Source organism: Podarcis raffonei, chromosome 13 (assembly GCF_027172205.1).
Source record: "Podarcis raffonei isolate rPodRaf1 chromosome 13, rPodRaf1.pri, whole genome shotgun sequence".
Taxonomy (NCBI): Eukaryota; Metazoa; Chordata; class Lepidosauria; order Squamata; family Lacertidae; genus Podarcis; species Podarcis raffonei.
In genome coordinates this window covers 37,144,183-37,214,340 of record NC_070614.1, presented here as the reverse complement: position 1 = coordinate 37,214,340, position 70,158 = coordinate 37,144,183, and the positions used below count along the sequence as shown (strand labels likewise).

The following is a 70,158-nucleotide window of genomic DNA, read 5'->3' as shown; positions in this document are numbered from 1 at the left end:
TACAAGCGCACGCACACACACCCTCCGTTGCTGTATATTTCACAACCACTGGCATTCCCCATTAAGTAAGCAGCCACACATGGTGCCAGGAAGAGCGTAGGGATGGGAAGGAAAGACAGCAACCTCATCATTGCATACCCGCCACCCCATCCACGCCTCCCCAGAGATGGCCTCATCTCAGGCTCCAATCTCACTTGAGGGAGCAAATTTGGCTGTATACCACCCTGGAATATTGTGGAGGCTCATACGCTTGAATAATGCTCTGTACAAAATAATTAGCACAAACTCTGCCATTTGACTATTAAATGTTGGGAAGAAGGGTTCTGGCCTAGTCTTGATCATAGCTGTCAACTTTCCCCTTTTCTTGCGAGGAATCCTATTCGGAATAAGGGAATTTCCCTTTTTAAAAAAGGGAAACGTTGACAGCTATGGTCTTGATGTATGTAATTATATAAAAAAATGTATGGAGGAAGCCCACATTACAATGTGGCACAGATCAGAGGCAAGTTGACCACCTCAGTGAGGACTCCAAACACAAATCACCGTATAAACAAGACAGGTGAGAAGAAGCAGCAGCTGTGAAAGTGAAATATGCTTGGAGTCGAGTGTGGATTTCATGCTCTTTATTCAGCTCATAGTAGTGAGGAATGGAAGTTCCTCCGAAATGTCTGCTTTATATACATTATTTACACAATGGGTCCCACGTGATTGGCTAATTCTGGGATTCTCCTGTAGGCCAATCAGGTTGTGGATTCACTTCCACCTGGAGTTGGATTGGGTGGCTCCTGCAGACCAATCAGACTGGTGCATTCTGGATCCTATTGTTCTAGGACCAATCAGACTGCTGCATTTTGGATCCTATTCAACTCAGTACATAACAGAAAGGCATACAGGCACTGCCTCCTGTCCTCTAAAATGTGTCCTGGTGAAACGGCACGTCCAAGGGTCTCCCCCCGCCTTTCCCTTAAACTAGGTAAATCTAACATTGTGCATAGTCATGAATTCATTCAGAATAAGGCAAGCAGCCAGCCAGGGTCACATCTCTGTCACGACACCTTCTGTTGAAATGTTCAGAGAGAGGGGGGGGGAGAGCACAGTTTAAATAATCAGTAGGATCAAATGGTAACACTTTGCCTGGATTGTACCCAGTGGCCAACAATACGTGCTTTTGGGAGGGGGGGTAAGAGGACTTGGCCAAGGTGCCCTCAGTGTTTCATCTTCTCTGACTGAAACAACAACAACAACAACCTAATGTGAGAATGTTGAGAACTAAAACGGGAAAATGAGAAGCTAAGAGCAACCAAGATGGAGAGATCTGGCCATCCTGAGCCTCAGCAGGTGCCCATCAAAGTTGATTCCTGATGCCAACTCTGACTTGAGGCGTTTCACAGGCTAGAGGGCATTTTCTGCACACAGACGAACATTTTTTGGGAGGGCAGCTCAGTGTTAGAGCATCTTCTCTGTGGGCAGAAGATCCCAGCTTCAATCCCCAGGATCTTTGTCTAGGGTGGGGAAAGTCCCTTGTCTGAAAATTTGGAGAGCCCTGCCAGTCAGAGTAGGTAAAACTGCGCTAGAGGAACCATGGGGCCATGCACTTAGTCCACACTTCCCAGTACATTTCCTGTCCTGTCACTTTCCTTATCACAAAAAGTCCGATCTTCTCGGGAAGAAGGTTTGTTGCAAAGGACCTCCCGATATTTGAAATTGTGCAACTTGAATTGGCATGCATGTCACTGAACCGCGCAGGAAAACAGCAGGCATCTGGAAGTCCCATTGGTGGTATAGTGGATATAGTTGCCTATATCCTCTATGTTTGCATGCTGTAATATTAATATGCAAATTCAGATACTGCTGTTGCCCTTTTCCTCCTTTTAGCTCTGCCTCTCTGGTCTGGCTGAGTTGTGATTCCCTCTAGGCTTAGAGCTCTGGTCAACAACTAGTTTGAAGGAGCAGTCGTTTTTAGAGCCAAGAGCCAACTCCATGTCCTGCAAAGTGCACTGCCAACAATCCCTTTTGGGCACCGCCATTGCACCCTCTCCGCCTTTAGCCTCTTGCCCGGCTGATATTCTGGTGGTGGGGAGGGGCAGATCTAGCCCTGTGGTCTTCGGAGAGGCTGATCCCTAGTTCAGAGATTAAACACAGCCATTACCTCTTTGGTTCAGCAATCAAGGAGTAAACCATCTTTACAAGCCATAAGCTTGAGAGAGCACAGCTTTTTTGCATGAACGTGTGTGTGTGCGTGCACACCCACACAGAGAGAGCATGGATCTTTTAAAAGTTTAGCACTGCTGCATTTGCTCTCGCGCATAAACACTTCTCCACCCACCCACCCACCCCCCATTTAAACCCCCAGCGCTGGCTGCATTCAACCCAGACCCCAGGGGGAATGGTGGCAGCTGTTTTTCAGAGCCCTTTGGCACCAGCCAACAAGCTTGTGTTTAACCAAAAACATTTGTAGTGGCTCTGTTTTCATTCTGAAATAGGATCCCATCAGCTCTGGCCTGACCCCAGAGTAGGGAAGGAAAGGGGGGGGGGACCACAGCGGGAGGCACATCTTGTGGCCATGCACTACCCTTATCCACTCTGAGATGCCCAAAACCTTCCCAGAGGACCCAGAAGTCCCACGGAAACTTTTTCTGTTTCACTCGCCATTCGCATCTCACCAAGGTTCTTTGATCCCCTCCAAGAATTCAGTTTCTGTCCCTTGCAAAACAAACTCCCTACCTTCTCTGCACCCCATGTAATAGCATGTTTATAGCACTTTTACTTTGACTATCTTGATATATGTTATTGTGAGGAAGGTCATTGCTCCCATTTCACAGTAGACAAAATGACGATTCCTCTGTAATGTTGTCACTGTGCTTGGAAGTGCACATGAATTAAGCCTTCCCTTTTCCTCCTACAGGACCTGGTAGAGGAGATATGTACAAAGCACTGGCTCCAGATTCAGAGGGTCCTACAGTCAAGATCCCCTCAGCAGGACCCCCTCCCTGTGTATTTGCTACCGTCACCACTGCCCAAGAGGTTGCCCTTTTCCTCTGGGTCTAATCTACCCCACTGCCCAGAGGAAGAGAGTAAGACGAACAGAAGCAGGCACTGTTGTTATTCTTATTTATTAAATTTATATACTGCCATGGGAGTAGCCAGGATTTTTTGTTGTGGGGGGCAGGGCAGGACTTTTATTGGGGGAGACAGAACCGACGTAATTGGTCAGTTAGTTAAGTATTTGTATTGTTTTACAATACATGGCTGCGCCCATGTACATTGCCCTTCATCCAAAGATCACAGGGTGGTTTACAACACAAAAGCAGAAAATACATAACTATAAGAGCCCAGCAGTAACCTTGCCAGGAACATATTTTAAGTCTCAAGATCAGGCTTCCTCAAACTCGGCCCTCCAGATGTTTTGAGACTACAATTCCCATCATCCCTGACCACTGGTCCTGCTAGCTAGGGATCATGGGAGTTGTAGGCCAAAAACATCTGGAGGGCCGAGTTTGAGGAAGCCTGCTGAAGATTGTTTAATCAGTCAAAGGCCTGGTTGCTGCTGTTACACATCTGCATGCCCTACACTGCGGTGTCAGTGTCCCTCTGGTATTCACTCAGCTCCTAACATATTAAACCTTTACTTTGTATGAAGCTCAGGAGCCTTTATGGTCCTAAGAGAAGCAGCAGAGAGCAGACCCTCTAAGTGTTATGTACTGAAGTTCTCACCCTGGGCCAGCAGGGGGATACTGTAGATAGTTCAGGTCCACATATGCAAATAAGGGATCGAAAGTGACGTTCAGTGATTGGATAGTTACAGAAAGTTGTTACAGTTACGATGTACTGGAGCTCTATATAAGCAGGCTGACTGAACCCTTCAGCCCAGTTCTGTTCCAGCTTACAAATAAACAAGAGCTGTTTGAAGAATCGCTGTGTCGTTTGATATGTTAACCCACAACTTAACACTAAGAGTCCCTATTTTCCAGGGACGTCCCTGATTTAGATAAGCCATCCCAGTTTCTCATTTGATCCCAGAATGTCCCACTTTTCCTTAGGATGTCCTTGTTTTCATTGGAGAAATGTTGGAGGGTATAGTGAGTTGTCCCTGTTTTCACAGAAGAAATGTTGGAGGGTATGGAGTTATCCAACCCCACAAGCCGTTTAAAGGTGATCCTGTATAGGGAAGTTTTTCTTAAAAATGTTTAACGTTTTATTATGTTTTTATATATGTTGGAAGCTGCCCAAAGTAGCTCAGGCAACCCAGTAAGATGTGTGGGGTATAAATAGTAAAATTGTCATTATGGAGTGGGACGTCCCTATTTTCATCAGAGAAAGGAGGGTATGAGAGAATGTCTCTCACCTCTCCAAACCACGGAAGTGATAAATGGCTAATTATACCCTCATGCCTAAGGTGTGAATGGTTACCTGATAAGTTTTTTTGACACTTAATTTGTACTTCAAATTAAAGCATCTCCCCTATTTGCCTAGTAGTGGATCCCAAATGTTTTCCTTGGAACCCTGAAATTCCCCAGGAGCTCTTCAACAAGAAGAAATCGGCAGTGCCTCTGGAAGATGGCTTGTATATCACTTCCAGAAGGGTAACCACAAAAAACAACACAAACTTGAGGCATCTTAAAGACATGCAGATTTATTATAGTAGAAGAGTTTGTGAACTAGAGCCCACTTCATCACACGCGTGAAAAGATCACATGCATCTGCTCTTAGCTTGTAGGCGCACTCACACAAATGTGCACAAGCAGCTGGGACAGTCCTGTTGGGTAACATGGATAATGTGCACGTCAACAAGATAAACACAGTGACTATTCACAACCACAGTGATAGCTGTAACACCATCAGGGGCTTGTTTGCCTGCTTGCCACCACCCTCCCATGGTATTTATATATTTCATAGAATCTGAGAGTTGTAAGGGACCCCAAGGGTCATCTAGTCCAACCCCCTGCAATGTAGGAATCTCAAATAAAGCATCTGTGACAGATGGCCATCCAACCTCTGCTTAGAAACCTCCAAGGATGGAGAGTTCGCCCCCTTCCAAAGGAGGTGGTTTATTTATTTATGAAACCAATTACCTTGCCTTTCAACCCTTCCCCACCCAAGGGCCCAGGTTGCAAACACGAAAATGCAATAAAAAATAATGAGATTGAAACAGAATCCAGTATAGCAATTACATAATTAAAACAACAGTACCCGAGGGGCATAACACGATACCCAGTCCATTTAAAAATACATTGTCACAGTGGGCGGAATAGAACCCTCCTAATAAACAAACTGCAATTTGCCAAGAATGCTGCTCTCTCTGCCTCAGGGCAGACAAGTCGTTCTCTATGAAAAAGAATGAAATGGACACAAATCAGACATCAAAAATGGCAGCCTTCAGAAACCAGCAGGAGAACATTCCCTTCTCCTGGACTAGGACACTCTGCTACTGACCGCTTTCCAGCCAAGAGACTTCAAAGGGAGACTTTAACAGGAACTTCCTCAACTAGAATTTGTAAGTTGATGTTATTTTATTTATTTAAGCCTCCCACAATATAATGGTTTCTCCTTCCACTTTGGTTGGTTAGTTGGCATTCATGTCTGTCTCAGGAGACTGCTATTAAATTAGCATAGTGAAACTGGAAAGACATTGTTATCACCTCTTATTGAAGTTGTGAATGGTTGATATGCTTATCTTGTATACATTTAAGCTTGACCTGGAATTGTCACAGACAGAATCTCTTACTTTCATGGTTTGGCCCAACTGCTTTGCAATTTCCCACCCTGCTCATATATCTGAGGATAACCCTTCCTGTATCTGGTCAAGTCTGTTTATTCCGCAATAAATTTGTTACGTTGGTAAGCTGCAAACTTGAAGTGCGTTTCTCCCTTGCATCCTGAGTTCGAGAGTCTTCAAAGCCCATGACACCTTCCAAACTTAAAAATGGAAAGCATAATGCTGGTGGTCAACAAAAGAGATTTAAAGAATGTCTTGGGACAGCATGACATGGGTAAATATGTGCCCTCCTAGTTTTCTCACTTGCAATACAAATGAATAAGGCAAATATATTCAGCCACTAGTATAGAGCTGGGAAGAGGGGAACCAGTGTTGTGTCACAGTTGGAGTGTAGGATTATGTGTCCAAAATGCCTCTCAGTCATGAAGCTCCTTGGGTGATCTTGAGCCAGTCACTGTCTCTCATCCTAACCTACCTCACGGTGTGCTTGCAGGGTTCAGTGGGGAGGGGGGCATATATGCACTACTTTGAGCTCCTTGGAGGAAAGGTGGGGTATCAATGTAATAAATGATAACGAATAGATTCGGGTTTTCCAAATGAGGGATACAATTTCTCCACAGGCCTGGGCCAGCGTGAGACAGTTTGCTGTCTGAGGCAAATGACAAGATGGCGCCGCCCCGCATTCCATGTACAAAAGCTAACCAGACTGGAAATTGAAGGCTAACACTGGGGATGAGGCAGCATATTCCACTACACCTGAGCACATCTGGCTACCGCAGGGGGCAGGGTGTGGGGCACACACAACTCTGTGCACTCCTCACCTGTCAGCATGTGCCACCAAGACAGGTACCTCACTCTGCCTAATGGTAGGAGCGGCCCTGAATCAGACTTTGTGGTTCTAAAGGTCCAGTGTCAAGACCGATCCTCCTCATGTTTTGTTTTGTTTTTTTAAAAAAATAGACACACAATTGCACCCTCTTCCCTTCACACCATTCAATTTGTGTGGAACAGGTAACAAGGGGTGGAAATCACCAAAAGCCCTGAGGAGCAAACCAAATTTCTTCACTCCTGAGAGTTCAACCAGATGCAGACAGGCATTTTTGCATGTAGCATATTTAGTAACAGAGCATATGCTTTAAAGCAGAAGGTTTTAAGTTCAATCCCTCACATTTCCAAGTGAAGGACTCAAGAACCAAGACCGGGAAGGTTCCCTGCCTGCGACCCTGGAGAGTAGACCGTACTGAGCTGGATGGATCAGTTATGTAACTTGGTACAGTGGTACCTCAGGTTAAGTACTTAATTCGTTCCGGAGGTCCGTACTTAACCTGAAACTGTTCTTAATCTGAAGCACCACTTTAGCTAATGGGGCCTCCTGCTGCTGCCGTGCCGACGGAGCACGATTTCTGTTCTTATCCTGAAGCAAAGTTCTTAACCTGAAGCAATATTTCTGGGTTAGCGGAGTCTGTAACCTGAAGCGTATGTAACCTGAAGCGTATGTAACCCAAGGTACCACTGTACATTATAGTGTCATAGATGCTCAAAATTACGTTTTATCTTTTGACTTGTAACTCATATGGCTATAAACCTGAGTGCTAGTAATATAGGCAAAACACCTATATTGTGTATAACCATATGATATACACAATGATTACAGCAATTTAAGATGACAAATACTGTACCCGGCCCCACACAACCACTTTCATTCTCTCTCCACCACACACAAAGCTAGGATCATTAAGTGAAGCCCTGATGGGCCAAAGACCCACCCAGAACAGTATTATTTTACCACAGTGGCTGACTAGTTATCTATTAGAAGCACATAAACAGGACATGATCTCATTAGCCCTCTCAGCTTGTAGCTGTGTGACAGTCACTTCATATTTTGCTGTGAGACAATCTCTGATTGTACAGTGTCTGTAGATTTATGCTTTATTTCAGCCAGCTCTGATAAAATGCATCCCAGAACCCTTTGCCACATAGAGGAGTATTTCTGAGTCAGCGGACAACTTGACATTGGGAGGGGTGCTGAGGGGTTTGGAAGCTTGGAAATTTGTAGCAGCTCCTTGATTTGATACCTAGATGACCCTCCAATCCCCTTCCAGCTCTACATTTCTACCAAACCAGATCTAGCAACTTGGCAGGCGCATCCTGAGCTTTGAAATCCTCACAATTATAGGGTATGAGAGTTAATTTGTATGTTTTGCTGGGGAAGAACGGCATGCAGATTTGGGTACCTAAATGCTGCCAAACGTTGTTGTTATTTTTTAAGTGGTAGAGAAAGTTTCCATTTCTTTTTCTTAGGGAACGTGTGTCAGCTGCCTGCTATCTAGACCCCCCATGAGGCAGCTTCCCTTTGAGGCAGCTTGTAACAGTTAAAGTGTTGGACTAGGATCTGGGAGAGCAGGGTTCAAATTCCCACTCAGCCATGAAGCTCCCTGGGTGACCTTGAGCCAGTCACCATCTCACACAGCCTAACATACTTCACTGGGTTGCTGTGAGGATAAAATGACGAGGAAGCAAGCCGTGTACACACCACCTTGAGATCCTTGGAAGACAAAGGTGGTATATAAATTTAACAAATAAAATAAAAAACATTGGCTTTATACAACCAATAGCTGCAGTGTGGCCACTTAATACTGTAGTTTACCGTGTGAGCCTGCTGCTCTAACAATGTGACTAAACCTACCCACACAGAAAAGTACAGTGGTACCTCAGGTTACATACGCTTCAGGTTACAGACTCCGCTAATCCAGAAATAGTGCTTCAGGTTAAGAACTTTGCTTCAGGATGAGAACAGAAATCGGGCTCTGGCGGCACAGCAGCAGCAGGAGGCCCCATTAGCTAAAGTGGTGCTTCAGGTTAAGAACTTTGCTTCAGGATGAGAACAGAAATCGGGCTCTGACTCAGCAGCAGCAGGAGGCCCCATTAGCTAAAGTGGTGCTTCAGGTTAAGAACAGTTTCAGGTTAAGAACGGACCTCGGGAACGAATTAAGTACTTAACCCGAGGTACCACTGTACTAACAGTGGGTTAGCCACATAGTCAGTGGCTGCAGATGACCACTGCCCTAGACAGCCACAGGTGCCATGCCGTTTTCTGACGCCATCAAACAAGAAGCCAAAGCAAGCTTCTTTAGGGCGTATTATGTCTGGTGCAAAGTGCGCTGCTCTGTCAATACAAGCCTGCAAACAGCCCTTTGGCTGGGCGCTTCTGAGGAGCTAAGAGTTGCCTCCAGGCGGCCATTATACATTTCTGCTGAAGGTGGGAGGTGTAAATTATGTAAATATATTTGCCAGCTCACCTTAAAAAAGTTTGTTATTTCTCTCGGGCCAAAAATGAACGATTATGAGTATATGAGGGCAGGCGAGGCCAGTAAACTTTATGCAGTAATTATTTTTTATTACTTATTTTAATCCTGCCTGTACTCCCATGAGCTCAGGCTGGTCCACGTGGTTCGCCGCCCCCCTCCCTATTTTTATTCTCACAACATCCCACCCTGTGAGGTACAGGGAGATGGTGACTTACCCCAGGCCGCCTAATGAACTTTATGGGGATCTGAGCCCATCTTCTCCGGCCTAAACTTTTCCTGACTGCATCACTGTGGGACTGACTTTACTTTTATGTGTTAATAGTAACTTGTTTAGAATAATTTTGCACAGCTTCAGGCCAATTCATGACTCAGACAAAAGGTCTGCCTCCCTGTGCAATTTACAAGCACCTTGCAGTTTAGTGAGCTTTGATGTAGCTACCATGGAATCGACCAACCCTCCCTTTCATTATTTGGAACCATTCTTGGGAAATTCTCTCAAATATCTGTCAAATGTTAGAAGTTGGTCCTTTTATCTGCAGACCTCATCACCCCCCTCCACCCCAACATACTTCCCAGGCCTCTCTACCTCCTCAGATTCTCATAGCGGAGGTTCTGCGCAGAAAATCTGCCGGCCTTGGGCCCAGGGGGTGGATTAGGAGAGCCTGCAATGCATTTCCTGCCATCAATTTTGCTTGGGAGGCATTGATTTACTGGGGGGGGGGGAGTGAAAAATTATTCCCTCCCCACAGCAGCTCAGTCAACTGTATCTTGACAGAAGATCTACCATTAAAAGAAGCACCACCACCATCCTGGATTTATCTGGGACCGAAGTGAATTAGAGGGGAGGAAACATTGGGAGTCCAAGCTTCTTCTGGCTTCTCCAGGAAGAGTGCAATGTCTAATGCAGTTGCGCAGCAGGAGAAATTGGTAGCCTCCTCAGTTTTCTAAACTGGTGTAGGGATGAAGCATATGATGACGTTGGCTGCGGCCTAACCTGCCCCTGGAGGGTGCTGCCTGGCCCATCCCATTGCCAACCCAGAGGAAAATGTGGAATGAGGAGGCAGCCATTGCTATGACAGCAAGATTTGCCTGCAGGCTGCTTTACAAAGTTGGGAGCTTGGCTCACCAGCCCAGGGTCTGCAGAAGAGCCTAGCAGGGACCAAATGAAATGCAAGTAAGCCCACACTTCTTTTGGTGGTTACATTCCAGGGATCACACCTAAAGCCAGCATCCCCTATAGTCAAAACACATTGGGATCCATGGTGGGTAGGATTACCAAGGTCTATTTTTTCCTGGATTCCTGCCCTCACTTTATTTATTTTATTTAATTGCCAAGCATGCAAAGCTGAATGCACACAAGTTAAACGTGTTATGTTACAGGCTTTCTGTGATTCTTAGTAACTGTTATTGTTACTAAATAGGTGTAAACATAAAACATTAAAGCTTCTTATTTAGTTATTACCTTTCAACAGATTTGCATTTCAAACCACTTCTTTTAATTTTAAATTGCTTAAATTAGCAATGTTCATTAATTTTGGTGGGTCTGCTCTGAGCGGGACGAGCACTGGCTACAACCCATAATAGCATTTTGAGCTTTTTAGTTTACACTGAAATAAAGAACTTTATACAGTTATGAATAGCATGACGAAAGCAGATAGATATAAACGTTTCTCCATCGGTCATTGTAGTTAGTGGAACAGAGAGTCACCGAGTGGAACTGATTCGCAGTAGACTCGGAAGAAAAATAAAATATTCCTTCATACAACATGAAATTGATTTATGGAATTCACTGCTACAACATGTGGTGGTTGATGGTCAGTGGCACAGGACCAGTCTAGGCCTGTGTGATTGAATTTCTGTCTCTGGCTGTGCTGGATCAGACCAAAGGCCCGTCTAGTCTGACATCCTGTGCTCACAGGGCCCGGCCAGATCCCTGGGGGATCAAAGCTTTGCTTTTGCTGTAATAATGAATGCCTTTGTGTGTTTGCTTTGAGTAATCTGCAGCTATTTGCTCTAAGGTTGCATCTCCCACACCCACCCTGACAAGCATAGCATAAGGATTAAGGTAATTAGCTAGAAAGTTCCAGGCTGAAATTGCACTTTTGCAATCAACTTATTGGGGAGGCTTTAAGGCAGGCCTTCTGCATGCTCTGACCCTGAGCTCAGATTGCACACCGATTCTCCAGCACTCCTAAAAATAAATTAAAGGACCTGAAGCATCTGTTTGGCTCGCCTGGGACACGATGCGCCCAACCCTAATGCCCGACCTTGGGAGTAATCCGATGAAATGGACTGACTGGAGACTCAGGAAAGACCAAAGGAAGCACTTCCTCATTCAACACAAAATTATTCTGTGGAATTCCTGGTCACAAGATGTAGCAAGGACCACTGTTTGAGATGGCTTAAAAGAGGGTAAGACAGTTATTAAGTATATGAGCCACATTCATGGGCAGCATGTGATTGAATACATAATACAGAACAACTGTAGGAGAAGAAAGCTAGCACCTTCTTGCCCCCTTCTTTGTTTTGGGGGTGCTTCCCATGGACATCAGGGACGCGAGTGGCACCGTGGGTTAAACCACAGAGCCTAGGACTTGCTGATCAGAAGGTTGGCGGTTCGAATCCCCACGACGGGGTGAGCTCCTATTGCTTGGTCCGTGCTCCTGCCAACCTAGCAGTTTGAAAGCACGTCAAAGTACAAGTAGATAAATAGGTATCGCTCCGGCGGGAAGGTAAACAGCGTTTCTGTGTGCTGCTCTGGTTTGCCAGAAGCGGCTTAGTCCTGCTGGCCACATGATCCGGAAGCTGTACGCCGGCTCCCTCGGTCAGTAAAGCGAGATGAGCGCCACAACCCGAGTCGGTCACGACTGGACCTAATGGTCAGGGGTCCCTTTACCTTTTACCCATGGACATCTGCTTGGCCACTGTGGGAAGGATGATGCCAAGCTAGGTAGACCTTGGTGTGATCCCATTAACTTCAATGGGAGATTTCCCCTGTGTAAATTACAGGCTCAGGAACCTTCAGCCCCACAATACAGGTGGGGGGTACAGTTCCCTCCCGGACCCCCGATACTGGGGTTCCAATTGTTGGCAATTGGTGTTGAAAAACCAAAACAAACCCCATCTTGCACTTAAGTGTACAGATGCATAACCAACATGCTGTGTAGTTGGGCTCTTGTGTTCTTAACCCTCCTTTACATCCCACCCCAAAACAAAACAAAAACCACCATCTGGAAGGACCCCCCCCACTGCGCTCCTATCCCCCATTCCTCAATTTCCTTCCTCCCCTCAATTTTCTCAATTGCTTCACTGTCGCTTCACACATTACAAGACACCCCCCCCCCACACACCACTTGCATCCTGGCCGTAACCGTTTTGCTGTCAACAACCCTCACCGTCGCTCTTGATAAAGTTTGTGAAATGAAGCACAGCGCAGTGAATGAGTGACCCTACACATGCGTGCAAAAGGGCCGCTTGCTCCCAAGCGCTGGGAGGATGCGGCTGGCCGCGCCACACTAAATAACGCCGCAGTAGCCACGCGTCCCTGCGGCGCGCGTGTGTGACACGTGAAGCTGCGCACGTGTGAAGAGGTCGCCAGTATCTGCCTTCTCTCTTCCATTATCTAGGTTCTGTTTCTTTTTCTCCATCTAGTCTCTGCCCCATTCTCCCATTCGTGTGCTGGGCTCCCCTCCCCTTTCCCCTTCTCACATTGCCCCCAAACCCCCTCTCTTCCTCTGTTCTCCCTCTCTTCTCCTATCAGTTCTCCCAATTCCTCTTTCTCTCCCCCCACTTTTCCCATCTGGAACTGATTATTCTCCCTGGGAAAAGAACTTTCAGGAAATTCCATCCTAGGGTTGGGTTAGCCGCCGGGGTGGGGGCGGGAAGGGAGAGAGGGGAAAAAAAAAACCCTTTTCTAGCATTAACTTTCTTCAGTTCTCCCACCCGCCTCCATTCTGAGTTCCGCAGTCTTTTTTTTCCTCCGGCTACATCGTGTGTGCATCCTTTAAGGAATTCCTTTCCCAAGAGCAGCCTTTATTTTATTTTTTAGTTATTGATCATGCAATCCTCTTCCCGAATTCGTCCTGGTATATCCCTTTAAGAAAGTGGAGCAAAGAAGGGAAAGTGGGCGCGGCGTGAGACCCGCCCGTCCCTTTTAACCTCTGGCTTGCCAGAGCTGTAAAGCGGAGTCGAGTAGCTGAGCCGAGTGGTTGGAACTTTGCTCGAGAGATGGAAAGAGGTACGACGGGTCGCTCCCCCTGAGAGTTTCGTGGGCCGGGACTCCTGGGTTCCTTTCTGTAAAGGGCGTGAGTAGACTCGAGAGTCCCGGGGCTCCGTTAGAAAATATAGGGGAAAGGGGCAGGGAACCCCGGATTCTCTGGGAAGGTAGTGTTGCCTAGTGGGTTAGAAGCGGGCATACTCTCTTGAAGAGCAATTGGTTTGGGAGCCAGGACTCCTGGGTTCTCTGGACTACTTGGCTGGAACCACGGTGGCGGTTCCTCGTCTGATCTAGCAGCCGCCGGAGACTCAAGACTCCTGAGTTTGTTGGAAAGGAAGCGTGGACTAGTGGTCGAAGCCACAATGACTGGGAGCCAGGAAAGGGAGTGTACAGTAGTAATGAATTAGAATCTGGTCGTGGGAACGTTTCTAGAGACCAAAGGAGACCTGCGGGCAGCCTGAGTTCTGTGCTCCCTGGGTTTGGCTGGGAGAGGAAGTGTGGATTAGAATTGCCTGTGGATGACTAACTTGTAAGCAAATGGGGTGAGCCAGGGAGAAGAGGCTGTAAACAGAAGTTAATCACACACAAAAAATCCCAAAGCAGAAGATACCTGGTTAGGAAGGAATTGATGTCAGGCAGTGGGAGGCCGGCTAGCGCTGGAGAGAACTGCATTCGCAAAGGGTACTTGCACACCTTCTTTATGTGCATGTTCACACTTGCAGGGGAACATGAGCAAATGTGTCAAGAAGGGTCGTCCTGAAGGATCCAGTCCCTTTTAGGAAGGCTATTGGCTGTTTTGGATTGGGCTGAAAGGTTCATATGTGTGTTTTGTGTGCACAGTTCAGGATTGTGTGGGTGAGCAGTGATGCACATGGCTGGTTCATGCATAGGACACGTGAGTTTCGCACAGTGATGTGGAGACAGTCAGTTTCCCAAACCTTGGTTTTGTTCTGCGGAAAAATCTCCTAAGTCGATCAGTAACAATTAACAGGTGCTGGTTGCAGTGCAGTGGTACCTCAGGTTACATACGCTTCAGGTTACAGACTCCGCTAACCCAGAAATAGTGCTTCAGGTTAAGAACTTTGCTTCAGGATGAGAACAGAAATTGTGCTCCGGCAGTGCGACAGCAGCAGGAAACTCCATTAGCTAAAGTGGTGCTTCAGGTTAAGAACAGTTTCAGGTTAAGAACGGACCTCTGGAACGAATTAAATACTTAACCTGAGGTACCACTGTATAGATATCGGGCAAGCTTGGCAGTTCTAGAGTTTTTGGCTTTGTTCACCAAATACAAGTAAATTAAACATGCTGAATTAAGTGACTCTCTAGAGCATCAGAAAATTTCCTCAGGCACGTTACCTAATTAGGCAAACTAGCCTAATTATCCAATTCGAAATTTCCCAGAAAAATCCACATCGCTGGTTGTGACACAGTGTGCACTTGTGTGTAAAAATTCTTCAGAGTTTCGAGTTGTCTGTTATTGGACTGACAGTGCTGTGCAGAGGTGTGGATTTTCCTGTATTCCTGCTGTGTGCATATGTAAAATCATTGATCTGCATTTGGCAAGGCCCATCCACTTTCCCTGGCGAAACCTGCTCAGTTGGGCACAAGCCTATGCCTTTGAGGATCACATGGCGCACAGCATGTTCAAAGCGTGTTCCAGGTCTCCAGGGCGCTTGGCGGGGGAAGGGTGCCGCGGATCCTCCGCTTGTTATATAAATCTGGATTCCTGTCTCTGCTGATTGAATTGCAGTCATGTGGTTTGTTGTCCCTGCTTGCCTAGTTAATTGATTTTTGTGTGTTTTGTTTTTGGTATTGCGGCTCCTATTGATTTATTTCTCTGTGTCTCTCTTTTAGTGCTGCTGGTGTTAATTCAGCTGTCTTTTTAAAAAAATGAGGTTCGTTTACAATGTTTTGATACATGATCTGCTTTGATTCCTTATTCCTCCTTGATTCTCTGCACACGCTAGACTTTGCTGTTTCCCCAGAGAAATCGGAGATCTGGCTTCTCTTCCCCTTACTAGTTCTCAACCTGTGGGTCCCCAGATGCTGTTGGACTACAACTCCCATCATCCCTGACCACTGGTCATGCGGGCTAGGAATGATGGGAGTTGTAGTCCAACAACATCTGGGGACCCACAGAGAAAGGCTGTGCGGCTTAGAGAGTCCTGCAGAATTGGACCAAAGTTCCATCTAGCCCAGCATCCTGTTTTCAAGGATGCCTCCAGAACCCCTTAAGCAGGTCACAAAGGCAAGAGTTGTTCCCTGTTTGTCTCCAGAGATAGCCTTCCCCTGAACGTGGAGGTTCTATTTAGCCAGCACGGCTAATTCAGCCTTTGGATTCTACTGGGAGGAGTTACACATGCTGTGCTTTAGCCTCGTGAAAGTGCTCCTGTCAGCATGAAATGCTTGCGTCAGAGGAAAGGCTATAGCTCTGCAACAGAGCACCTACTTTGCATGCAGAAGATTCCAGGTTTGTTCCCCTACATCTTCAGGCCAGGCTGGGAACGCCCCTGTGGAAAGCCTTGGAGAGTCCCTGCCAGTCAGTGTAAACAGTTCTGACCAGGTGGACGCATGATCTGACTCTGTATTAGGCGCTTGTGGAAGGTGAGTGAGCTGTTCTACTCCCCCTTCTTAGCAGATGGGGAAGCTGAGGTCAGGAGGAAACTTGCCTTCGAGGAAACCAGTGTGTCCTTGGCCGAACAGGGAGTTTAAACCAGAGCTGAGCCGCCATCTTTTTATAGCATCACCGATGTCCCACTTAACAGAATAGCATGAGCAAATCAAACAGGCCCCTGCCCCAAGGAGCTTGCAGTCTTGCGTTGGACATGCTGTTTGTTGCGCCAGATCCGCTGTGCCTCACTGTGACTCCAAACACCTCCCTACTCATCCCAGGATCCAGCCAAACCCTTCCACCCCATCCTCATCGCTAGACCTTCTTCACATGTTAGCTTTTGGCAGGTTGCTGGACTTTTGGGTCTGATCCCAGACGGGCTGCTCTTTTAACTCTCATCAATTTCCTACAAGGAAGCCCTTTTGGTGTACAAAAGCAGGTGCGTAGGCAAAACGCTGTGTGCATAGGTGGCAGTTGTTGCAACTGAGCAGAGCTTTCTTCCACAGCTTGTTGGACCAGTCTCGAGGTAGCTCCTGGTTCCCAGTTCCTTATTTGACACTGTAGCCTGAATAAGAACAAGTTGCCAAACCCCTGCACCCCAGAATAAGCTTTGGTCATAACCTCCGTGAACAGGAGGTCCCCTCTCAGTTGTATTTACACCCTGTGTAGCTGCCGAACTCTGGAGCAATCTCTAGACACAGGATTTCCCCACTTCCCTTACATGAAAACAACTTGGATAAAGTGGTTCTTGTATTTCAGAGTCTAGAACCCATTCAGAGAGTTCAGGAATTACACCTAAATTTCTTCGAGACACACACACACACGCACACACACACAGCATAAGAAGATTCTGCTGGATCAAGCCCATCTAGTCTAGCATTCTGTTCTCACACTGGCCAACCAGATGTCTGTGGGAAGGTGGTGCGCCCAGGACCTGACTGGAACAGCCCTTTCTCCATTTGTGATTCCCAGTCAAAACCCAGTTCCCCTGAAACTCTTCACTGTGGTCCAGGCCTATGGTCTCCCTATTCCCTTTTTTATCCCATCGTGGATAGAGATCAATCAATGAGTCACATGGCAGTGCATCATTTTGCTGACGCATCAGTGTGCGGGGGGGGGGGGGGACAGAAAGGAAGCATTTCAGATAACAGCAAATTGAACAGCTAAGACCCTGATAGCAGAAACATCCATGGGCGGAAAATGCCATTGACTTTATGAAATTGGAGCAGGAGCTGTTAGGAGGCAGCGCTCTCTGCTCCTCTGATGAAGGTCCAAGTTTGCTGAAAGAGCATTCACCCCCCTTTTTGCTTATATTTTCTAAAGGAACAAAAAGTCACGCACACGTTTCCAGTAAACTTAAAGAGAAAACTCTTCATTTGTCTTGTTGATTACTTTTTCCAGTACTCAATAAAAACTCTCCTGTCCCAGTCCCTCATCCTCTGCTGCTGCCAAAATCTCCCATTATTTGCTAATTGTTATCTTCTGGTCATGTTACTGGCTGCTGTCGCCTCCACCCCCTTAATCGACAATTCTTTATCATTCCCCCAATATTTTGCCTCGCTCAGGCTCGTGGCTGGAAAATGCCTTAATTCGTTGTTGTTTTAATCTAGTCTCATTATTGGAACAATGTTTTCTAGCCTCGTTGGACGGAAGGGAGTTTCAGACTTCTGTGCAGCGGGGTTTTCAGAAGGCCTTGAAGATCTGCCCTTTCCAATTGGCCTTCCAGGAGTGATGTTTTCTTGGTTGGGCTGCGGCCATGTTTTCCTGGCTTTCTTATTCTCGTGAGGAGATGGGCCAAGCTATTTCTGGTTTTAAAACGTCTGCGTTAACTGTTTTTCTTCTACTCCTTCTTGGCTTTATGGCTGTAAGCCACCTTGGATGGGCATTGTCCCCCCCCCATGCCTAAAAATAGTTTCAAATAAATGACATTATTTATAAATCAGATGTGGGATTGAGAAGTGGGGATCAGAGTATGGTACTTGGGCCAAATGTGGCCTGATCCTTTATGCCATTGAACCCCCTCTGTTGGCTCCATCCTTCAAATGTAAATACAGTGGTACCTCAGGTTGCAGATGCTTCAGGTTACAGACTCCACTAACCCAGAAATAGTACCTCAGGTTAAGAACTTTGCTTCAGGATGAGAACAGAAATCGCGCGGTAGCAGCGGGAGGCCCCATTAGCTAAAGTGGTGCCTCAGGTTAAGAACAGTTTCAGGTTAAGAACAGACCTCCAGAACGAATTAAGTTCTTAACCCAAGGTACCACTGTAGTCCAATAAGAGAGGCTGTGTGGTGTAGTGAGTGCTGAAGTACGACCTGAGAGACGAGGGTTCAAACCCCCCACTGGGCCATGAAGCTCGCTGGGAGACCTTGGGTCAATCGCTGCCTCTCAGCCTAATCTACCTCACAGGGTTGCTGTTGGGATTAAATGAGATGGGGGAGAATTTCGTATGCCATCTTGAGCTCCATGGGGGGGCGGGGGCGGGCGGGAGAAGGTGGGATATAAATGTAATAAATAAGATGACCAGCAGATTTCTCAAATCCTCTGAACACTGTTTTTTGTTTTTGTTTTTAGCCATGATTTCATTCCTAAAATCTAAATGTTAGGACTGCTAGCAAGACCAACCTTTTTAGCAAATGCTCAGCCTTCTGCCTGCTGTTCTAGCTTGAAGGCAACACGCATGGCCCCTTGCACTTGCAGCCTGATCTGGCCGTTGTTCATTCTTCCACCTCAGGAATCTGCCACAATATTCTGGTGGGCTGTGTGTGTGGTCTATCCTGACATACTAGGGCATGGAGAAATGCTAACCTTTTTCTTCAAGCCTTATCTGAATGATGTTGCCATTAGATGAGGAGCAAAGATGTCTGGTGGAAGTGGAAGAGGAGGAGGAGAATAGTGTCCGTTGTCTCCTACGATTGCCCTCCTGTCTCTCTCCCCCATTTTTTTGTCTACTTTACTGTTAAACATAAGCTTTGAACCTGATGCTCATAAATAGAGATAAAAAGTTCTTGACTCTGAGATTTATCGGTATGTGCAACGACCTCCTTCACCCCTTGCGTCCCACATACGGACATAGATCTGCCTGTGGAAAGGTTGTTTTTCTTAAAGCTGACTAATCTTAGCAGGCGATCGCGCCTCCCCCTTTAAACCATTCATCTCCAAACTCCTCTCCTTTCAACCAGCCGTCCTTCTCCCAATCTTCGCTTTTTGTCTGTGCCCCCATGGCTACATCCATCCATCCACACTCTGGGAGGACTGCAGATCTCCCTCCATCTGACTGTCAGTGCATAAACTCTAAAAAGAGGATTCTTGTGGCAGAGAAGTAAGTCTGGGAGCTCTACCTGTTGATCTTCAGCCCAGTCTTCCTTGATCCCAGTTGCATAAAGGGTATAAAGGTAAAGGGTAAAGGGACCCCTGACCATTAGGTCCAGTCACGAACGACTCTGGGGTTGCGGCGCTCATCTCGCTTTATTGGCCGAGGAAGCCGGTGTACAGCTTCCGGGTCATGTGGCCAGCATGACTAAGCCACTTCTGGTGAACCAGAGCAGCGCATGGAAACACCGTTTACCTTCCCGCCAGAGCGGTACCTATTTATCTACTTGCACTTTGACGTGCTTTCGAACCGCTAGGTTGGCAGGAGCAGGGACTGAGCAACGGGAGCTCACTCCGTCGTGGGGATTCAAACTGCCGACCTTCTGAACGGCAAGTCCTAGGCTCTGTGGTTTAACCCACAGCGCCACCCACGTCCCTACCTGATGGTATACCTGATGGCAAACGGAATGTGTTCTGCACAAAAAAAAGTGCACGAAACAAGTGTGCTTCTATATTGTTGCACACTACAGAAGTTGAAAATAATCCCCTGGCTTTCTTAATAATAGTAATAATAATATCCATTCTTCACCAGCACATCCCACAACGGGTTAATGGTATTTAAAATTCAGAATTAAATGCAGCTAGAAGATTATAGTCACAGCTATTGGGGGGGATGTCCTGAAAACACACATCTCATGTGTCAAAGGCCAGGGTAAAGAGGTACACTTAAGATCAAGATACCAGGGTTGTCTGGCTCAAAACTTGTTTTCAATGCTGATGGTCCCAGGATTCTGTGGTGATCATCAGCCACAGGTTCGTGACAAAGAGGCAAGTGCCTCTGACCACCCATAATGCCTTGCACCGTAAAGTAACTGCATTCAAAGTTTCTGACCCTCCTCCTGGCAATTAAAGAGAAGGCCGCAGGGTGCAATTTTATGGTAGGTTTGCCTCCTGTGACACAGAGTCCCTGTGCTTCAGCAAGAGGAGCTGTATTGCAAGCCCTCCCCTTGCCGCTCTACTTTTCTGCTTGCGGGGGGAAGCCTTTTACATGGGACTTAGGAACCAGTAAGATGGAGCAATTCGTCTGTCCGTCACATCTCTTAACACTTTCTCTCCTCATATGTATGGTTCTTGCCTATTGTTGTGTGCCAATGAGATGCACCTTAGGTGCCAAGGAAACTCTAATTATGCCAATATGCTTAGATTTTATGATGAGCATGCTTTGCTTGATTTTGAAGGTAGTGGTTGAGTTTTTGCAAAAATTGCACCATCTACCATCCACGGAGTAGTTAGAATAAATTGGGCATAAGGATACCTTTAGGAAAGGGATAGGTGATAATGTACGGTATATAGCATAGGAAAATGGGAACCATCAGCAAAACCAATTATGAGGGCTAGAAACCTTTTTTTTTTAAAAAAATGAATGTTAAAGTTTTAAATTCTAATTGCACAGAATCCACAGCCTTGGGTTTATCTTTCTTATCCATACTTAAATGCCCCCCACAGTCATGTGGTACCCCACTCCCCCATTCTTTCCAATTGCAGCACTCTTCCAGATTTTCTTTTGTGTCCCTAGCGCTCCATTATCTTTTCTGTTTGATTTTCTGTGCATAAGTTGTTGCTTCCTTAATATGGGATAGCCCCATGCCCCAATATAGCTTAGGGCATCCTTTGCCCTCTCCTTCAGTCTTCTTCCATCTCTCCCCCCCCCCATCTTGCTCCCAGTTGTCTCTCCCCTGTTCCCTTCCACCATCCTCCACTTCAATTTCCCTCTTTCCATACCTCCTCGCTGTTGTTTTTTCAACACGCCACTTTTGTTTTAAAGCCACATGCTTCCTTTCTCCAATTCCCTTCTTTGCAGCCCTCTGCTCTTTCACCAATCCTCCCCAATCCGGCGCTTAGCCTGGTTTCCAAACACGCCAACCAAGTCCGGAAGTTCAGGAATGCAGTGAACTTTATAAGGCAATGGAGAGGCTTTTTGTGTTTTTCAAATTTCCTCTCCCCTCTTCTTGGGACAATATTTTTTTTTGGCTCCTGGATCCCAAGCATTCTCCCCCCCCCCCCAATTTGGGGCTTGTGTCTCCCCCCCCCCGCTCTTTCTTTTATTTGGGGCAAGCGGTGTGTTTGGTTTTGCTTGAGCTTCTGACATCTACGATTTCATCTTTCTAATGCAGGTATAAATAAATAAAATTCCGGGCCACCACCCAAGAAGGGAGGAGTGAAAGCTCGTGACGAAGAAGTGGGTGAAAGAGAGAGAGAGAGAAAGAGAGGAGTGTGAGAGGCGGACAAATGAAAGGAGAGAGAAAAGAGGAAATTTTGCTGGGGATTTCTGAGAACTGCGAGCAAACTTCCCGGACCTAGCTAGACAAAAGTGGCGACAGGATCCAACTGCAAATATCCAGGGAAGGATATACGCGTTTTGTGGCTCTGGTTCACTTGGCACTGCCTCTTGGCGGAGGCAGCGGATCGGGGCGACTACAAAAGCAGGAAGAACGACCGGGACAGTCCTGTGAGTCACCCCGAGCTGTGGGGGAAAGGAAAAGGACGTTGGAGTGTTTTCTTTGCAAAGGTGAGTTTCACTAGCGCCTGGGAGAGCTTCTAAGCAATGCTTTGTGCCGGCTGACAGCTCTCAGCCGACTGCTGCGAGTCAGAAGGCGAGAGAGCGCAGCAGGCTGTCTGGACTCCTGAGTTCAGGATTGCGGGGTCAGCAGGGAGTGGCTGCCAGACAGGCCTTGCGGGCTCCCCCACACGTCAGGGTGGGATTTAGCGGTTTCGAGCCAGCCAGCAGAGTAGGACTCCTGGGTCCTCTAACCACAGGACTGGGGACTGGCACAGGAAATCTGGAAGAGGTGGGAAAAAGCTGCAGGGTTCCTGAGTTGTGTTGTGGGACTGGGGAGTGGGCTTGAGTGAGGTGGGCAGGTATGGGTGGTTCTCTCCTCGAAAGGTGGGGTGGGCGGGTGGGTGGAGATGGTCTTCAGCCCTTGGGTGCCTCATCCCAGGAGAGAAGGGGGCAGGGAGGGAGAAGCCACCATTTGTGTAGCAAAAGGGGTGTGTGTCTGGCAAGAGGAATGAGTGAGTGGCCATAAATCAAAGAGCGGCTGGGCTGGGAGCAGGGGAGGGTGTTGGCTGGGGCTAAAGTAAATAGGCCCCCTAGCCTGAGCTTCTTGGCATGCTCTCCACAGGCAATCAAAACTCCTGGCTTGCAGCTAAACTTCCCCAATGCCCCCTTTCTTGGTACCCCTCCTAAAGAACCCAGGAGTCCTGGCTTCCCCCCACCCCTGTAAGCCTCCAATCAGTGTAGGGGACCTGATTTGCACCCTGCCCCTCATCATGCTGTAACCCCCCATATCCCACCTCTCAGCCAGCAAACCCACACGTTCAAACACCCACATTGGTTTCGCCGCCGCCACAACAACAACCCAATTAAATCCTGTCCCTTTCCAAGAAGAGCCCTGGCTCCCAAGCCCTTCGCTGGCACTTTGTATTCATTTGATCACTGTTCCGTTCCAGGGAACCCAGGTGTCCGGGCTAAATGGCTCTGCCCCATCACATCCCCCCTCCCCCTCCCCTGATTCCTGATCATTTCCTCAACCCTGGCCACATCTGAGCCTTTCAAAGGACTTCATTTCATTTACCAAAGGAAATTCCGTCATCGTACTCCGGGGCTCGTAACCATATCTGTCATCCTCAGAGAAGGGAAACATGGACGGGAAAGGAGGGAATAGATATCTTCTCCCAAGAGGCTGGAGCATAAGCCTCTCTGGGTTCGTGCCAGGACCATGTCAGACCCCAGTCCTTCTGGATCTCAGCTGTTCCCCGTCTCCCCGTTAAGTTATTGCATGCACAATTGATGCGTTTTAGTGCGTGCTCCCAAGAGTCCACTTTCATTTGGGGGGGGTATTGTGGCATTATCCCCTGCTTTCCCCTCCCCACACCCCTTGCCCGAAATCAGCCTTGCGTAGAGAAAACTTCCCATCCACAAACTGCTCCCCCCCCCCCCGCTTCTTATTAGCTAACTTGTCCACACAGACTATGTTGGTCAACTGGGGCATTCGTGAAAAACAAACAAGTTATAACGTTTTTTCCTGCTAGTCGCCTGGAGGCGAGTCTGAATTTAACACAGGTGACCAGGCGAGGAGCTGTTGGCAAACTGGATTCGTGAATGCCATCTCTTTTATGCTTGGGAGAATGCGATACTTCTCCCACCACCCCCAAAACAAACCTGACTTGCAATGTAGTTTTCCTAGTACTATTCTGGTTGTTATATGTACGCTGTTAGTGTAAGTGTTGCTTGATAGATCTCTCCTGGACTGCAGTTAATAACATAAGTGACACATCTCTTTCCCATCCACTGATTACCTGCATCATTTAGTGATCTTCCGTTCTTCTGTTCTTTTAAAAGCCAGCTTTTTAATTCGTCTTTCTGCTCTGCCTGTCCCAGAACTTAGCTGCCTTCATGTAAACACCGGCTTAGAAGGAGGAGACCATACATTTAACCAGGTTCATGTTGACCAGGCTGGGCTTCCCATCCTACCAACTTTTCTATCTCTCACCCCCCCCCCCAAAAAATATATATCCAGTGGAGCATTGCACTGTTGTTGCTGGCTCAGGGTTGGTGTTTATCATTTATGGCCTTCGGGGTGGGAGATATGCCAGTTCAGGCAAAGAGCACTTTGGCAGAAGTTATATGACGGATGCAGCCACTTTGAAGCGGTCCGTCCACCAAAGCTCCCTTGAACTTCAACATTGCTGAAGCTAAGCAGGGCTGGGTCTGGTGGGAAAATCCACCTTGCAGCCCTGTCTAGTCTAGGCTGGGTTGTGTTCCATAAAGTCCAGTAACTGTAGTGGTAAGTAAAACATACACAGTGCTTTGCTGACTTAACCTAAGCAGTGAAGCTGGGTCTCTGCCTCAAGGGCTTTACAGTATAGACTTGACAGTGGGGAGAGGTAGCTAAGGGGAATAAGAGTCAAGAAGAGATGGCTGTGAGGGCCATGCAACCAGAGCTCAACTTTAGAGCAAGGGGGGGGGGGAACCATATCAGCTCGGGGGCTGCATTCTCTTCTATGGAGTCTTCCAGGGGCCACATGCCAGTGGTGGGCGTGGCCAGGAGAGAAAGTGCGTGGAGCACCAAATGCCAGTTTGCCACATGACCCTCTCTTATTCTCTTTCTAGGCTGGCAAGAAGCATTATCCAGCCAGGCAAAAACACAAAGGGAGGGTGCAAAAGAGGGCCAGTGAGGCGTGTGGCTTGGGGAGAGTCTTGAGGGCCACGTAGAGAGGCCTGGAGGGCCACAATCAGCCTCTGGGCCTGAGCTGCCCCACAGACATATCTCAGTATTTATTTATTTTTTATGGAATTTACTGACCTCCACAAAAACATATCTTGGTTTCCCCCCTGCTGCTTTTCCAGCAGAAAGCTGTGCCCAAAGCAGTTTGGAGCACGTAGGAAAATAAGTGAAAGAAGCAATGCATAATGAAAGAGCCTATCTAACCACTCAGTATAAAAAAAAAATAGTTGCGCCAAATATTGGCGTCTGCCTCCACAGTTGAGGGATGCATTTCTGAGGCATGACGGAGAACCAGCATTTTATCTAAATGTTGGTGGAACTTAGTGAGCGGGCAAGATTCAGGACCATTAGACTTTGCCTGTTATTGTAGATTTTTAATGCACATTTCGGGGGTTTTTAAAAGTGAAATTTCCCTTGTACGGAAAGGGCCCAGTCCTTCCCTGTTCCAGGTTTTTTTGGTACCTGAAGAGTTAAGAGATTGGCAGCCAGCTACCTTCCTGTGTTCTGCTGGAAGGGTGTGGTGTTGAGTGGCTGAGAGGAAGGGATGCTGGCAGCCAGGACTCCTGGGTTCTTTTCTCTCCTTGCCTCCTAATGTGTTTGGGTTTCTCTTTCTCTCCCACCTGTGCTGACTCGACTCTCCCTCCCTGCCCTTTTTTCCACTTCTGTCAGCGCTTTCTGATCTTCGGAGCTTGCCGGCTTCCTTCTAACTTGGCCTCCACCTCCACCGTGTTGTCCTCCTTCTCCTCCCCTCCCCAGTACTTGCCCAGACTATGTCTCCTACCCCCAGCGCAGCTGCCTTGTTCCCCATTAAAGCATGAATCATCCCCGGCTCTTAGATCATCACACCTTAGATCATCACATGCAATAGGCAGGCAGCACCCAGGAGTCCCACCTTCTATCCCCAAAGCACTATCCATGTCAGGGCCAGCCCAAGACATTTTGACACCTGAGGCGGACCCCAAAATAGCTCCCCCCTCCCTGCCATGGAAGAAGGGGGTTAAGGGACAAGGTGGCACTGTGGGTTAAACCACAGAGCCTAGGGCTTGCCAATCAGAAGGTCGGTGGTTCGAATCCCCACAATGGGGTGAGCTCCAGTTGCTCGGTCCCAGATCCTGCCAGCCTAGCAGTTTGAAGTGCAAGTAGATAAATAGGTACTGCTCCAGTGGGAAGGTAAACGGCGTTTCCGTGCACTGCTCTGGTTCGCCAGAAGTGGCTTAGTCATGCTGGCTACATGACCCGGAAGCTGTACGCCAGCTCCCTTGGCCAATAAAGCGAGATGAGCACTGCAACCCCAGAGTCGTCCACAACTGGACCTAACGGTCAGGGGTCCCTTTACCTTTACCTTACATTGAGAACGGGAGGGGGGGGATAGAGAGAGAGAGAGAGAGAGAGAGAGAGAGAGAGAGAGAGAGAGAGAGAGAGAGAAGGATCAGTGTCAGGATTTGCTCCCCCAGTGAACACTGCCACTCATGGGTGAGCCAGCCCTTCTTTACAATTTTATTTGATTTTACCAGTATAAAATTATAACAATCCAAATGCTTATCCATATATAGAGATTACTCTGAATCTCAAAACTTGCCCCCACCCCCTTCATGGCTCCTATTGTCAGCATTTACAACTGCATATTATTCGATAATCTACATTTTATATCAATCCATATTATCCATAATATTTGTTACATTGCAAGCGAGATTAAAATTCTGCAAATGTTTTCCTCTGCTTGCAATGGTCTCTTAAATAGATTATAAATTTTCCCCATTCCTTTTTAAAGATTTTGTCCTCTTGGTTCCTGAGCTTTACAGTCAGCTTTGCCATTTCTGCTTAGTCCCTCAGCTTAGCTTGCCATTCCTCCCTAGTAGAGACCCTTTCTTCTTTCCATCTCTGGGCTAGTAGCACATGGGTGAGCCAGCCTTGATCCATATGTCTGGCACAGTACAGAGTACGAAAAAAGGTAGGTCTTTCCTCTGAGGCACTTAAAAGTTGGACAAGAGGGAGACTGAGGTTGGGGTAAACAGGGAGAGAATGTCTTCCTTTCAGCTACCCACACTGGGGCTCGGTCCCCAGGCTGTACTGATTTCTCCCATGCTTAAATCAGTGGTGTCCGATGATCCCATTATCTTCAGCTGTGATCCTAACTAAACCCCACTAGGCTTTCACTTCTCGGCCTCTTGGTTAAGATCAAGTGTAGTAGCCAAAGTTTTCCAGTCCCTGTCTTTTCCATTTTAGCAGTCCCCACCAGGGCCGGATTTAGGTTTGATGAGGCCCTAAGCTACTGAAGGTAATGGGGCCCTTTATATGTCCACCCCGTCCTTTGTCAACAACAAATTGTCACTGTTTTTTGTGTTGAATATATGCTATATGGTAATTTATGGACCTAATAGGTATCTAAAGCCATTTACCATGCATGTTGCCATGTAACCAGTCCATGCAGAATGTAGGCACCCTATATATAGAAATGAGCAAACCAGTGATATTTTAGGGAGCAGGCTAGCAGGCGGGGCCCATTACTTACATTATAGGAGCCTACAAAACACTGTTGCTGTTATGTAGGTTTTATTTTATTTGTTTTTTATCCTATATTTTGGAAATGTACATCCAGGTTTCTTTTTCCTTTAATTTTTTTTGGGGGGAGCCCCAAGAGAGTGGGGCCCTAAGCTATAACTTGTTTAGCTTATACGTAAATCCAGCACTGGTCCCCACCCTTTTCCTCCATGCTCCACACCCCCAACCTTCTCCTTCTCTTAAGGAACCCAGGAGTCCTGAGTCCCAGCTCCCATGGCAACCTAGGCGTTCCTTGTTCTAGGAACGGGTTGAACAAGTTGCTGTCCTCTGGACTGCAAAAGTGGGAGCTCAGCACCCTACGCTGGGGCAGGAACAGTTCCTGCCATCACTCATCCCAGGCTCTGCTTCTGAAATCTCAGCCAGGAACTGGGGAAGGAGCCTCTGGTCCCTACCCTTAGTGCCAGTGGAGCAAAGTGGATTGATCAAGGACACAGACCTGGGTTTAAACCTCTACTTGGTAATAGCCTCAGAATAAGTTGCAAATTCTCTGTGTAGCCTACCTTGCAGGTTGTTGTGCAAATAAACTGGGGTATCCCTCCATTGAGCTCCTTGGAATGTGGGGCAGGATACGAATCTGACAGAGATGAGGCAGCCGCCAAGACAACCGCAAATTCTATATACAGTGGTACCTCGGGTTACATACACTTCAGGTTACATACGCTTCAGGTTACATACGCTTCAGGTTACAGACTCCGCTAACCCATAAATAGTACCTCGGGTTAAGAACTTTGCTTCAGGATGAGAACAGAAATCTTGCTCTGGTGGCACGGCAGCAGCGGGAGGCCCCATTAGCTAAAGTGGTGCTTCAGGTTAAGAACAGTTTCAGGTTAAGAACAGACCTCCGGAACGAATTAAGTACTTAACCCGAGGTACCACTGTAGTTTTTAAAATAATGATTATGGGGGGAGGGAATGAAAAGGGGGTTTCAACGTGTGTCTCCACAAAGCCCTGTATGGTAGGCTATTGTTTCCATTTTGTGGCTGGGGACCAAGATGGGCGAGTGAGTTGCCTAAGGTCAAGTGAGGACTAGGCTGGCTCTGTTGGGAAGCTTCCAACCCTTTCTCCTTCTCACACATTTCTCTTTCTCTCCTCTCCCCCACCCGCAGATGCCCATCCTCAAGCAGTCCCCTGTCTCCCACTCCAAGAAGCGGCCGCGTTTGGACCGGGCCATGATCAGCGCCCCCTTGGGCGATTTCCGGCACACAATGCACATCGGGCGTGGGGGAGATGCTTTTGGCGACACGTCTTTCCTCAGCAACCACGGGGGCTCCAAGGCCAATGGGCTGCCTCCCGATGTGTCCCCTGGGGCCTTCTCTAGCCCTGGAGATGCCCGCTTTGAACTGTTGTCTCCCCCCGGGAGCGGGAACGGCATAGTTCAGAGCCCGGCGACGTCAACCCCGGATGGCAGCTTCGTGGCCCTGCAGACCCCGGAGAAGGCAGAGCAGCAGAAGCCCTCTAACGGAAGGGACTGGGACCTGCCCCAGAAGTTCCCCTTGGAGAGCCCCACATTGGAACATGCTGAATCCCTCCTCTCTTTCCAGTTGGACTTGGGGCCTTCCATCTTGGACGATGTGCTGGGAGTGATGGACAAAGACTGGGACAGCATCAGAGGGCAGGAACAGGAACCGCTGAGGGTTGAAAGCTCCAGCCCAAAGGGGCACCTCCATCGCGGTGGTGAAGAAGACGAGGAGGAGCAGGAGGAGGAGGAAGAAGAGGAGGAGGAGGACGAAGGGCAGGGCTACAGTTTTGAGGATGAACAGGATGAAGAGATTGGACTATAGGAAAGAAGAAGAGCAGTATTGGTTTTGATCGCTTTGGTTTCTCTAGCTGCCCCTCACCCCAGCACTCCTCCTGCCCTCTTTTTGGCGGAATTTCTCAGCCCCTCTGATGTGAGTTGGTCTATGGGCCAAATGTTGTCTGCAGATGACTGCTGGTTGACCCATCCCAAAGAGCCATTGATCTCAAATCTCTCATGGTTGCGTTCAAGAGGAAAATGGACAGGGGCAGGCTGCCTGCACCTCCAGTGTGATTCTTGCCATCTCCCTTCTCTTGTGAGAGAAAAGGACTGTGCAACTGAGAAACACACACACTGACCAATTATTGTACTCTCCCTAGGCATGGGATGATACAGATATTTTGATGCACTAAAAAATGCATCTTGGTTATAAGGCGTCTCAGAATCCAAGGTTGTGCGCCACTGATACCATCTTTGTCTCACCTTCCACTTCTCTGTTGTTTTAGGCAACCATCCATCAGGCTACCTTGCCAAGGACGATTCCATCTCCTGCGCTTGTACTGTTGGTTTCAGTCTCAAAACCTGAAACTGTTTTTTGAGAGAGCTGGAAGGACAGGCAGGTTGGAAATAAATTGGCATGTTTATGGAAGGATGAAGGGAATGAGGATGCACAGATATTCTGATGTACCTGTCCAGCTATTTAGCCAATAATTATATTGTTCTATTACCCCACTAGCATATTTAGCAGTGTGAAGATATCCCTGTTTATTTGCTGTCCACCATTTTCTTTTCATCTCATCCACTCCTTGATCCTGGTGCTCTTCTGTCTGTCCAGATACCCATTCACTGGCTACTTCTTTCTCTTCATTCAGTACATGAGTGTATCTGTATATCCAGCAGCAGCAGGACTGACAACAATGCAAGGCCTCCCTGCTATTGGGGAGAGTGAAGAGGCTGCTTCAGGCAGCAGGTGCTGAGGGACAGAAGCTGCAGGCCTTGGCTATTCCTCCTGAGCCAGCAGACATCCCCCCTGTGTTGCCATGTGACCTGCCCTGAGCGCCTTCATCTGGCTTGTTCCCTTGGGGTGGTGAAGGATCCCATCATCAGCACTGAAGTAGAAATAAACTGCAAGTCAAGTTGGCTTCTGTACGGGGAATGGAGTGGAGCCGCCATCTTTGCCTCAGCAAAGGAAGACAATGTAGGGCAAAGCTTCCCAAACTTGGGTTCTCCAGCTGTTTTTTGGACTACAACTCCCATCATCCCTAGCTAGCAGGACCAGTGTTCAGGGATGATGGGAACTGTACTCCAAAAACAAGCTGGAGACCCAAGTTTGGGAAATTCTGATGTAGGGGAAGGAAGACAATGGAAGCTTTGGGAGAGGAAATTGAGGGGAATGGGTTTGCTGTTTAAGGTGAAAGAAAGCAGAGGAGCTTTCTCACCTCCCTTCTCAAAGGGCCAGTCAAGAGATTATGGGATGGATGAAGGAAAGAGGAATAACTTGGGCGTAATGTGAACTGATGGTTGAGCAAAAGTGTATACAATTTACAGTTCTTGGAATTGTTGAGCAATTCACTTAGTCACTGATGGTGGCTGTAACAATTGCCTGCAGGCAACTAAGCAGAAATGAGTTTCTGATTGTAAGAAAGGTGTGGATTCCCAACCCCCCACCCCACCCCATTCCTCAGTCGACCAAAGTCCCAAAATGACTAACAAAGATACATGTGGGAAAGTGTGTTTACATTCTCTGTGTATATCTGTGTGCATGCACACACACATATTGTCTCATTAGTAGCTTTTTGTAAACTTATTTGCCAATGGCCAAACTGGGAAATGCACAACTGAAGAAATAGCACACAATCTTTTATTTTTCCCCAGTTGTTGCCGTTTAAAGCTATAATGGGGTCAGGGTTGCATCAAGAGATCACCTCTCCATCAAACATGAACTGGACAGCCTTCTAAATTAGGTGCTTTAAAAGCTGGATACAATTTAGTGGGCTAGAGAGGATAATAACTGGAGGGGAATCTACTGGCTGATACTGACAGACCTTTTTTAAAAAAATTTAAAACCCCGCAACAAATCAAAAGGCCAGATCCCCAACCATCCCCTGATCATCTGTCCTTTCATCCCTCTGTTAAAAATAACATTCTTATAGATGTTCTTGCCTTCCTAAACTCTCCTGCATGGATATTGTTGGCAGAAATCTGTTTTAATTCGTGTCTTGTGTCTTGTCTCCTGAGCACAATATCAGCTGGTCTGTGGTGAGAAGTTAAGCTACCCCTTCACCAAATCACCAGTTGTCTCTCTTGTTCTATCTTTCCCACGTCTTCCTCTGGTGCCAACGACGACCTTTTCTTCGTAAGCTTGCTAGTCCATCATCAAACTCCTGTTACAGTGAGATAAATAACGCAGCAAGACAGCTTTAAGGAAACGATTGCTTTTTTATTTCCCTAGGTGCTTGCGGGTGTTTGTTTCTTACTTACGCTCTGTGTAACTTTCGCCAGATTCGTTAATCACAGTTGAAAAGGTGTAACTGGATTGTACGGTGCCATCCATGCAGAGTTCTTAACCTGCTGGGACAAAATTGCATTGCCCCAATGGGATTTTGCTGCTTCTTAATCTTCCCACATAATGGGGAGAAGGCTCCACTGTGTCAGTAAGAAAACTGGATGGTGGTGGCTTGTACGTTCTCACTGTCAACTCTGGGGCTAATAGCTCGTATCTGTGGATGGCCCCCTCTTCGGGTGGCATTTTTTCCTACCCAGATCTCCGTGCTCTTGGTAGTGAAACGGTGGTTTTGAAATAAGTAGGAATTGATGGGCTGTTTTTTAATATCACCGCCGCGAACTGCACTTGTTATGGCCTTTTCTTGCCATGTGCGGTGATAAGATTTCCTTTTTAATGTATACAGTAGACCTACAACTTATTCCGGGGATCGTGCATAAACCGAAAATCACACATAGTCAAAACACATTGGGTGCAATAGCAGGTGGAATTGCCAAAGTTTCCCCCACCAATGCCTCCCTTTTAACATCTTTCCCCACCAAGTGCATAAAAGAAAGGGGGGAAGCAAGTTAAATGTGCATAAGTTGCAGGTCTAGTGTACTGCATCTCCCAGCAAGGAGCTACTTTAAAAGGGGAAGGGATGATTGTGAGGCTGGGGCTCATTGCCAGATAATTGGTGTGTAACATGGACTTTTGGTGGATGGTGAGGGGGAACCTAGAGCTATCCAAGTCTCTCCATCTGGGAAAGGAGGGGAGGTTTTAATATGTTAAGGAGCTCAAAGGAATTCAGTTGAGTTTCCCAGAAACTGAGTAGAGTCGAGTCAGTAGGGAGGGAAGCTCTGATCCCATAGAATGTCTAGACAGAGAAGTGCAATTTCTGGCCCTGCACATGTTTGGACTCTGGCATCATGGCCAATGGCCAGAGAAAATGGGAGTTGTAGTTCAGTAACATCTGGAGGGCCACCAGTTCCCATTCAGTCTAGAATGCTCAATCTCTGCTGGAGTCGTTTTGGGATGACGATGTAAAGGACCCATAATCAGACCCTCAAGCCCCACCTCCTGCTTCTCTCGAAACTCTTAGCCATATAATGCCCCACAGTGGCCACCTAAAACCAGAATCTGAGGTCTGTCACAGAAAGCAGAGGGTAGAATCCCCACGACCCTCTACAATGAGCTCTGACTGCTTGGGCCTGCTGGGTGTGATCCTCAGCCGCCATTTATGGGGATTACTCAAACACATTGGTCTTCAGTGAATATGCACTGGGACCCAAAAGAGCAGTGGGTTGCTGGAGGAGGTGGCAAGTAGAAAGATAGGTGGGGTGGAAAAGAAGGGGGGGGGAGAGGCGGAAAGTATATCTACGCTACCATCTAATAAATTAATTCCAAAGCTTGTTTCACTTTAATAGCTTCCCCACTCCCCAATCCTGGCAACCGCAATAAAGTGTTGATTGATTGTCGTTTTGTGTGGGTGGGGGGAAATAACCTCTGTAGGACTTCTCTACCCAACGCCATGTACACTACAACTCCCAAGGACTCTTTAGGAAAAAAGAATTACTGTTAAACCACCCTATCTGCAATGTGGATTTGCTCCAGAGAGGGGGGGGGGTCGTGCAGATCCTGAAAATTGCGCAGGACAAAGCGAAAGCTGGGACCAGAGTTGAAGAAGGTTGTGGTTGTAGGAGACTGAGGAGCCTTTTAATTGGAGAGCTGGAATTCCTGTGGATTCCTTCTCTGAAGGGAGTGGGCAGTTCATTGGTTTTAAAATATATTTCCTGTTTTATGCCTTAACTTATTGCGTAACCTCAAGTTGTTGTCCTCTCTCACTGTGGACTCTCTCTTTTTTTAAAAAAGGGAAATGTGAAGAATGATTTCCTGCAGTGACCGTGTGTCTCTGATATATATATATATGTCATTCCAAGCATGCATGAACAAGGTCCAGCCACAGACTGCAAGAGAGATGAGGGCTGGACTCTGATCTCTGTTCCCTTTGGCAGGGCAAAAGCTTTCGTTGTTATCCTCATTTATTCACCCCACCCCCACCCCCGATCTAAGCCTGAACCCTAGGTCATAGATGTCGCTGCCTTGTCGCAATCCCTTTGATCAAGGCAGCAAGAGGGTTCTATATGTACATTTATTATTTTATAATAGCTCATTTTATGGATTCCTGTGTAAGAAAATGTCTATGTAGCATCTCCCCCTTCTCGAAATCATGTTAATTTTGATCCTACGTAGCAGAATATTTGTACAGCGACCAAAGTGTTTGATATCTCTTGTAATTAAAAGCAAACTAGTTTCGGATATTTTTCTCAGTCCTTCCCTCGATCCCTTTTCACGATCACAGTTCCCTACAGCACTGATTGTTGGTTGGTCAATGTGGGTTGGGTCCAGCACAGCAAGTTGAGTCGCTAAATTTTATTACCTTATTATATATATTTTTGTAAACTCCTTCGAGATTCTCTTACAACCAAGCGGCATATAAATTTTGTTAAACAAATGGATAGCATTTCCATGGGGATTGCACCAACTGCTGTTCGTCGGCGCAATCCAATGTGGGTTGCCTACCAATGGGTGTATCCAGACAATTACAGCTGATCCAGTTAATTACTGTGCTTCCATTTAAGTTATCTATGTATATACGCCCTTAGCTGCAGCATTTAGCCATTGCAAAAATTAATTAGATCTCATTGTTCAAATGAGATCTAACCCTTTCACTGAAAGAATATATGGCTCTGCCTTAGGCTGACCCAGATTGGTGTTCCATCTAGTCCAAATCTCTCTACCCTAAGTGGCACCTGTGCTCCAAGGCCTCAGAAGGAGAGGGGTCTTTCTCTAGCCTGTTACACCCCCCCCCAAAAAAAACTCCCTTTTAAACTGGTGACATCAAGGAGTGAACCTGGAACCCTATGGGGATGTAGAGCTTGAGCTCTGGCAGTGAGTTAATGTTGTTGCTCCCATCTTTGCCAGCCATTTTCTTCCTTAGGTCTAGCATGGCACACAGGGTATTTTGCCCCACTTTACCTCTTGTCTTGCCTGCATTTGCAAGGCAAGGTGATGTGGTGAGGATTGGGAAGTGAGAAGACTTTGGAGTCCTCGAATGCTTCTACAACGATCTTCAGTTATGCAGCCTTATCTAAATTGAGCGCTATCTGAACATGCATGGCAGGAAGGTTTGTTTTGTTTTAATGCATTGCACTCAGGGGCAACGTGCCTCTTAATTAACATTTCCTCCTGTTTCATCTTGGCGCTGCCATCCTGCAGCGTCTTGGAAGCGTTCTTTAGGAAGAATTAAGCAGAACTGGCGGCAGAGAGAGAGAGAGCGCTGTAATAAAAAAAAGAAAAATAACTTATTCAGAAAAATATAGCAAAAAAGCCAGTTCTTCAGTTCTATCTCTTGGTCACATGTTGGTGTGACCAAGGAAGCAAGCACAATGTAGGGCTAGGCATATAGGAAAAGACAGTTCTCAATAGTGTTTGTTTTGGTTCTATTGTAGGAAGTAGAAGTGCTGAAACTCAGAGAGAGAGAGAGAGAGAGAGAGAGAGAGAGAGAGAGAGAGCGAGCACATGGCACAAATCTATGGGGCTGAAGGCAGTTGAGGCCACCAACTGGTTGAAGCTACAGCAGGTTTGGGACTCTTAAGTGCCTGGATGGGTGGCCAGCCGGTAACCGCACAAATGGGTTTCATGACAGAAGAAAGGCAGGATATGCACATATCAAGATAAATTAAACCTGTTTTCTCAGCACTGAACCAGATCACCAGAGGCACGTTTAACCCCCTCTTCCCTCTGCCAGGGATACCTTTTTACTTTTCTCTCCCATAGGAGAGGATGTGCCGCACTGGGGGGCATTGGGGCATAGTCCTCATGCAAAGTGTATGGTATTCCACAGAGCTACACCCCCCCCCCAAATAAGCACAGTTTAAAGATAAATATTCTTAAGGCATCTTGCAGTTCCCAAACACACAGGGTCAGGGTGCCACAGTCTTCCCCACTATTGTATTTCTATTTAACTTAACAGTCGTTTCTAGTCTTTCATCTGTGTACATATAAATCAGCATACATATTTTTTTAAAAAATGCAAATATGCCAACTTTCCCCTCTCTTTTTGTCAGGGGGAGGCCATGGGTGAGTGGCCACTTAACTCCTGTCTGTTTCTCATTCCACTTTGTTGGCCTAACAGAAATATTTACATGTTTACCACACAGATATTTATATCTTCATCTTAATGTTTCTGGAATCTGGGCATATCGAGTTATCATTTGGGGCAGAAAAACCCCCGCAAGCGTTTCTTCCCTCCCAGCAGTAACAATCCACATTTATTTATTATTTAGAAAAGAATTTGCTGCCCTGTCATTGCTGCCTGAGACGGCTGCCAGAATGCTTTGAAATAAGAAGACGAAGTCTAGAACGCTTATTGCAAGTTTTGCGAGGGGCCAAGTTTTGCGTTGAGCCCAGCAAAACGGGGCACCCTCTCCAGCTTGCTGACTCTGTGTTTTAGCTTTCGCCACAGACCAAGGAAAGTCAGAGTCTCTTATTTTCCAGCAATGGGGACCGGATCAAAGTGAAAGCATTTGTGGATCACGCTCCCTACCCCCAGTCCCTCCTCCTTGCCCGCCAGTAGACTCCAGCTGTAACACATCTCTGGAGCCTTATCTAGGACTCTGGTGCCTCTGTTTGCTGGACGATCCCAGCTGTGCATTTCCTGCCAGGGGATAAACAGATGAGGGGCCCTCGCTGACACAATCCAGGCCTGACAGGATAAAGGAAACCATTGCAAAGGCAACTTGTGAAACACACCAGCTGGGAGATACATGGATGGGAGTTCAGCTGCCAAATTCCCTCTTCACACAGCCCCTCTCCAGTTGGTGGAAGTCTCTGATCCTGGGCTCAAAAATGCCTTACTGAAAATGTGTTTGTATTTTCCTCTAGAGGGTACAGATGCAGCCCCTGATGCAGAATCCACACCATACATTAAAAAAACACTATAATGCCATAAGGGATATGGAGGGGCAGGGCTCTAGTTTGCTAAAAGTTCTGGGAAGGAACTGTAGCTTCATTGGCAGCAAAATGATTGGGAATTGTCTGCTTTGTGGTGGGTAGACCACAGTCCCCAAGGTTCTTTAGGGAGGATGTCCTTTGATGGACAGCCCCCTGTCTGATGAGTTCTACAATGGCAATCCTAAGACCAAGGAGGAAGTTGGTAGGCAGTGCCACCCCTTGGACTGGCTGAGATGTGTGGGGCAGGGTCTCACTTGCCCTAGGGAAGCAGCCTCCACTGTCTGGTTAAATGAAGCACTAGCCCCCCCCCTCCCCGCACACTAATTCTACACATGTAGCCCATTGCGTTTTCTATTGTATTTTGGTTATTGCATCCAGCTGCCATTCAGGTACAGTGGTACCTCGGGTTACATACGCTTCAGGTTACAGACTCCACTAACCCAGAAATATTACCTCGGGTTAAGATCTTTGCTTCAGCATGAGAACAGAAATCGTGCAGCGGCGGTGCAGCAGCAGCAGGAGGAGGCCCCTTTAGCTAAAGTGGTGCTTCAGGTTAAGAACAGTTTCAGGTTAAGAACAGACCTCCAGAACAAATTAAATACTTAGCCCGAGGTACCACTGTATTGGTAACTTAAACTGGTTGATCTACAAGGTTACATACAGTGCTCGCTTCGGCAGCACATATACAAGGTTACATACAGCTGCCTGGCAGGCCACTAAACACAGGCCTGCAACAGGGTTTCTCCTTGTCTGTAAGTAAGGGGTGGGAAGGCAGAGATGGGAACCTGCAGTCCTTGCCCTGATTTCATGCATCTGGCAAGGGGAGAGCGGCAGAGAAAAAATGGGTGGAGAAAGAAGGGGAAAGGGTGCATTCTTCCCCCACTTGGCTTGGATCCTGGTTGCTGCCAGCATGCAGCCATGGCAGATTACCCCAAGTGAGTGTGGCTCTTGACGGGGAATTGGGGGGAAAACGTTCAGTTAATGTCCTGCACCTGCATACAAAACTCACACTGCCCGAATACTGAATGGGTTCAGTTCTCTAGGACAGGGCACAGCAGGAGCAGGTGGGACCTAGGGTGCTTCACATCCTTGTGAGTCACGTCAATTCATCTTAATGAATCTGGAATACATGCCACTTCCAACTCTGCGACTAGAAAGCACTAATGCAGATTTTAGCCTCCGCTCTTCATCAAACAAAAGTGGGCACAGAGATTGGCACGGTGCAAGATTGGCATAAGGCGACCAGGTGACAAATCGGGTGTACAATGTAGAAGCGGGTTATTCTTGCCCCACATCCTCTGCGACAGGCCCCCCAACTCAGCCAGTAGTGCGCAGCATATGCATTGGAAGCGTCAGTGGCATTGTACAACTACTCTAGGGTGGCGCCATCTTGTCTTAAGATGGCGGTTGCTCCAATCAACTGCGCCTGTGTGTTGAGGGAGGAAGGACTGGCCCTGTCCAACAGGCAGTAGAAGTGGCCAAAGGGCCTATGGGGCAGCAAAACGATGAGGCCATCTCCCCCTGGCAGCCCAGGCTCAAAAATACTCCTGGCTAGTGGGGAAATCTTTCAAGATGGAACAGAGGTCCCCTCCTGGCCTTGGTAGTGCAGGTTCTGAGTACAGATGGGACTCCCTTTGCCCCTAGTTTCCCCCAGTCGCTTCTCCTTTCCCCTCACGTAACCTCATAAAAGGATTCCTGAGGAAAGGAGGAGTGGCAGCCGGGAAAATCCCTGAAGAGGAAATGCAGCTAATTACAGCAAAATGGGTGCAGTTGTTTTGGGCCTGGGTATCGACGTTAATTTTCAGCCAAGGCCTAAAGCAGGGGTAACCAACGTGGTCGTCCCTCACCCCACAATGTGACAGGACTACAACTCCCATAATTCCTCCTATGTTTGCTGGCCATGCTGGCTCAGGTTGATGGGAGGTGTAGTCCAACAACTTCTGGAGAGCATCACTTGGTTACCTCCGGCCTAGTTGGTCCACGCTGGAGGGTCCTTTGGTTAAGAAATGCTCCATGGGATGGCGGGGGGGGGGCACATTCAAGGCGCCCACCCTCCATGGCGGCAGGGTCCAGGGGGCTCTCCTCACTGGGTGTGACATATGGCCCCTCTTTTATCACCTTGTGCGTTGCCACTCCTTGTGCCAACTTGGTTCAAGGCGGTGCTGTTTTCTTTAAAAGCAAACAAATATACAGGAGGTGCCAGGCCTCAAACCGGTCTGGGAACACCACCTGCTGCTTTTGTGAAACCTTTTTATCCTGAGTGTGAGAATTGGGTGTAATTACTCAAGGCTGAAGAAATGGCACTCTGCCCATGCTCGGGGGCACCTTCCTTCCTTGTCTCCCCCCCCCCCTTGCCGCCTCCTCTGCGCGCCAAGCTCGAGTCCCAGCGCAAATTAAACCCCGGTGAAAGGATTCGAGCCTGCGCGGCGCGTCTTCAAAATAAAAAGCTAAGGGAGGAAAGCGCGCGGCCTTCGCCCTCTGCTGGCTGTAGGTGCAAATGGTTGCAGCACATTGCAAAAAAAATAATGACAACAGAGAGGGATTGTGGGATCGCGAGCTTCCTTCTGTCCAGGAAGACAAGCCCTTTGCACGCGAGGAGGCGGCGGCGCTGAGCTGTTGCTCCTGGAAGCAGAGTCGGGGAGTGGCACACCCAGCCCACGAAGTCCCTGGAAGTCTGTCGGGCCACGGTAAGTGGTGTCTCGCCCCGTCCTTAACTCGCCTGCCGTTTCTTTCTTTCTTTCTTTCTTTTTTACTTAAGGCTCAGAAGAGGGTCGATTTAGGAGCTGCGAGACCTGGGTTCTAATCCTCCCACTGGGCCATGAAACTCACCGGTTGACGCTGGGCCAGTCGGTGCCTGCCTGTCCTCCTAACCTACCTCGCAGGGTTGTTGTGGGAATTAAGCGAGGGGGGGGGGACTTAGGTTGATCACCTTGAGCGCGTGGGAGGGAAAGGTGGGATGCGCAGGTAGTAAATAAACAACAACAGCGAGCCGCATGCTGAGTCGACACAGGAGGAGCTTCCCATAAATGCTTTGCTTCATTCCATTAAGAGAGCTTCCAGACGAACGGGGCATTAAGATAGTGCGGGTTTTTTTAGTGCAAATGCCCTCCCACCAGATGTCAAGGAAATAAACAACAATCTGACTTTTAGAAGACATATGAAAGCAGCCCTGTTTAGGGAAGTTTTTAATGTTTGATGTTTTATCATGTTTTTAATATTCTGTTGGGAGCAGCACAGAGTGGCTGGGGAAAGCCAGCCAGATGTGTGGGGTATAAATAATAAATTATATTATTATTATATTCTTATTCTGACCCACCAATCTCAGTCTGCCCTCAGCCAGCCTCCACTTGCCTTCTTTCTTCCTTAAACAGTCCAGGACATGGCCCTGGCTTTAAGTTTGTTCCTCCTGCCCTTTGTAGAACTAAACCAGGAGGAGAAGGGGGGGGGGGACTTGAATTAGTTGACTCCACCTGTCATTGTCTTGGTTTACAGCTGCTTTCCTTGCTTTCCACCCTACTAGCCTAAATGGACCCTGCTCTTCACCCGTGATCTCACACATTCCCGGTTTCTCTTTTCAATTCTGCCTCTTGCCAGCCACACGATTAACACACCTTGCTAGTATGTCTCAGGGCTGTTATTTTGCCCCTCCCTCTACTGTTACCATTCTGAGCATGCGCACAAGTGCTTCTGTCCCCTGTGCATCACATCTTTTCCTTTCTTTTAAACAACCACCACCGGTATTTTCCAGGAAGAGCACAAGAGCAAACATTACCCAACCACATGGAGTGGTTATCTTGTTTCACAATGGACAAGATCACCTCCACCAGCCGCATCTCTCATATTATATTGCTCTTTTATTTTGATACTAATTGTAAGCAAGCAGCTTTGGGGGGCAAATCACTCTTGGTTGAATGTCAGCGTATAGATGTGATCATTAAATATATATGTAATAAAATTTAAATCTGATCTAAGAGTCCACTGAACGCAAGGTTTTGTGGGTGAGCAGTGTCGCACCTCCTCTTGTTTTTGAAGCCTTACAGGCCCCTCCCCAGGTCTTGTTGTTTTAAGGTGGTTGTGGTGACTTTGAGGCAGAGAATCCCTTCCTGGTTCAAGCCCCTACATTTCATAAGATACAACTAAGGGAGAGAGATTGCTTTCCAGTTGCTACATCCTACAGAACCAATTGTCATCATCTTAGTTGATGTGTTTGACCACATTCCTTTCCCACCTAGTGTTCAAAGTTCACATGTATTTGCTCAGCCATCCACCTAACATGCCTGTAAATGCATGTCGATATTGCCTCCGTTGTGCTCACAGGTGAGGGCGGATTTAAACCAGACACTTCCTGGTTCTTAATTCCAACTCTTCAGCAGCACCCTGTGCAAACTTGGTCCCTCATCTCACTCCCATTTTTCAGGGACAGCATATCACTTCCCAGGCTCTGATTATTCCTTACAGCTACCCTCATGACCCACTATTGATATTGTCCCAGAAACAATGTGAGAACTGGTTACAGTAAAAATTGCGTCTTCTAAATAATTTTGTTTCTTCCACAGAGTGATTCTCATTTTTAGCTATGGCTGAATTGGTTCCCTCCCCTGAGGACTCCCCCACTGACCTCTGTTCTGATACTCCTGTGGAACCACTGGCAGCCCCCGATTCTCTTCCAGCTGAGCAATCCCTTGCTGAGATCGACCTCCCTTGCCGCTTTTTCCTAGAAGGTCGTTGCCGCTTTGGTTCCCGCTGCCGGAACAGTCACCCTGGTGACATGGGAGCTGCTCCTCGTTCAGAAGACGGCGGATCCAACCGCAGTCGTTCTCCACAAGGCAAGAAGCCCCCCATGAAGACTGCAGAGGATGTTATCTCTCGTCTCCTCTGGGACCCCCAGCTGCCTGCTGAACATTTTTCTATTGGTTACCTCGATCGGTTCCTGGGGGTATTGGAAGAGCCTTTTGCTGCTTTCTCCTGGGAAGACCTGGCTTCAGCCGGGCCTGGCGTGCTGGCTATCCCCAAACATAGGATCCACTATTTCAAATACAAGACTCACATGGTATGGGATAAAGTGAGCCGCACAGATGATGTCTTTGGGTCCACAGGAAGTGGGAGAACCATCTTGGAAGTGATGAAGGAAGTTGACGAGGCAGCCAGAACCATTGAGGAAAAGGCTCAGGACCATCCTTCAAATGGAGACAGAGAAAGGGAGATGGGAGGTGTTGGACCAGGGGCAGCTGGAGAAGAGGCAGTCAGTGGTTCAGCCGGAGAAAAACAGGTGGCCGAGACAGTTGGCGGACAGGATGAGCTGGATAATTTGGATGCCTTCAGCATCACAAAGGAAAATGATCCAATAGTGGAAGAGGAGGAAAACACGGCTTTGCAGAGCAGGAAGGTGGGACACCTTCCGCGTTGCAAACAGCGTCCCACCCATTTCATAGCTATCCACGTCACCAGTCGAGAGACCTGGGAAGCTGTGAAACTCTTCCAAGGCGCCCTCTCCGAGGTTCAGCCAGACCTTGAAGAGTTCTATACCCCTTTGCCTACTCTGCACATCACACTGTGTCTGCTGCACTTAGATACCTCGGAACACATTTGCAAAGCTGTTACGGCACTCCAGGAACTGCAAGCCAACAGCCAGCGCCTGCTGCCCCCCGCCTTGCTTCTCTCCTTCCACAAGGTTGAGGCTTTCCATTCTCGTGTGCTTTACTTGTCACCAGCACCTACACCTGGGCTGGGATCACTGGCCCGGACTTTGGAGGATGCCTTTAACAAGAAGGGCTTGGCAGTGATTCCTCCTCCGGACAAAGACAAGTTCCACTTGACCATGGTGAAGATCCCACGGGCAAAGGCAGATCTACGGTTGCCAGCAGATTCCTCATGGATTCCAACTATTAATGATTTAGGAACGCAGGCTGTAGAAGCGTTATGTTTGTGTGAGGTTGGAAAAGGTAGGAGGACTGATGGGTTTTATACCACGGTTCTGAAAATAGATCTATACTGAGAGGAAGGGGTGGCGTCTCTTGTTCTGCTGCTCGAGGCGAAACAGGAAGTTTTGCCATGCTGCTGCTACTGCTACCATGCACCCTTGATTTGGGGCAAGATTGTGTTGATTTCAGGCGAGATCGTACCTCAAATGGACAGGTTTTGTCCAAAATCTGTGCCAATGGCAGTGGCGCTTCTCTGCCGCTGGCAGTGGGCCAGATGGAACATGCATCTGAGGGAGCAGCACCACCCTGCCTTGTGTCTGAGCTGGCTCTGCTGAGGCATTTATCAAGCACCAGGTCTTTGCAGTCAAGATCCAGTCTACAGAAGGGGGTGAACAGCAGGAACACAGCTAAGATGGTGAACTAGCCTTGCTTTGAATAACCTGGGCTGGCTACCTACAGAAGGGATTTAAGAGGAAGGCTGGGGGGCGGGGGATGCAGATACTATATTCATACTGCATTAAGCTATTTTAAGGCAACAGTAGGAACTATGGTGTCCTTTCCCCATTTATTCAGGCAGGATACATCTGTTAGACTAGAGCACAAGTACACTGGGGTACTGGGAGCTACACCTTCCATGTGAATGAGAACACCAAACTTGGACGACAACAGGGACATACAATAGGGAAGTGGCTTGGGTGACATGTTTTTCCTCCCTTATGTAACAAAATGAAGCAAGACTTTTGAATGCAGATAAACTTGTTCTGACCGTTAGTCATGATCAAGACCTTTTGAGAAGAAAGTCACTCAACTGTGCACTTTTAGTTGTACTGATTTCAATGGATGTTTGTCATGACTAAATGGCAAGGATTGCAGGCCACTGTCCCTGTACTGTACCATGTAAGGAGGAAATCTGCAAACATTGCAGCCGACTAGCTCAGAAAGGCTGTAGGCTCCTATGTTCCTCTAACAACCTCCTCCTCTCTCCCCTGTCCCAACACTTTGTATGGTAGCTTTTGCAAGTCAGCAAAGCTAAACACATCACACACCCCTTGCCTGTTACTTTCTGGGGGGGGCAGATGAAAACAAGCTAGAATCTCCCTTTGCATGTGCTCTGTTCCTGTGTTTTGTTCCTAGAGACTGTTCAATTTTAGACACCAACACAGATTTTTGTTTTCAAAAATTTGCTTTAATCAGTTGGAAAAAGATTCAGAGGTTTCTGTAAAGGAAAAAGGAATCTTTGAAAAATCCAGCCCAAGCCAAAACATCCCAAAATTACACATGTTCAAAAATAAAAAGAGAAAGAAAAGAGGAATTAGAGCAAAGGAGAAGAGAGGGTGGGGAAGGGATTATGGGAAGGCTAGAGACTAAGGGTGGGAAAGGAGGGGGAGAGAGAGAAATGGGGAAGGGAGAAAGACAATTGGACAATCTTTCAAAACTTTAAACAAAATTGAAACAATGTGAAGGAAGAAAAGTGGAAATGGGGTGGTGCATTTTCTGAGTTTACCTGTAAAGAACTGAGGACAGAGGGAGAAAAATAAATAAATCAATTTAAAAAAAAACTGAGCATGACAACTCCAGAACACAATAGAAAAGGAGAAGATTGCAAGGATCATCTTGTGTGTTGATTCAATTCCTCTGTGGTTCCTTCTTACTGCCTTGATTTGATTCTCTTTACGTCGCCACATCCACAATGAGGTGCAATTTACAAAGAAGTCTTTTGCATTCTCTGCACAGGAAAAAGTCACTGAAACTGGTAGGAAACACGCCAAGGCAGGCTTTGCTTTGCTCTTCCCCCTCAGGCTGGTTTTTTGATCGGCTGGAGAGGTGGCATCTCTCTTTCTCCCTCTCATGCTCTTTTGGAGCCAGGCCGTAGCTCGGAAGAGGAAAAAACTGAGACAGCGTTAGTTTTTGAGGAGCACAATGGAGAACACAAAATGCGCACACAAAACAACCTGGATTTTTCATCTTCAGAGAAAACCATCTGTTAAACTCATCATTATAAAAGTAGAAAAGCACAGATTTTTTTTCCTCTTAGAAAAACAAAGAGTTTTCCTAGCATTATTTACAACTTGTAGCTTCTGTACAAAATCATCATTCCACATATTTACACAAGGGAACCGTTAGTTCTCATGTACCGCTGACTTCTCAAGTGTTTTCCCAGGTGGAATCTAGATGAAATTACGCCTCTGTAAAGATACTTGTGTGGTTTTAGAAAAATCTGGACAAAGGGGTCCCCCTGTAGCTTAGGGAGAAATCATTCTAGCTTCCTGAACACTCTTGTGAGGGTGAAGGGATGGCAACACAAGGAGACAGCAGTTAATTCCGCATCTCCCAGTGATTCACTTAGAGATCCCTGTTTCTTTCCCCAACCCTTTATCTCAGCCATTTCTGACCAACGAGTGATGGGTGGGGTCTTGCAGCTATGGTCTCTCATGCATCTTGACACGAGGGGAAGAAAAAAACAGATGATCACAAACTGATGCTCACGTATTCCCCAGCACCTCCCTACCCCACTGCTGGCAAAAAACACAATCGTTAGACTGAACTCTCTTCTCCGTTCCTGGTGGTCTCAGACGCCATCCGATGTCCTTGGATCTTACCCCTCTTCTCTCCGTGTGCGGCGTGGACAGCGGGAGAGGCGCAGCACAGCTAGGTTCCGGCATGCCCACAAGCAGCCAACTGAATCTGGTTTTATATATGTATAAATATATATACATATGTACATAGGTTAAAAACGGGGCAGGGCGGGGAAGTGGGCCTTATACTTTCAGAAATTGGCCAGGACCGCCAAGCTCTGCTTGCAGTCAATCTTGGTGGCGTCGGGGCTAGTATACACAAGGGACAGAGCTGCGAGGAAGGCTTGGCACTCCTCCTCGCTCTCGAAGGCCAGCTCTGACACAACGTAGGAGACTGGAAGCACCGGGCGGAAACTGAGGGAGATAAAAAGAGACACTGGTGAATGGGAAAAGGCAGCAGATGAAATCCAGGCTAAGACGACAAGCAGAATCCTGCCCCTAAGTATGCAATTAGTTACCGTTAGCTACCCTGGCAACGTGAAGAAACTGCACTAGAGAGCGTTTCGTATTTAACCTCCTAGCCCTCGTGGTTGTTTTTAAGGAGAGTTTGAAAAGAAGGGGTCCATGTGGGATGGGCTTTCAATGTGCTGCTTAATTTATGAAGAGGAGCCAAAGTTCAGCTGGCATGAAGTTGAGTGTGTGTACAGAATTAATTACGAAGACATGGGGCTGGTTGCAATAACTGAGGCATTCTATCCTTGCTCAGAAGCACATTCAGAAGGCCTGCAAGTTACAGTAAGTCCTAAGCTATGAATGACAAACAAAAACTAAACCTACCCCTGCACCCCAATGCAATGGTAGTAAACATACAGAGAGGCAACTAGCTACACCCAAGGCAGGGAGAAAAGAGTCATCCAGACTGTACTGGTAAATAAATAGCAAGTTAGTGATGAAGCGCCCACACATCCTGAAAATGCAGAATAGTCAGGACTGGCATTGGGCAGGTATCGGCTCTCCTCCAAGTGGAAGGGAAAGCTTAGGAAAATGTACACAGCTGTGCCTGTGGAGCAAGTGGGAGAAGAAACCCACTCCAGGGAACTCTCCTACGTCAAAGTAGAATTGACTTTATATTGTACCGATCGTCAAAAGGGTGACACCACAGAAAGAGATCTTGGGAAACGGGGCAGGAAAGAGTACACTATGACAAAACATACTAACTTGCTGTTCTAAGGAATCCTGTTAGTCGTTCACAACCTTGCACATAATTAAAATTTGCTCCTTCAACACCCTAAAAATATATATAAGGACAAAGCAACTGCTCTACCCTCAAGTAGTGCACTGCATTTTTGCCCTCTTAGCATCTTTTACTAGGCACGGTCACCTTGTGAGTCCTCCATCTATTTTTGCTTCCTATCTTTTGGGTAAGGGTAAAGGTACCCCTGACCGTTAGGTCCAGTCATGGACGATTCTGGGGTTGCGGCGCTCATCTCGCTTTATTGGCCGAGGGAGACGGCGTTTGTCCGCAGACAGCTTCCGGGTCATGTGGCCAGCATGACTAAGCCGCTTCTGGCAAACCAGAGCAGCGCACGGAAACGCTGTTTACCTTCCTGCTGCAGCGGTACCCATTTATTTACTTGCACTTTTATGTGTTTTTGAACTGCTAGGTTGGCAGGAGCAAGGACTGAAAGAACGGGAGCTCACCCTGTCACGGGGATTCGAACCGACCTTCTGCTTGGCAAGCCCTAGGCTCAGTGGTTTAGACCACAGCGCCACTTCTGGACTAATGGGCAGTTACCACTGCCACTAATTACCACAGTGCTTTGTAAGCTTTTGGACCTGACAACCATTTTATTAAATCCCTGTAGACAGAGACCCCCCTGGCACTTTAAAGGCTTGTGGCATAAACCGAAGGAGCATGCAAAGCGTATGTGAGCACAGATACCACCCATCTATGCAAGCCCTTCTTTCAGTGCAATGCACACTCGGATTTCCTTTCCTATCAGGATGCAACAAGGCTGCATGCCACTCAAAGCAACAGAGTGGCATCCATGCTCGGATGCAGATCCAAGGGAGGCCCAGAATTTCCAGTTCCAACAAATGGTAGCTATGCAAGCGGCTGCCTTCTTGTGCAGCTCTCTTTATCTGAACCAGGGCAGGCACTGTGCCATGGGACAGTCCTATTCCTTACCCTGCCTGCATCCCTCTTCAGGTATGGGATGCAGCAGCAGCAACAAAAATAAAATCTCACAGCTTTGCTCCTGTAATTATTATTTCTTTCCCATACACCAATTTTGTTTTTTGTCTGGGGCAATGGCTCTTTATTGCTTCTTGCGCCCAAATAAAATCTCAATGCTGTATTTCCGGAATCAAGTAAAAATAAGATGAGCACTTCAGCTGTTAAATTTACTTAGATTTCTTAAGTGAATCCAAACAGCCCTGGTGGGTCCTCAACCTGGTCTGTGTTTCACAGCCAAACTGCTATTTAAAACCCAAGCGATCAATGGTGGCTTAAGCCATCTTCCTACTTACCTGTGAAAGACATGGCCCTCTAAGCTACAGTCACAAAAACACAACCCCCTTTTACCTGCCTCTAGCTACAGGGGACTTAAGTCTCCCTCTTTGCTCCACAAGGGAGTTGGGGCAGAGGGGAGAGGCAGGAGACAGGTGCAAGTGTGAGTCATCTCCCCAGCCCTGACCCCAGGAGTGTCTGGTTTGACTTCACATACGTTTTGATCATGGCTTTGAGGGCCGTTTTCCTCTCTCGCTCAGCAAACTTGTCAATGAGGTAGCCGGACATGCAGGGTGCCTGGCGATACAGGCAGAAGAAGCGGTGGTAATTGGACAGGGCCCAGGCAGCCCGCAAGGCGAGCGCATGTGCCACACAGGGGTCCGCTTTCATCTCTTTCGTCAAATACGCCAGCTCTGTAGTGATGTCTGGAGGGGAGAAAACAGACTCATTCGCATGCTATAACCTTCCCTATTCTTTACGCCTACATTTAAGCTTGCTTGGCTTGCCACAGTCTATTAACACAGTTGGTCAAGAATTTAAGCTCTTTTTTCCCAATAGTCTGGAGCCTTTATTTGCTTTACAGTCTTTTGAAAGCAGGTTTAGCAATATGCTTGACATCCTTCTAGGACTGGCATTGATTGAAAGAACACTAGCCTTTGCAGGGGCAGGCTGTGGGAAAGAGAAGCGCAGGGGCTGGGAATTCTTTATGGGTCTCAGACTACAGTCCAATGTGTAGTGACTGCATCTTCCGCCTACAGGCACAGTGGCTACAAGGACACATTCACGGGCAAAATGCCACAAAAATTGGCAGACTAGCCCTGAACTACCAGAGACTCCTGCATCCCCTTCCCTTCAAGAAAAATGTGCTAAACAGCAATGCACAGGAATTGGTTTTCTAATTGCAATTCACATGTAATATGGGCAGCCTCACCACAAAACTGCTGCAGGGTCAATTCAAATTAAGCTATGACCATACAGGTCTTCCTCTCCACCCATTCACCCCTCCCCTCCCCAGCACCAGCACTCACCCCCTGAGTTTTTTGTGAAAATGTAATAGAGGATGCGGTAAGCAGTGAATTCTCCAACATTCCCAGGGAGGTTCTCCGCATAGAGTGACTTCAGCTGTGTCTGGCACTGGTTGAACTCCTCATGGTCACCCTAGAGAAGATACTCCTGTTATTATGGAACTGTTTCAAGTTGCCACTCACCCCTCCCGCTCCTAGAGCCAGATACAAACTTGGCAGTCGTGTGCTCCCTTCACCAAGCCAGAAAGGCTCTGTGCCTTCCCTGAATTAGCACCGCCCTCCTCCAGTGTAATGTGTGAATGGACCCTTAATCCTCACAGGTTCTCATCTGGCTAGTGTAAGAGAGAGAAACTCTTTGTGCCACAAGGGCTACCTGCGTTGGGAACTCTGACACACCTGCGCCTCCCTCCCTCAAGTTCTGCGTGCAGCAAGTTCTAGATATAATTCAGTTTACAAATATTTTATGAAACAAACTGGGAAACAATCAGTATGTGACAGGTGAAGGAGATAGGAAAAAGGCAGAGGATAGGCCAGGAGTTATAATGTTTTTGGGCTCTTGGGCACATCTGCAAACTGGAGACTGCCATCGGCACCCCACCTGCACAACATTTCTCCTTTCCCCAGCTGTAAACCCCCAACTGCCCCCTGCCCCACAATTCTATGTGAAAAAGGCTTCCATTGGCTCACTAAGGCTTCTTTCAAACCTGATTTTGGCGTGAGAGAGCAGAGGACAGGACCCTGTGGGTGCCAGAGAAGGTCTCTGAGGCTACATGTGTAATCATGAGCACTAAGCTGGCAACACATTAACTAGGAGAACAAGGCATGTATGTCCTTCCCCAAGGCATCTTCTTGTTTTTAAATAGGTGCAAGAAACTACAGGCAGATTTATAAATTTCTCCATGGTTACAAAGTGACATGCACTGATTTTTTTTTCTTACTAAAATGCAAAAGGAAAAGCAGGGATTCTCCAGTTTGAGAATACCTTGGTGCATCTGACAAAGGGTGGTAGCCACTATAGTTCTTCTTTACTGAGAAGGGCAAGCAACACATTTCCTGGGACATGGTCTGAAGAAATGCCATGAAGCAATCTTGTTGAAGCTAATTAGTTCTGGGTTGGGTGATTGCTTCGACCTAAAGGTTATGTACATGGTTCTCCCACCTTTTCTCCTCATAGCAACCCTGTGAGGTAGGCTAAGCTACAAGACGACCCAGTGAGCTTCATGACTGAGGAAGGATCTGAACCTGGATCTCCCCTGTTCTAGCTGTGACATCCCATTGGCTCTTACCTTCTCCAGTGCTATCCTGGCATGGGTTTCATAGACCTCCACAGTGAATTCTGTACGAATTCCCTGAACCTAAGCAGGGCAAGAGAGAGGGTTAGCAAGCAGTTATAGGTCAGTAAGTATTTACATACTCATCAATGGCTGAATTCCTTTCTGTTTTCCCACAGTGAAAGGAAGGTTTGGAATATACGTGGATAAATGAAGTGCAGGCTGCTTCTGAAGCTATCAAGTTTAGGAGACATGTCTCAGCCTCCTGCAATGGGTGGAGAGACTTTGTTGGCCATGCATAAAATGCTCTCCTAACACCACCCCTTGGCAAATAGAAGTTTCTACAAGGCATTGATGACAATCTGATCTTCCCTTCCTTGTTCTTGCATGATTCACGGATATGGGCAGTAACCAAACCAGAAGCAGAAATTACAAAGTAAGAGCATAAAAGTGTTCTGATAACTCAAACTCTTTTTTCAAAGAGGCCCAGATTTGATGTAATGAAGGGCAATGAGGGCCGACCAAAGGGCCAACTTTTTTTTAGGAGTGAAGTTGTTGAGGTTTTTTTTTTTAGGATTTTACCCCAGAAAATAAACTGCCCCAGGGGCCAGATTAAACCGACCAACAAGCCAGATTAGGCCCCTGAAACGGACTTTGGATATGCCTGCCATAAAGTAACACAGCAGTTCACAAAGGGCACATGTGTTAAAAGCCATAGGAACACAAAAAGTTGCCTAATTTAAATGTTCCGAAACACTCATAAACATTGAATTGCAGAAATACAGCTTTTCTTGCACAGAATTGGGTTGACCTCTGTGACTTGCATAAATTGCACACTTCCAAGGCACTGAAGCAACAGTCCAGCTATTTGCGGAAAGCTGCTCTTTCCACCTCTGGTTTCTGATAATTTCACTAAAAATCTCATTGCCAGCACTTCCAGATCTAGTTTTATTTAAAAGAGAGAGAGAGAAGCAGAAACTCAGGACACCAAACTGTATTCGGTACCAAGTTTCATGCTTGCACCAAAACAAACAAACACACACCCACAAAAAACCTACAAATACACATGTGCTAATCAGGAGACATGACACCCATTATTGATAATTCAAATGTATCAATTCCCTTGCCAAAATAACTGGTAAATTACAAGTTCTGTTGGCAAGAAGCAAGTCAATAGATGAAGATCTCTTGTCTAGCCAAGTCTATTACAGTCAGGGCAAAACCCTTTACCCTCACCAACTCTTGCCATTCAGTGCCTCAAGAAAGCTTACAGTGAGATCTTGCCGTATGGATTTCATCTGCTCACAAGCATAGGCATAATCTTGCTTCTCTTTCCAGTGAGATTTCACCATGGTCAATGATTTTTTAAGCACCTGGGAGAAAAATAAAAGAAAAGGTTAAGTTAAAGTGATTTCTGCCAAGCATTAGCTGACAAAGCTGCTCAGCCTTGGAGAAACACCTTTGGAATAGGAGCGGGTAGGATGCTGAGTGGTGGCTGAGTGAGAAAGCAATGGCTATTGCTAACAAGGCTGCAGCACCTGGCATCACTGAGTTTTAATACAGGGTTCCCCCCTTCCCAGGCCAGCATGCTTCTTTATTATAGCACTTTTATTTCACACTTTCCATTCAAATTAATAACTATCATAATCAAGGCAGCTATTGGTAAACACAGTTCCTATTCAATAAAACAGTACTTTGCTCCTTACAAAAATATGTGCATCCTGGTCAATCTCATCCTGCCATCAGTATGTTGTATGTTTCCATTTGCCACTCTTTGGCCTGTGGGCTCCTGTACCATATACATACACATCACAACCTACCCTATTAGCTAAAATAAAATAAAATGCTTCTTCCAAGCCTAATTTTAGGAAGGGGAGGAGCCCCTGTGGGCACCAGGAAAAGTTTCTGCAGGCACAACAGCTGCCCCTTATCATTCTATCAGTGGCCGTTGCCCAGAAGCGAACACAGAAAGGTAGTATGTCCGGGTGGAACAACAGGAAGGCACAAGCTCTTGGATAAGACTCCACTGCCTAGGGTTACTCACAGACACAGGCCGGACAGTAGAGGGGTCCGGTGCACAAGTGAGACGCAGGTAATGTTTGGTGATCTCCTGGCAGGTGCCCACAATTTTCAGTTCGTTCCAGTCGAGTCCATCAGAGCCAGTGCTGTCAAGGCTATTGATCTGCAAAATGAGGGGCTCCAGGCGCAGTTTTTTGAAAAGGCTCGCATGCTGGAAGCGGGCTGCCCGCCGCTCCTTCTTGAACTCTTTCTCAGGATCTTCATAGTCCATGGTGTTGCGCTTCCGGTTGCGCTTGGAAGGGCCCTGATCATGCCTGCAGAGACCAAAAAGAAAGGGTCACCCCTGAGGAAGGAAATGCTATTCATGGGAAATACCCAGGTCCTCTGTGGATCAGACAGAACATAGTAACCCCTCACAGCTGCTCCTGCTTTCATGGTCTTTCACTCACTAATCTAAAAACCACATGCAAGAAGCCAATGAATATGTTGAACTTTGGTTTTCCACCCAGCCAACCTACCTTTTCCCCCGCTGAGCTCTCATCCGGCCTCGTTCCATGTGGCCTCCACGACCCCGGTTCTTCTGGGTGTTCCTGCGGCCACCCAAGCGACACTCAGTGCCTGAATAGGAACTGTCTGAATCAGAATCACTATTTTGAGAGAGGGAGAAGGAAAGTTAAAGTGTTTCATCTCTTAACTCTTCTATGCAAGACAAGGTCCTAAATTGTAATCAGCTTCATGTTACACCTGCCCCACTAGCTCTTGCGAACCTTAAGGCTGTTTGTACAATCATAAAATAACCTGGTTTACAAATTAGCCCAGCTAATTTTCCTTTTAAATTTTCTAGCTCTTACACCGAATACAATTCTGTTGATGTTCAGTATATGCCACTTAACCAACACACCCCTTAATGACCTGGTGCAAGCTAAGAAGAGTTTCGATTTGATATCCCGTTTTATCACTACCCAAAGGAGTCTCAAAGCGGCTAACATTCTCGTTTCCCTTCTTCCCCACAACACACTGTGAGGTGAGTGGGGCTGAGAGACTTCAGAGAAGTGTGACTGGCCCAAGGTCACCCAGCAGCTGCATGTGGAGCAGCGGAGATGCGAACCTGGTTCCCCAGATTGCAAGACTACCGCTCTTAACCACTACACCACACTGGTTCTCTAGGGAGAGCCCAAGAAACAGTCTCTGTTCCCATTTTGCTTCTTTTACTTACCTCCGTCGGAAGTGGCGGCTGGGAGACCGTGACGAGGAACGTGACCTGGAACGTGAATCAACACTTGAGGATGAACTGTTATCCTTCATGAAGACATTGCGGTTTCCGAACTTGGTGGGAAAGCCATTTCCGCGAGTCCGACCAGCCCCCGTTCCCCCTCCACCTCCTCCACGCTGTGGCTGAGAGTTGCCACCAGCACTTCGCTGCTGCTGCTGCTGCTGCTGCTGCTGCACCTGATGCTGCTGCTGCTGCTGCTGGGAAAGGCTGGACTGCATGGAGTTCCGTGGTGAGTGGAGAGAAGACACCTCCCAGCGCTGCTGTTTCTTCTTGGGACTTTCAGCCATGCTGTCTCGGCCCAAGCTGCAGAGAAAGCATGGGACTGATAAGTGCTCTGGATGCAATCAAGTATTTACCCACATGCGCCTTTCAAGGAAAATCTGCCATGAAAAACCATGGCCCCCAACATACCTCTCTCCAAACACCCTGGATCTCACTCGGAATAGCAGGGACAGCAAAACTAGCAACAACTAAGATCAGTGCTCCCAAGTCTGAAATCAGAAATCCTATGTAACATGCCTGGCCTTGCAGCTACTCACCCTGGAAGTGGCTCTCTGCTCCAGTCAATTGTATAGGCAGTGCCATCTTGCAGCCTGGCTTGTAGAACTTCCTTGAGCAGCTTCTCAGTGCGGTCCTTGTCCTCTTCCGACTCGCAGGCAGTGAAGCAGCGTTGGACGTACTCCTTCATGTCTGGTGGCCAGTCTTCTGGCTTCCCCGTTGAAGAACTGCAAGGAAAATTTTATTTATATTTCAAGGCTCCAGTAACATATTCCCGGTCATGCTAAGCCCTTTATTTAGGCTTTCAGTACACTTTGAAGGCTTTTGCCATGTTTAAGTAGGAAGCAGAGAAAAAGCAAAAGTTTTGGGAAAACACCATCTTATTTATTATATACCTTCAGACTACGTCTAACTGTGTTAGGCTGGCAAACATAGCAGCAAACAGCATTCAGAAACAGAAAGAAACCCCTCACCAAGACTCATGCCACTCTTCAGGGTATGGCCTCTCTGAAACGTTACCAACACGGTCCAAAGTTTTTATGAAAGAGACTAATCTATATTGCATGGTAATTTCTTCTGAGCCAACTCGTTTTGAAATTCACTGAACTTAGCTTTTTCAACACTATCTCACCAACAGTTTGAAGGCCACATCTTCCTATGAATGCATCAGCTGGAGATGGACCAACCTCCAGAAAGAAATGAATGTTTTAGAGGCTTCAGCAATGAAACACAAAAAGCCTTTAAGCAATCTTCTCATTTAGTACTGAAAGGTGCTAGCTAGCCGCAAAGAACACCTGGCTACAGAGCATGCCTGGAGTGCTTCTCAATGAGGAAGGAGGGAGTGGCACCTAGAACTTAGTTGGGGCTCTCAAGGAAGGACAGAAGTAGGCTCAATGAGGGGCAGGGCGTGGGGAGAAAGTACAGCAAGCCAGAATGAGAGGCCTAGTGGGCTGCATTCAGGCTGCGGACCAGAGATTCCCATCTTTGCATGTACACCTCTGTGCTGTGAGAACTTTAGGGATTTGAGAGTGAGACACCATAGTAAAAGTCCAAGAGCAGCGATGGCCAAGCCAAAGGCAGCACTGCTCCCAGGCTTCCCTCCTAGCATAATGGCATCCTAGTTGGTGAAATGGGAACCAGATATGACCATGATGTGGAAATCACTGGTATATTTAATAATCTGGGCTGGATTGAAGTGAACAGATACAAAGTAAGTAAGGTGCTTCATTTCTACAGGCTGAACATCAGCTGCTGTTCTGAATCAGAAACCTTGGGTTACAAGAAACTCAGCAGTGCACAATCTTAATTATAGTGGCAGCAAGAATTTTTGCTCCCAGAAACCCTACACTGAAACCAAGCAACCAGGTGCTTTCCAGCCTCTTCCTAGAACTAGAAGGCTAGAAACGTGTTAGCCGCCCTGAGCCCGGCCTTGGCTGGGGAGGGCGGGGTATAAATAAAAATTATTATTATTATTAAACGTACAAAAATGAAGTATTCCCAGGAATATGGAACAATCAGTGACACTAACCCTCCCCCCCCAGAAAGCAGAGCCACAGGCAAAGGGATTTCTGCAACCTAGAGATTTGCTTGCCACCATCCCAGTTTCCTTCCCCTTACTAGAAGTGTGAGAGCCTACCACCCAAACATAAATAATGAAAAACTGAGGAACTTATGCACACCTGTGATTGTGGCGTTTCTCAGAATTCTGCTGGGAACCAAAGTTGCTGTGTTGTTGTTGTTGCTGCTGTTGCTCTGAGGAGTTGAAGTTCTGATTTGTTACCACAAAGGGGCGTTTTGGTAAGTTGAATTTCAGACCACCAGACCCAGGTGCTTCTGTTGGGAAAGAGAGGGGTTTTGTGGTGATTCTTTTTTGGAATTTGGCCTTCAGCCTCCTCCAGGCACAGACTTAAAATGCCATAAGGGAGACTCTTATTAGTTACTGTGGCCACAGACAGTAAGTGGTACCATTCGTCTCTGTAAAACTAGAGAGAAACAGCAGTTCCTTTGAGTGAAAGCACAGCAATAAAGGAGTATTTTAACTATTTGGAAATGCAGTAAGCACTCCCAACTAGTCAGGACTGGGTGCCAGGTCTTTTATAAGAAAAAAGAAATCTCCTTCCCATTGAAATCAGTGAGACAAGAGTAAAGACACAGCTAACTTATTGCATCAAACACCTAAGTGCAACTATCTCAATGTTGATCCAATGAGCTTCTTGGGTTACTGGGAAGCGCTTCAACTTGCCCAAGGGGGTTCCCTATCTTGCTGATTCTCCCCTCTAAGCTCCCTCATGCCACTAACCATGCGGGTCTAGAAGGCTCCCAACTCTAAAGAGCAGCTTTTTGGAGGATTCAAGGGGCTGCAGTAGGAAATCCACACTGCACGTGAACCAGTGTGCTGTAGTGGTTAAAAAAGTGTTGGAATAAGACAGGAGACAGCCTAGATTCAAATCCCTATGAAGATCACTGGGTGACCTTGGGCCAGTCACCGTCTTTCAGCCTAACCTATCTCACAGGGTTGCTTTGAGGGGGAAAAACAGGAAGAGGGAGAACCATTTTCATCACTCTCAGCTCCTTGGAGGAAAGGTGGTATGTAACGATATGCATGCACGCAGAAAAGAAGCTGTTCGTGTTTCTCAAGAGTCCAAGCCCATATATTAAAACTTTACTAAAATGGTATCAACAGTTCACAATTCTTGGCTGGATTCAGTGGCTTCTAGTACCATTTCAAGCAATTGACAAGGCTTGACTTTCTTAGCGTTTGTTAGGCTTTTCCAGAAGGGGCACCCACCACCCAGCAAAGAGGAGAAGGTCAGCACCCACATGTCTGCAGCATCCTCTCTTCCCTCAACCTATGATGTGAGTCTGGTGATACGTGTTTTTCCCCCCTCTAGCGCAGGGGTTGCCAAAAACACTCTAAAAGATGTGGACCAGAACTTCTGTCAGCCCCACTTAGTGGAGCCAGGGGTCTGGGATGGTGGAAGCAGCCTTCCAAAGCATCTGCAGGGCACCATGTTTGCTGCTGCTGCTATTGCCCTGGCCCTTAGAAACTCACGTTTCATGCGGTTCCACAGCTGGTGTCCTTTCTTGGGCTTGGCGGCATCCTGGTAGGAATGCTGCTGCTGGTTGTACTGGTTTGAAGACTGGTTTTGCTGGCAGTGCGGCCCTCCAGGAGGCCCCCCCTGTTGCTGCTGCCCCCCAGAGCCCATGGGATGGTTGCTATGTTGTGAAGGATGGCTGGGATGTTGCATAGGGGACTGCGGGGGATTGGGGACTTGCATCTGTTGCTGTTGGCCTGGGTAGGACATCCCTCCATCTTCCATACCTGGGACTGGAGGCTGAGAGAAAAAGGAAGGCGATTGGCACCATCACCATCTCTGGAAGCCACATTCATGGACAGTAAACATTAAGTGTGCAAGGCCTCAAATCAGGCAGGAGTCAAATACACCATGGCTTCACACTTCTGCCTGAAAACCTAGAACCCCGGCCTCCCTTTTTCCATCCCCTCTCAGAACTGGGAAGGAAAGTCAGAATCTGTTTTGAGCCCCTGGCTGCGCAGATATGTTTCTATGTGCTGTATTTCTTTTGCATCACACTCCAGTCATTAACTACCGTCACCGCAAACTTCTGAAGCAAGAATTTGAAACGCCAAAAAACCCGTCATACAGACAAACTGCACAGCACAATACAGAGCTGGCCTTGCCCACATCCATGGTAGCATCACACCCAAAAGAATTTGGCTGAGTCAGACAAGTTTGGCTAGACATATGGGAAGGCAGAGAATTAAAGCTCATTTCCTCCTGCTGCCTTTAATACAGGCAACACCCTCTTTTCCAGAGAAGCTGTTTACTATTGGCAGCGAAAGAACAGATCATCCAACAGCCTTTCTGTAATCCACCAAGCCCTCATCAGCTAAAATAGCTCTTTACATTAAGAGATAAGACAGTATTTGGAGAAATTACTTAGAAATTAAATTTTTATCTGTCCTTTCTAGTGTTGCCTGGCTTATAAAAAAAATGCAAGTTTTTCTGGCAAGATTTTGTAAATTTTGTTTAATAAAATGTTCTGTAAAATCAATTTTTGACATCTAATTGCAAGTGTAAAAAATTAAATAGAGTTTAGGTATCCATTACCTGGTTCATGTTTCCCTGATGCTGTCCAGGAACTGGTGGTTGCTGGGATGCTGTGGAAGAGTAAGAACCTGGAACACCGTATTGTCCAGGAGAGCCATACCCAGGGTAGACATTCTGTGGGAGGGCAAACCATGGAATCATATCAGAAGAGACATATTCAACATAAGAAGGCACTTCACATGCAATATAAAAGTTGGCCACTTCCCCATGCCTTCTATACGGCAGTTCATAGTGGTGGCCATAATCTCACTTGACTGAACAGAGGGCTTTTTTTCTTGCCCTGCCTTTCCTGCCCTCCAGAACCAAAGGGTTTCACTCAACAAGCTTTCTATCCATGTTGACATCCAAAGACCTCTTTGCTTCGATATTGCTTTGAACCGCAGAAATAAACAGCTCCAGAAGCAAGTTATGCTTCTGTGGCACACCTTCCCCGCAGTTTGCTTTGCAATTACCCTGTTGATTTGGTACAGGATGGAGGGAGGGCATAGGTGAAGCCCAACTGATGTGGTGGGAACTGCCTTCCCTTCCTGCCCCCCCACCCATTCCAAAATTCTAGGATCCTTGCTGAAGATGTCTCTCAACTAAAGAAATGGAGTTACGATGAGCAGGCGTTCTGGGAGGGAGCGAGCTTAGGAGGCTGGCCAGCTGCTGTTACTTACCATAGGGTAATAGTAATTATAGGGGTAGAGGTAGTTGTACTGCTGGTACCACTGGTAGTATTGCTGCTGTTGCTGTTGCTGTTGCTGCTGCTGCAAGGACTCTCCTTGTTGGGCTGCATACTATAGAAGAAAAGAGCACAAATATATATCATAAAAGGATGCTCGCGAATTTGTTTCACCTTGTTGAAATAGGAGCTAGGCTAGCTGTCCAATCACTCCAGGATCTTACTAATTTAGTTTCAGAATGACAGATTTGGTTGTGTGTCTGTCTGTCTGTTCAGTAATACAATCATGCTACCCAGGCATCCAAAGTCCCAATAATGCAGACACCAAATCTGTCCTAGAAAGCTGAGGCTCCTGGCCTAGTCTACATCCTCCCCAAATCAAGAAGAACCTGTTCTTCACACTATGGAAGACATGCCAACAAAACACTCGTAGCATTCATGCTCATTTCCATGCAGTTACTGTATGCCTTGGCCAAAGCCTCCCCTTTGGCTTCTGAGCAGAGTACCAGCTAGCAAGTTAAGATTACATTTCCAAAGGTTTGTCAAAAGCAGACTTGCACAGTATGAAAACTGGCAAAGAATTGTGCAACCTCTTGGATTACTCCAAGATGCCTTTCCAGGCAGCTGAAAAAAATATTAAACCTTCTTACCTGTGCATTAGCCTGTCCATTGGTGGCACCTTTGTTATTGCCAGAGGCAGCAGCAGCACTGGCCTTACTAATGCTAGCTAGAGCTTGACGGGCCTTCTCCCATTCGGGGTTCTCATGCATGGGGCCTTCCATTCCATTCTCTCTGCTGCTCCCGTTGCCCAGATTGTACTGGGGAGCCCTACAAGGTGACATATTGGGATGAAAGATTAGTGAATTCCAGGCTCAGTTATTACACAGCCTATTATTATTATTATTAAAACATTTAATTGAGCAGTGTTTTCAGTTTCTGTTTGCCATTCCTTGATCATTCTTCTGAATTTACAGGACTGAACGCTCAAGGCGACCCAGTGAGCCAGTATCAGTTGAACCCAGATCCAAATCCTCTCAATATTCACAGCTAGAGAGTCTCACATAAGTAAATTATACTAGGTTCATGTCACAGGACTACCTTATAAGCTATTCCTTTCCAGCTAAAGCATCTGAAACCATTCAATTGATCAGCATCCAGAAGGTGTGACCAGGATGCTCATGGCACATTGCCACCCATCAGAAGCGTCAACACTGAAGTTTAAGGCCTTCTAAATCCGGGATGGGGGAACCTGTGGCACTCCATTTGTTGTTAAACTCCCAATTCCCACCAGCCCCAGCCAGCATAGCCAATAGTTAAGGATGACAGTAGTTGTGGCCCATATATGGAGGCTAAAAAGGCTCCCCTTTTGTGTTCAAAACTCTCATTAATTTAGACCAAGGCTGACTTACAAGGTAAAGGTACCCCTGCCCGTACGGGCCAGTCGTGTACGACTCTAGGGTTGTGCGCTCATCTCACTTAAGAGGCCGGGAGCCAGCGCTGTCCAAAGACACTTCCGGGTCACGTGGCCAGTGTGACGAAGCTGCTCTGGCAAGCCAGCACCAGCGCAGCACACGGAAACGCCGTTTACCTTCCCGCTATAAAGCGGTACCTATTTATCTACTTGCACTTCGGGGTGCTTTCGAACTGCTAGGTGGGCAGGAGCTGGGACCGAAAGACGGGAGCTCACCCCGCCGCGGGGATTTGAACCGCCAACCATGCGATCGGCAAGTCCTAGGCAATGAGGTTTTACCCACAGCGCCACCCGCGTCCCACGGCTGACTTAAGCCCCTTCAAATCAACGGCAGCTAAAGGGCCCTGGCAACAGAAGGCACCACATGCAGCCAGGTAGCTGACTCACAAGGCCAATAGAGGCCCTTTTTGACATCAAACCAGTTCAAGGACTGATAACTGAAGCAGCAAATGCAGAAAAAACGGACACCGGAGGACAGCTGTTTCCTCTGTTTCCTCCCTTCTGAAAGCCTTGTGCTCCCGCTCCCCCCCCCCCCGGATTTGAGACAATTTATATCCTAATCTGAACCAGGATTACTTGTAAATAATCACTATGCAAGAAGATCAGGCAAAGTCTTTGTTTTGTTTATTTTCAGGACAACTCTCAACCTTGAAATGAGCTCCATAAAAGCTACTAGCCTGCAATCTCATATTTCTATGTTGACCATTTGTAGCCTACGCACAAGCACACCAGGTTTTGTGTCCTTCTACTTGGTTTCCTTGAGACCACTCTTGCTCCCCCAAGTAAGGCTGGGCATTTGATCAGTCCAAAACGATCCGGGTGAACTGATTGGTGAAGTATTTGCAAAAAATGGGCATATATTTTTTAAACATTAACTGTATTAGAACAAAAAAACCCCTTAAGTTGTCCATAAAGTTGGCATATATACTAATTACAGAAACAAATTAGTTAATAGGTTATTGTTCCACAATAAGTGTCAACAAGTTTCTAGACTCTAGACCTCTCTCACACAGGAGCTTGACAGAGCAGACAGCCAATCACACAAAGTAGGCAGACTGGTCTCTGCTACAAACAAGTTGAAATTACTGGTGATCCAAGGGTGCTACCTTTGCCAGTGATGACTATGTTCCTGTTTGAAGATGGCTACACTTATGGCAAATTAAAGATGGGTAAGCTCCCTGACTCCCAGGCTTTGCTAATAGGTGACACAATAATAAAAGGTGATTCCTACATAGTGCCAACTTAGGCTTTATCTGACTGTGATCAAATAATTAGTTGCCAACAGACAACAAGCAACTATTCGACTGGTAATCCTAGCAACTGGGCAAGTTGCTGTGAAGCTTTCCTTAACCATGTTATTTTTTTCTGCTCAAAACCACCACTAGATCTTTATTCATTTAGAAAGCGGGTGGCTAACCTATGGTCTTCCAGATGTTACTGAACTTCAACTCCTATCAGTCTAAACCAGCATGACCAATAGTAAGAGACAATGGAAGCTGTAGTCCAGCAACAGTTTGGGAGACAAGCCTTGTCTCCAAAGTAGAATAAAATAAGCCAGCTTTTCTGCTGTTGGTTTGTTTGATTTGTTTGTTTGCATTTGACTTTCAATCAGTTCTAAATTTGTTAGATGCTCTGAAGGCCCACAGGCACAAAAAGTAGTCTAGAAATACTTAAAGAAAACATTCATTTAGTACAGGAATTTATATGCTGCTCTATAACCAAGTTCTCAAGAATAGTTACAATGCCGATTAAAAGGAAAGAAAACACAAACAACTCAAGAACAGAACTTGTCCCAAAAACGTAAAGAACCTTACTTAATGAAAATGATAACAAAGCTTTTTTTTTATTGCCCCAGGGACAATTTTCTGCAGAGGAAATGCAACACTCACCCACATTTGATGACTAATGGAAAAGCAGAGGCCTGAAAAAGGTAAGTACTATACATTTGACACTCTGGTCTCACTTTCCTTCCTCCTGAATGTCCTGTTATAGTCAACTCTGCAAGACCAGCAGACTTGTGAAATCATTGCCATTATGATGTCACAAGGTGAAATTATGATCTCAGTGACCAAAGTCTCAAAAACATGTTTGGTTTGGCATGTGTCCTCAATACAACTCTACTGCTGTTATAGCTGGCCACTGGTCCTATCTCTTAAGACATCCACATTTCCCCTATGAGATGATAGCAGGCAGTTACCATAAAATCTGTCAAAACATCTATGCTAGATGCATCTCTTCTGCACTGGCTAGCCAACAAATTTGGTACACAGTATTTGGGTTTCACTTCAATTTCCTGTTATGTGACACATAATTTTGTGGGATTAAACTTGATTTCTCATTCTACAGAACCAGGGCCATCAATCTTGAGCCAAGACATCAGACTTTACCTTCATCCAGAAAGCTGTTATAGCTGTAAGCTTTCATCTGCGAGAGACCTAACCCCTTCTGAGCTCTGATCAGTATCTCTTCTTTCCTCCACAAGCCTATCCAGCCACATAAAAACTGATCTCAATTTGCTCCTCCACCTGATGCTTGAACCTATAATACAGCCTTACATTGAACCAGACCACTGGCCCGTCAAGCTCAGTGCTAACTAGCAGTGGCACTCAGAGGTATCCAGCAGGGGTCTTCCCTAGTCCTCCTGAGATTTTTTGGGGGGGGAGGGGAGAGAAGGTAAATTCTTCTCTGGGTTTGAATTTTAGGCACATGGAATTTCAGTGTTAGAAACAAATGTATTTCCTTAGTCACACTCATCTGGTGAGTTGATATCATTTAACAGCAACAAATTCCTAGCCCTTTTAGGTTATGAGAGATAACAGCTTGTGTTACAGCCTGGAAAAGCTGGCTTCGTATTATTCCTGCCACACAGCAACATTGTTATGAGCATAGAATGAGGAAGCAAATGCAGATCAGGTTGCCAGAAGTACAGTGGACAACCTTCTGCATTTTAAAACCACTCGGCGCATCCCAAATTCCTCCGTTAATGACACCCCACCGACCAAGTTAAAATAAACCGCTGCAATCACCATTCCGAGGCACGCTGGTCGCCTAGATTGGCAGCCATCCTCAGGTCCGTGGAACCAGCAGCCGAAACCAATCCTTCCCCCGGCGACCTTCTGTTGGAGCGACTGCCCGCCCCCTTTTCTTCTTCTTCTTTTCCACAAGTAGAGGCCAAACAAAGGAAGTTAACTGGGCGAGATGAACATCCCGCTCGAGGCACCGCCGCCACCTGGGGACGCCCCTTGGGCACCCTCGACGCCCACTTCTAGGGCGCCCAGGACAGAGCGAGAGGAGGGGGCAAGGAATGAGGCTCCCGAAATGCCAAAATCCTCAAGAGTGAAAGGTCAGGGGATCTCCCTCTGAAGCCCCCTCCCAGTAACAGGAGCTGTGATCTGCAGAGGCGCCCTGCCCCCTCAACCCCGGGGTCTAATATCCTGTGTACCCCCCGGCTGTTTTTTAAAAACAGTACCCCAAGTTAAGAGTATTTTCTCTCCTACCCCGCCCCACCCAAGTCTCCACCAACGCCTCCTCCTTTCCCTGGCGAAGGAGACCCCCTGCCCTTGTGTCCCCTCCCACGGCCAACTGGCAGCCCCCCACAAAACTCAGGGGTCCCCCTCCCGGCCTGCCCACCGCAGGCCAACCTCGTTCTCCCCGACTCCGCTCGGCCTCGTCCTGCCTCCCTCAGTCGGCCGTTTCTTCCCTCATCCGGGTCTCACCCCCTCCCCCCCTTCCTCTCACCCCTCAGCCTAACAGGGCGGAGGGAAAAAAATAAAGGGTGGAAGCGGCTCTCTCGGCCTCGCCGCTGCTGTGGAGGCGACGGGAGGCGAAGTGACGTGGCTTTTCAGGGTTTTTTTTGTTGTCGTCGTTGTTCTCCTTCCGGCGCCGCAGCGAGAAGCGGGAAGCGCTGCAAGGCCGTTGCGTCTCCGCGCTGGCAAAAAAGCCGGAGAAGGAGCCTCTCGCTTTTCCAAAATGGCGCCCGCCTCCTCCTCCTCCGTCTCCGTCTCCTCCTCCGTCTGCCTTTTCTTCCTTCCGGCGGCCAAGCAGGAAGAGGCGGGGAGGGAGCAAGAGGCGTTCGACGCTTCGTCCTGTCAGTCAAAAGTCTTCTTGCGGCCCTGAGGGGAGGAGGTCTGCGCAAGTCCGGTAGGAGGGAGGCACGGGCACCGGTTCTTGGCTCTGCGCCCCTGGTTCGAATCCCCGCCTCTCCCCCGCAACTGTTGGTAGGTCAAAGTGTGCCAAGTAGGTACTGCCCCTGAGACGACGAATGGGATCAAAATGGAAACATGCAGGATCGCTGATAGACATTAAAATGGTTTTAGACTCTAGAGGCTATTGGACTTCAACTCCCATCAACCCCATCCAGCATAGCCAATAGTAGGGGATGATGGGAGTTTGAGTCCACATCTGGAGGGCAACAGCTTCCCCCTTCCTGTTTTAGTGCGCTCTTTGAAGAAAATTCTGATGTTGGGTACGATTGAGGGCACAAGGAGAAGGGGATGACAGAGGACGAGATGGTTGGACAGTGTTATAGAAGCAACCAACATGAATTTGACGAAACTGTGGGAGGCAGTAGAAGACAGGAGTGCCTGGCCTGCTCTGGTCCATGGGGTCACGAAGAGTCGGACACGACTAATCAACTAAACAACAACACACACACACCTCCTTTTATTTTATTATTAGTCCCACTATTCATTTTCCATCTCTATTGCTTCTGTTGGGGCATCTGGGATGCTTCTCAGATCTCTGTCGGCAATTGGCTGAAAGGCACTGTCTGTCATTTGCTTTCACCAACTGGTGGTGGCTAAAAGTGGGACAATGATGCCACAGATTCTATGCCACTGTGGTTATTATAGAGGTAGGGCAGTGTGTAGACAGACACACAGCCTGAAAGACAGCACTGGTTTGATTCCCGAGATTTTCCATAGGTGCAGGGCAGTGTCACTGTAGCATATGGATTCTAGGCAATAGCATCACTGCGATGAACCATTTGCACTGGAAATAAGACTGGAACATCATACCAGATGCATATGAGGACGTTGATGGTGTGCTTTCTTCTGTTTCTCTACTTACTAGTGCAATTAAAGTCCTTGTCATTTACTCCTACACAGACTCTGGAAATGGTTATGTTCCTACTGCGCCATATTTTTAAAGCCTCACTCGCTGGATCATCACCTTGTCGTGGTGAGTAGGCTTACACGTTCCTATGACCCTTGTGAGCGAAGCCGTCAGGAATCTCGTACTCGCAGCAGGGTCAACCAAGGCAGTAAGGTCAAAGGGAAGGCGCTAGGCAAAGAATGATCCAAGAAGTCCTCTACGGCAGAACAGGTGGGTGATAAGCGGTATGTTACAACGGCTGTGAAGGCGGATGAAGGCTGAAGCATATAAGAATCTACTGGTCATTGTGACTACTCATGCCATCGGAACAGAGCCTTAGTGCGAAGACTGTGCGTTGGTCAGCGTGCAATGATCTACCCACATAAATTCACGCACAGGTGTCTTCCAAAAACCCACCCCAAACCATGCTGATGGAAGACAATCTTACTCGGCTACGAGTGATCACCAAAGAAGAAGATTTTTAAAGCACATAACCAAAGAAACCTGAAAATTATAGTCTGTTAAAGGTTTTGGGAACTCTGATGGGTAAACTACAGTTTCCACGATTCTTTGGAGGAAGCCATGTGCTTTAAACACGTTTTAAATGTATGGTGTGAGCACAGCCATAAGTCTCAATAGGACTTGCTACCAGCTTAATGTGCAAAGAATTGCATCCCTATAGCACAGGAATTAGGAACCTTTGGCCCTTCAGAGGTTGGTGAACCACAACTCTCATCAGCTCCAGCAAGCATGGACAATAGTCAGGGATGACGAGAGCTTCACCGTAATTAAAATATATCTGGTATTCTTTAAATATGCTTCTAGTAAGATGGCATCCATAATAAAACTGAAGCATCATGGCCAATTTGTGTGGTGACAACCTAGTGAGCTAATGCTTGTTTGAGACATTTATGCTCATATATTCATTGATTTTAAAACATATCCCAAACTGCTTATTTGGTCCTATCATTTCATTTCAAGTGAGGTGTCTTTAACCCAGCTAGAATGAAAACTTAGTATAAAAAAACCTTGCAGTTTCACTAAAAGTAGTACTTTTTCTGGGGGTACGCAGGGGTATGCATACCCCTAAACATTTTATGAATCTTTCTACTTTTGTCCATTTACTGTATTTTTCCCGATTCAAACTATAAAATAGTGATTTTCTTGAGTCAAAATGAGAGTATCCCTAAACATTTTTTTAGGAAAAAAAACACTGACTAACAGTAATCTTGGATATAACGGTTCAAGCCTTAGCAACTGCATAGCAACCCTACTGCAGAAATGATATAATTGTATGTGTGTGAAGATGAATGGTCTTTGCTTACACAGGCTGGAAGCCAAGAAGCAAGTTTGGCTAGTGGTTGTGAGGTCTGAAAAATGTGGTGCAAGCAATCTGGATAGTGCTAGTTGAATGTACGGGGACTCTGGGCCTATGTGGTAGATGTTTCCACGCTTATGAATATTGAGACAAACCTGGATTTTGGCAAAGGATAAGGCTACTTTTGTAACTTTGTAGATCCTGTGGGATAAGACTTGGTTCTTCATCCTATATAAACAGGTCTCTCTGAGTGCCAATTAGGCTACACAGTAAAACCCAAAGAGGCAGTGCATGTCTGCAACACCTTGTTCTCTAACCTTTTCCTATTCTTACTTCCCACAAAGATCCCTGGCCAGGATCCTTTGTGTACGTATCACCCCATCCTTGCTATGCGTGGATTAGGGTTAGTCTGTTTAGGATACATAATCCCTTCACTCCAATTTCCATTTCCTATTTCCCAAGCTTTCCCTTAGGTAGAGGACACTGCAGCTGTGTAAAGTTTGGATGGGGAACAATGCTTTTAAACTTACATTTTTATCCTGGCTTTCCCTGCCCAAGAAAGAAAAGTATTCCCCAACTGTAGATTTGGGAATTAGTTCTGAACAGAGATACATAGCATTGCAGTGTTAGAGATTCAGTCCATTGATCTTGTTTGTGGCTGAAGAAACAGCTCAGAGGAAGTGTAGATCAATTACTCATCACACGGCATGCAGAATGCAACAGGGTATCTGAATTGCCAGCATTTTTCTTAGCAAGGCTCCTCTGGCTGTGTGATGGGCAGAACCTCAATAGGCACATCCTGTATTCTATCCTGGGAAAGGTGAAGTAATAATGAAGATAGTGTGACCTTTTGTGCATGTGCAGAAGATCCCCATGTGTTTGCTGTCTTCATAGGTAGGACGCCCAAGCCCACCCTTATTCCTATATTTATAACCTACCTTTTCCTTCAAGGAGCTGAAGGTGGCTTGCTTGGTTCTTCCACCCCTCCCCATTTATCATCATCACAACAACCCTGGGAGGTAGAACAGATGAGTGACTGACTGACCTAGATCACTCAATGAGCTTCATGCCCACTAACAACATGGGAGCCACTTTGTTTCTGTTCCTTTTTTTTAACCACATACATGCACCTTACTAGAGAAGCAAACTGGAAAGGGAGGTCATTAGGTTGACCAGTTGAAAAAGAGAAGGCACCTTGAGCTGTTGTGTAGTAGAACGTGCCCATCTGCATTCCTTAGTACAGAAAGTATTGATCAGATGTGTAGAGATCTTTCCTATTCTAATTAATTCAAGAGGGTTCTGGAAGCTTCTCTGTGAGAAACAAGCAGAAGGTTCATGATGTTTGGGGTTATTCCTTCAGAGAAGCTGGCTTAAACTGGTTCTGTTATCTCTTCTGTCAAGGTCATGCTGACTATAAAAGTAAGGCCAGAAGGCCTGGGTTTCACTTTCACTTTCTATCTCTTTTCCTTCTGGTGTGGTGTTCTGTACATAGCATGCTATAGTGTTAAGGTTTAGACTTATTATAAGTATTGGAAGACACACGATCTACCCACTTTGGAAGAATGGCAGATGAAGGTGATGGACTATATGGGATTGGCAGAAATGACCGGCAGAATCCGAGACCAGGGAGAAGAGTCGGTGGAAGAAGATTGGAAGAAATTTAAAGACTATCTGCAGAAATACTGTAAAATCAATGAATGTTAGAATGATGTTGGATTGAATTAAGAGGTTTCCAGCTGTAATGCTTTAAGAGAATATGAAAAAAAAGGATTATAAATAGGTAATAATATAATGGTAAGGATTTGCTGAACTAATAATTTGTGGTGGAATACAAAAAAGGGAGGTATGAGGAGGTCCGGGAAACAAGTTAAAGGAAAATAAGCAATTGAAAATTTATGTGTTTTTAAATTTTCTTTATTCTGTATTTTTGTTATTTATCTGTTTTTTCCTCTTTTTTATTTTATTGTAATATCTTAAAAAATCTTAATAAATATCTTATAAAAAAATAGACTTATTATAAGTTATTGTAAGTTTAAGTTAGGTCTGCTGCAACTGGATTTCTCATGGACAGTGCCAATCCTGAATGTACAGTGGTACCTCAGGTTACATACACTTCAGGTTACAGACTCTGCTAACCCAGAAATAGTACCTCGGGTTAAGAACTTTGCTTCAGGATGGGAACAGAAATTGTGCTCCAGTGGTGCGGCGGCAGCAGGAAGCCCCATTAGCTAAAGTGGTGCTTCAAGTTAAGAACAGTTTCAGTTTAAGAACGGACCTCCGGAACGAATTAAGTACTTAACCCGAGGTACCACTGTATTGGATTCGTGACCATTATGCTCATTTGCCTTCAGTAACAGTAAAGCTGGATGAAATACAATTGCCTCTGATTTATTTTTTGGGAATCCTGCAACGTGGTTTTTACTCTGCTAACTATATGTTGGAGTTCTGCTCTAGTATAATATTGAGTAGAATTCCACGACAGAACAGTGCTTCTCAAACTATCTGATAAGGTGGACTGGCAGTCTCCCCCATGTACCAGAGACTGGTACCATATTGGGTTCCTGAAGCGTCCCACCCAACCTGGGCTAAGGCGGAGTTGCCACAGACCCGCAGCTGATGGCTACTTTGAGTAGCACTAGTGTAGAAAAGGGAATATCAGCTTGCATGGGAAGGTATGCCTGGGGAAATCTTCTGTTTTCTGCACAAGTATTAAACAGGAGCCCCGCTCTCTTTTCCACTTGGGTCACCCCCTGACAGTTTAAATAGAAACAAAATGGTTAGGGGGCCACACTCTTGAGAAGGAATGAAGCGAGGCACCCATCCCCTCTCCCCCTGCCACCACGGACTGGGCGAGGTGGGGAAATGATAGAGGGCTCAATAACAGGAATCGCCCAACATCCTCATCTCCTCTAGAAGAAGCGAAAAAGGAGCTATTATCACAGCAGGTGCAAGAGTGAGAAGGAGCATTTGGGCCTTTTGCTGCTTCACTAAATTTAGCTTGGTTGAATCACTGGGAGAGAGGAGCAGCTGGCTGCAGAGGACTCGTGTGTGTCGCTGCTGTCTCTCAACGTTGTTGTTTTTTTAAAGATGCCTTGCCCAAGGCTGGGGAGGGCATGCTAGTTGTTTGTACAGCAGCAAATGTAAGGCAGACCCCTACACCCAGTGACTTGGGGTGCATAATTCAAAGCCTCTGTTTCTGAAGCTGTGTGCCCCAATTCTAAACTTTGAAAATCCAGGTTGCGCTAGCTGATTTTTAGTCTATTTTCCATTCCTGATTTGCAGTTCACTGTGTGTTTTGCACTGGTTCCTTTAACACCGAGCTCAGGTTGTGAGAGCCCACAGGAAATGGAGCCAGAATGGGCCCCGGAGAAACAAGAGGGAGGTGTCAGAATTTTGGTTTGCAGAAGTACTATGTACCTGATCATCACTGCAGGTGAAGGCCTCCTGCAGATATAATCTTATTAGAAGGTCCATTCCACATAGACCTCTGGTGTGGTGGCACTTACTCCTGAGCCTCTTGGGCTTGCCAATCAGGTCGGCAGTTCGAATCCCTGTGACGAGGTGAGCTCCTGTTGCTCTGTCCCAGCTTCTGCCAACCTAGCAGTTCGAAAGTATGCCAGTGCAAATAGATTAATAGGTACCACTGTGGCAGGAAGGTAAATGGCGTTTCCGTGCACTCTGCCTTCTATCATGGTGCCCCATTGCGGCAGAAGCGGTTTAGTCAAGCTGGCCACATGACCCGGAAAGCTGTCTGTGGACAAATGCCGGTTCCCTTGGCCTGAAAAGCGAGATGAGCGCCATAACCCCAGAGTCGTCTTTTGACTGGACTTAAGTCCAGGGGTCCTTTTCTTTTTTTACCGTTTTCATTCCCTTCCCTTGATAGGCATCACCTCTCATGTTTTTTCAGCACTGACTGAGGACCTCCCTTTTTCAGCATCTCCATCTCTTTTAAGGTGTTTTTATTATCATTTATTGCTTCCTGCCCTGAACTCCTCTGGAAAGGCAAGATTTAAATCACTAAGATAAATAAAACAAGTCTTTCAAAAACAGCTATTGGGATTACTTCCCTCCCCCTGCCCCAAATAGCCCAATCAATATGGAAAATAGCCAAGGAATGCTAACTTGATAGATACGGCAACATTTTGTCGCAGACCCCCTTGTCAATACAGTTCTACTGTATTGTCCTGTACAGTTCTACAGGACTGGT

General features: G+C 46.9%; 3 protein-coding genes and 1 long non-coding RNA gene across 8 annotated transcripts; 3 read left to right on the top strand and 1 right to left on the bottom strand.

The window, feature by feature from the left end:
• Positions 1–12,937: 12,937 nt before the first annotated feature.
• Positions 12,938–33,548, top strand: CDC42EP5 (CDC42 effector protein 5). Of its 3 annotated transcripts, XM_053361993.1 has the most exons (4): positions 12,938–13,261; positions 21,337–21,731; positions 22,854–22,988; positions 28,119–33,548. In XM_053361993.1, exon 4 carries the CDS (start codon positions 28,119–28,121, stop codon positions 28,791–28,793), a length of 675 nt encoding a protein of 224 aa, XP_053217968.1. In that variant the 5' UTR covers positions 12,938–13,261; positions 21,337–21,731; positions 22,854–22,988; the 3' UTR covers positions 28,794–33,548. The 3 variants fall into 3 exon arrangements, with proteins under 3 accessions (XP_053217968.1, XP_053217966.1, XP_053217967.1); XM_053361991.1 differs by lacking the exon at positions 22,854–22,988 and having other exon boundaries at positions 12,940–13,261; XM_053361992.1 differs by lacking the exon at positions 22,854–22,988 and having other exon boundaries at positions 12,940–13,328.
• Positions 33,549–38,836: 5,288 nt separating this feature from the next.
• LENG9 (leukocyte receptor cluster member 9) lies at positions 38,837–42,303 on the top strand. Its single transcript, XM_053361990.1, has 2 exons — positions 38,837–38,932; positions 40,802–42,303. The coding sequence occupies exon 2, from the start codon at positions 40,822–40,824 to the stop codon at positions 42,238–42,240; it is 1,419 nt and encodes a 472-aa protein (XP_053217965.1). The 5' UTR covers positions 38,837–38,932; positions 40,802–40,821; the 3' UTR covers positions 42,241–42,303.
• A 1,027-nt stretch (positions 42,304–43,330) lies between these two features.
• Positions 43,331–62,963, bottom strand: LENG8 (leukocyte receptor cluster member 8). Of its 3 annotated transcripts, none has more exons than XM_053361983.1 (15): positions 62,569–62,963; positions 58,722–58,899; positions 58,067–58,186; positions 57,408–57,521; positions 56,330–56,612; positions 54,957–55,110; positions 53,319–53,504; positions 52,723–53,082; positions 52,025–52,153; positions 51,532–51,820; positions 50,759–50,860; positions 49,503–49,571; positions 48,220–48,349; positions 47,409–47,616; positions 43,331–45,096 (listed from the first exon to the last, which is right to left on the bottom strand). In XM_053361983.1, the coding sequence occupies exons 1-15, from the start codon at positions 62,604–62,606 to the stop codon at positions 44,934–44,936; spliced, it is 2,523 nt and encodes an 840-aa protein (XP_053217958.1). In that variant the 5' UTR covers positions 62,607–62,963; the 3' UTR covers positions 43,331–44,933. The 3 variants fall into 3 exon arrangements, with proteins under 3 accessions (XP_053217958.1, XP_053217957.1, XP_053217959.1); XM_053361982.1 differs by lacking the exon at positions 62,569–62,963 and adding an exon at positions 61,432–61,531; XM_053361984.1 differs by lacking the exons at positions 43,331–45,096; positions 48,220–48,349; positions 62,569–62,963 and adding an exon at positions 61,432–61,533 and having other exon boundaries at positions 47,479–47,616.
• LOC128400039 (uncharacterized) lies at positions 60,030–62,574 on the top strand. Its single transcript, XR_008327296.1, has 4 exons — positions 60,030–60,120; positions 60,556–60,711; positions 61,398–61,472; positions 61,889–62,574. It is a non-coding gene; the product is annotated as an uncharacterized LOC128400039 (long non-coding RNA).
• Positions 62,964–70,158: the final 7,195 nt, after the last annotated feature.

Coding starts and splice junctions, on each gene's coding strand:
- CDC42EP5 (XM_053361993.1), top strand. CDS start 28,119: ATGCCCATCCTCAAGCAGTCCCCTGTCTCCCACTCCAAGAAGCGGCCG.
- LENG9 (XM_053361990.1), top strand. CDS start 40,822: ATGGCTGAATTGGTTCCCTCCCCTGAGGACTCCCCCACTGACCTCTGT.
- LENG8 (XM_053361982.1), bottom strand. CDS start 61,487: ATGTATAGTACTTACCTTTTTCAGGCCTCTGCTTTTCCATTAGTCATC. Junction 55,111..56,329: donor GCTGTGGAACCGCATGAAAC/GTGAGTTTCTAA, acceptor CTTTCCCAACAG/AAGCACCTGGGTCTGGTGGT. Junction 48,350..49,502: donor CCAGGATAGCACTGGAGAAG/GTAAGAGCCAAT, acceptor TATCTTCTCTAG/GGTGACCATGAGGAGTTCAA.